This window comes from Rhipicephalus microplus, chromosome 2 (assembly GCF_043290135.1).
Source record: "Rhipicephalus microplus isolate Deutch F79 chromosome 2, USDA_Rmic, whole genome shotgun sequence".
NCBI classification, from domain to species: domain Eukaryota; kingdom Metazoa; phylum Arthropoda; class Arachnida; order Ixodida; family Ixodidae; genus Rhipicephalus; species Rhipicephalus microplus.
Window position 1 is genome coordinate 188,836,875 of NC_134701.1, and position 72,089 is coordinate 188,908,963.

The 72,089-nt window shown below is 46.8% G+C and overlaps 1 protein-coding gene across 1 annotated transcript; it reads left to right on the top strand.

Annotated features, from left to right (window-relative positions):
- Positions 1 to 805: 805 nt before the first annotated feature.
- LOC142792988 (acid-sensing ion channel 3-like) lies at positions 806 to 32,289 on the top strand. Its single transcript, XM_075885722.1, has 8 exons — positions 806 to 1,261; positions 2,265 to 2,419; positions 3,335 to 3,441; positions 4,612 to 4,705; positions 5,717 to 5,903; positions 12,749 to 12,840; positions 30,816 to 30,888; positions 32,089 to 32,289. The coding sequence occupies exons 1-8, from the start codon at positions 806 to 808 to the stop codon at positions 32,287 to 32,289; spliced, it is 1,365 nt and encodes a 454-aa protein (XP_075741837.1).
- The last annotated feature ends 39,800 nt before the right edge of the window (positions 32,290 to 72,089 follow it).

Genomic DNA, 72,089 nt, shown 5'->3' on the forward strand with positions numbered 1-72,089 from the left:
GTCAGTTACCCTTAATGACCAGCGGTGATCCTGCCTACGCGCTACGTGCACGGCTCATGTCTATTTCTTCTTTTTTGATTTCGATTATGATATTTTCAACCCCCCCCCCCCCCCCCCTCTTTCCCTGACCTACTCGGCTTTTTCCCTGTTCCTTAAATTTACACCGATCATTTTACTTTCCGCTCGCTGCGTAGCGAGCGATGGAAACGCAGTAAGCGATACAAAGGAAAATGTGACAAGAAGTGCGCATTACCTACTTCCAAAAATATGATTATGATGGTTAATTTTGGTGCCTAGTAGAATGTTACCATTATTTCTTACGCATACTCTGACGTGCAGAACTTTTCATACGGAAAAAATTATGGTTACGTGGTCCGTAGAATATGATTGGTTGTCAGTGCATATTATTACTGGCGACTGTTATTTAAAAAGCGAGTACACGTTGGGGACGAAGAGCCCTGCACGCGTGCGCCACTATTACGCGCGTTCAAAACTAGTTTGGCTCCAAAGTGGCTAGTCACAACTAACAAGATTTCTCATTAGGAGCATCGCAACAGATTTTTTTTCGAAGGAGATGTTGCACGCGTTCTCTGCATGAAGTGAAACGTAAGGCTATTTCTTTTTTTTTACATAGTGCTCTGCGATAATTTTTGTTGCTCCTGTTGAGCCCCATAAATGGTTGATCTCTCTGGCAAGCGCGGTTAAATAGCGCACTGCGTAACTCTGCAGATTAAATGTCGACAGGAGTGATCAACAATGGCAGCTTTTCCAGTAATGCGTCATTTGCAGCTAGGTACGCGGAACCATGGCGAGTGCCGCAGAGCGTCTGTTCGTCTCGATGCAGGTAAGCATGAAGAGAAGGCGCACCGACCGCGTCGATCCCAGCGACCCGAGCAGCGTGAGTGTGTGGCGGGCGTGCGGTCAGGTCTACGGCCAGCTGGTGAGGGACTCAGGTCTCCCCGGCTCCGACGTGCTCGTCGAGGGAGGACGCGCGCGCCGGCTGCTCTGGCTCGCGGCTCTGCTCACCCTCGTCTACTACAGCGCCAGCGAGACGGGGGCCATTTTGAGGGAGTACTTCACGTACAGCGTGGCCGTCGCCTTCGAGTACAGCGCCAACGAAACGTTCGAGCTGCCTGACGTCACCGTGTGCAACGTCAACCCGCTTCGCCGCTCGAAGCTGTGCGCCCTGGAGGCATCGGAGCGAGCCATGGACTCAGAGCTGGAACGGCGCATCTGTGGCAAGCGACAGAAGTTCAGGGAGGTAGGCACTTGAGGAACGTTCATTGCGAGCACTTTCGTGAGACATAAGGAACCTGAAAGCGAAAGCTTTGAGCCCCTCGTACATTCGCCTACGGCAACTGCAAGGTGAAAACCATCTTGTTCTTTGTTTTTTCTGATTAGTCAATTTATTTACTCTTCTCCCGCAACCTTCCGAAACCTTTCTGCATATAATGTGGTTTCGCAATGCCTACGGGATTCGCGGCGTTGCAAGATTTCTGCAGCTTACCTGCCTTTGCATGGCCTCCGTGATCGGCCTACCTTTCACCAAGTGACGGCGTCATGGGACGTCACGTGACATCATAGTCACACCATGGCGTCACAAATTCTGGCAATCTTCAGCTCCACGGTGATGTAAAATGGTGCATGACGGCGTCAACTGATGATTATTTCTTGCATCACTCGTGCCGAAGCCAACGCCGTGGTATGCCAACGCCACTGAAAATCAATTTTTGGATTCGATGTGGCATCTAAGGATTTTACCAAGAAAATATTGAGCCGATATCACGCACCCGAATGTTCCTTCTCTGACGGGCACCGTAGAGGTGTCTGTCCACCGAGAGGCAAGGCCAGCCAATCAGGACACGATGCGAAAAAGGCCTAATAACGCTACCGCGTTGCCCTTATAAGGGAAAGAATTAAGCGTCATTCAAGTTCTTATTTCTTCTTCTTTTTTTTTTTTTGCTCTAAGAATGCAGCTGAAACACCCAGACGAGCCCCGTTACGATAAAAATTGTATCTAAGGTATACAAACACGCCTACCACAGTCGGCAAGTTCTTGAGACAGACCAAAGAAACATCCCCGCGTGGTTGAGCTCGCTGGATAACAACCAGCGATAGCAACAAGCTGCATAACAACAAGCTGCAAAACAACAAGCTGGATAACAACAAGCTGCATAACAACCTGCTTTCCGAGAAAAATATTGCATTAATCAGAATTAAAATGGGGGCAGTACTTGCTAACATGAATTCTTTCCTCAACGCAGGCAAACACGCATGATCTGAAGCTGCAGCAGCGAATATCGGATTGGCTCGCCGAGATGGTGGTAAGAGACGCGAAGCAGGTCAGCGTGCTCGGCCACCAGTTCACCGACACCGTCGTCGACTGCAGTTACCACGAAAAGGACTGCAAGAACTCCAGGCGAGTCTGACCATGTTTCCGAAGCCGAGGCTTTTCTTAGTTTTACCGCCATGCAAGTGGCCGTAGACTGTAATGGTGTATGCAGCACGGTGCGGCAATTTTATACCTTACATTTTCTGCCATTCGTCTAATTTTGTGGCGACACGCCACGGCTACTCTGTGGACACCAGAGCAACTCACTGCGCCTTTATGTTACTCTTGCGCACCACCTGCCGCTAACTACCAATTTAATTATGTAGTGAGGGCTTCGCACCAATGTCCGGCACAGCCTTTACGCTGCGCTGATCTTTCTAAAATATTTACCGGAAGTAAAAGTTGTCAGGACATTAACTGGAAGTAAAAGTCCTGACAACTTAAATTTAAAAAAAAACTGCAATTTCACGTAGCAAAACTACGTTACGATTACAAGACACACTGTAGTGGGCGATCCCGGATAACTTTTGGACCTCTGTTCTTTTTTAACGTGCACATATTATCGAGTGCACAAGCGTTTATTTTATTTTTATCTAAAAGTACCTTTCATGCCCCAAGAGGTATGTCTTTGCACTGTTTCCATTCAAACGCGGTGACCACGGAAATCGAACTTATGTCCTCGAGCTTTACCGCGAAATGCATCATCTGTTAATCTCATCTCATCTAGCTTACGTCAGCTGTTAAAGAAGCTAATTATAATAAACGCTGATTATATTAACGGGGCATCTGTGCGGTGAAAAAGTAGCTCAGGCAGTGAACGACTTTCGCCAAGTTTTTATTGGTGGCTTCTTTCCTTTACGCATAAAACTGCAACAAGGCGTTGTTGTCACTATAATTTTCATGCTGCCCTGATACCAGACGGGTGAAAAAGTACCGTACTGTTTACACTCGTTGGTCGCGTCGTAAGACGTTTGGTGCTTTTTGGATTTACAACTATTGCAGGTACTTCACTAACAACACTAACGTCTGGTTCGGCAACTGCTTCTGCGTCCACTGTGAGAAAACGGATGACATCTTCGAGTACAACGCCCTGGCATCGCCTCGCCATGGTAAGCGACATTGGCGTCGCATGGCGCATAAATCACTTTAGTTCGCGCATCAACCGTGGAGCGTTTTCTGTGCTCACTGTTTTCTGTACGAAACGTAAAAAAAATGGCTCGGTGTATTCCTTTTTTTCCTTCCCCCCGTTTATTTCTAAACAATATCCTCGTAAATATAAATACGCGTTATCGAATGCAATCAAATGAAGGTGAGGATAGATTCGTCATTGTGTTTATCCAATAGTGACTACATCTAGTCACATGCTTCTATTTTTTTACAATGTAAGGATTGCTTCAGGAAAGAAAATTTCAGAGTGAGAAGCTTTATTTTTTGCGAAATCGCTGTAATTAAAAAAAATGGAGGTCCGTGTTTACAAGCTAACTTGCCCGCTAATCCTACCATCATAACGTAACTTCTTTCACTTGTAGTAGTCGAAAATAGCAAATAGCTTTCAAACTTTCTTCCTGACCATTTGCATTTCTCGTTCGCGTTAGATCTCAGGTTGCTTGCGTGCACAAGTTAAGCGGGTCACAAATACCAAATACATTCTGCTCGCTGATGCACACTTTCTCGCCAATCCGTATTCTGTCGCTACTAAATAAAGAAGATCCGAAACAAATTATCAGGGCATCTTCGCGCTAGGGGTGCCAGGCTTGAAGGCAGTGTGGGAGTGAGCAGCCTCATTTGATTCTCTTCAAATTTTCCCTTTATTTCCTCCTCGGTTTCTTTTTCTTTTTTCCCTTTTTTCCTGTTTTTTTCTCTGTTTTTATTTCTCTATTTTTCTTTTTAGTTCTTCTCTTACTTTTAATCACTTTTTATCTGTCGCTTCCTTCCTCTTGTTTTCATTCAGTGTTTCATACATGGTTCCGGCGGTGTTACGCCAGGTGACGACATCGTACGACAGCCCAGGCCCCTAAAGTGTTCTGGGCTTTAAAAAAAAACGAAGCGCAGGAGACAAGGTGACCTCAGGATGACGTGTGATATCCCATGAGAGCTTTGTTGTATTCGAGTTGTTGCCTGTTGTAGCGCGTATTTTTTTAGCGCTTCCTCATAGTGTAGTAAATTTGTAGGTCCATAAATGACCCAGCCTCCTGAGGTATACTGCATCGGCGTGATGTGTCTCAGTTCCATGGTAACAGTACCTAATTAGTCGCGAGGGGATTGTCTTGGTGTTCCAGGTCTAGTGATGACGCTGAATCCTGAATTGAATGAGTACCTGCCCACGTCATACCAGGCGGGATTCCTCGTCATGGTACACGCTCACGGCACCAGGTAGGTTACGCAGCCACTGCATGCGGCCTTCGACAAAAAATATACATATATGCAAAAATGAATGCGTGATTGATTGATTGATTGATTGATTGATTCTATTCGCGCAGGCATTCGGTCTGCAGCGACGGCGTGTACCTTGCGCCAGGTTACACTACGTACGTTGGACTTAACGTGGTAAGCCAGATTTTGCGCGTCAGCTTTGACCACTATCATAAGTGAAATCTCGTTAACACGATTCCGCTTAATACGTTTTTTTGGTTTATATTGCACTTTCTTTTTTTACGGCCGACGCCTCTACAGGCAAAGCATTTTTCGTACGCCTAATACGATTTTATTTCCCCGTGGGCGTGGGTAATACACTCGCGAATGCTTCTGAAAACATCGTGTGGTTTCAATTACTACATCAATCAAGGGGCCATACGCCCGCGCGGCGCTGGTCCATAGAGGCCCTCGAGTGCTTCCGGTAGTGTGATGACGAGAAATAAACCGCAGGACGTTGCACCGGCGATCATCTGCTAGTAACTGCACACCAAGCATTACATGGGTTTCGCAGCCTCGTCGCAGGGGCTTGTCGAATTCAGTGATGAAACAGCTACTCGTTTCTGCGAATTTCAAAAAAATATACTCCCGCGGGACATGGGAAAATAATATCTTCAATGCAAAGAGACAATCTCTGTTAGGGTTTTTTATTAACAGCAAGTTCTGTGTCAAATTCGTACTCTTTGTGGTCTTTCGGTTCCTATTTCAGATAATGTAGTTTGAATATAATACGTTTTTATTCTTATTGCCTTTGAGAATAGTATCAGTGATATTCGTTAAAGAGTACTCTTTTTTGTGGTTCTCTTGGCACTAACAGCCTCAAACGTGAAAATGAATTTTTATTGACTCAATAAGCCAAAGCACGACTTGGACTGAAACAAGATAAGTTAGGGAAACCATGATAAAAAAACTTTTGTGCTTTTCTTGTGGAACGCATCTTGCGATCTGTGCTGTATTTTCTGTGTTCCACAGTGCCACAGCAGGGTCTCTCGCCCCCTACATCGCAGTGATGTTTGTACAATCCCCGGAGATCCCGCCCCATACCGGTTCATCCATGGGCATTGCTTCAAGAAAACGAGGTAACGCATCTAGTGAGAGTGAGGACACCGAGCTGTACTCCGCACCAGACGACGAGTCCTCGGAAGACGGCATTGAACCTGTGCTATCCCGCAAGGCCAAACGAAGAATCATGAACGCATCGTCGGCATCAAGTACAGCCACTGCGAGAACTGCGCCTGAGCCAAAAATGCCCTTCAAGTACTGGACGTGCTGAGTCCTGTGCAAGCAGCCCTAGAGTAGACCATGGCTAACCCACCACTGTCTTTCAGAAATGAGGTTTGTAAAGCAGCAATACTGCAGTGAAATGGCAGTGGACAGGGATAGCGCGTTGCTGATTTTCGTCGATTTGTGTACGTCATTACGTTTCCCGAAATCGTCATCTGTGAGCAGAACTTATCGAGTACAATAAGACTCTCCGGATACGAACCTTTTATGTCGTCTACTGTTACTGAAATCAGCAAGGTTCTGGTGGTGATTCGTCAAGACCTCACTTACATCTTTCAACTAGTACCACCTCGTGACGAAAATCAATACGTATGCTTAAGAGTGAAAAATAGCAGGCTCAACATCAATGTGGTTGGCGCATACCTATCACCATCACGTCGGTTCGATAAAAAAGACTACAAGACATCATAGCGTCCACGCAAGACTGGTGTGTTATCATCGGGGATTTTACGCTCATCAGACGTTATGGGGAAGTCAGAAGGCCAACATGAAGGGCAGAAATTTGGTGTCTTTTGCCTCCGACAACGAACTTTGGTTACTGAACGATGGCAGTCCTGCATTTTTACGTGGCTCCGTATGCAGCAGCCGTCTCAACCTCTTTTGTTTCGCGAAGCCTATTGAAGCATATAGAATGGTTTATGGATATAATAAACGCGTGGGAGTGATCATATTCCAACATACGTCTACATCAGTGGATTGTCGCCTCTAAAAGTTTCCGACACGGTTAAAAGAGTGGACTGGAAAAAAAACTTTCAGTCTCGTATGGAAGACCAATGCCAAGAACACATACCAGACTTACAAGAGGCCATCAAGAGCACTGTGCAAGAGAGAGTGTGTACGATTTCATGCTCTGTAAAAGTGACAGACATCGACAAAGAGCTGGAGCGGCTTCGAGCCTTACGATGACGTGCTGAAAGAAGGTATTTGTGCACTAAGGACATAGAGAAAATTTACGGAGTGCTAGACGTATGCAGAAGAAGAACCAACGTCGGTTGGACAACCTAGAATCCCAACGCTGGATTAATATCTGCGAGTCACTCGACCCCCTTGAGCCTTTATTGCAGTTATGAAGGATATTACGAGGTTTTCGGTCATCCCTCATTCAGAAGTCATCATTCAGTGCCTTGGCCATTTACCAAAATTGACCAGATGTTGACGCTGCTGAAGAGTTCTGCGCCGAAGTTGTCCACCACCACGTCATTCCCGTATGGACCTCCCGTTCGCCGTTCAAGATCTTAAAGCAGCACTCGCTTCGTGCAAATGTACCTAAGCTTATGGCTTTTCTCACGTTCAACGCATGTGATCAAGTCGACGACGCTATCAATTGATGAACGACCACGTTGAAAGCCAGGCATGGCATTTGGGTAGATCTCATGATATACCAAGTACCACTACAGGCGGCCGCAGATCATTCTCTCCATCCCTTTACCCAACCAACTAGCCAATGCCATCGGGCGATAGGAGGAGTGTTGCAATGGTGACTTGCCAGGTTTTATCAGCGGTACTAGACGACTAGTTTTTCAACTTAAGGGGCGGGGCGGTGTGTACAGGTGGCCTAGAAAAACAATATAACCTAAAAAGACAATATCTTCGTAATACACTAAACAAGTTAGATGAAGACTAGCCCCTGCCCCGTCCTCGGACTCCTGCAACCGTGTCCATCTTTCCTGTCTTTTCCTTACTTCCGTCGTTCGCTGTCCCTGCGCCTCACTCTCCTTCCTCTCTCTCTATCCTTACATTGCTCCGACGTTCTGATGTACGCTGATGACACAGCTATAGTTATTACAGGTAACAATATCGAGGAAGTTGAATCTAAAACAAACTCGGAGTTATCAAGAACTTCCTAATGGTTTTGTGCCTACAACTTAACGATTAATACCAAGAAAACTACATATACAATTTTTCATTCTCGTAACAAGACCGTAAATGTTAACTCCATCAATATAGCTATCGACAACCATTCTCTTCTCCATGCAACCTCTAACCTTGGCGTTTACTTCTATAACCACTTAAACTGGCAAAACCCCATAACGGAAGTTTGCACTAGTTTGGCGTCTGGATGTTATGCTTTACTGCAGGCGCGTAACTACTTCGATAGAGACATTTTACGAACATTATACTTCGCATTCATCCACTCTCACATTACATACTGCATTGAATCTCGGGAATGGACTTATGAGACTTACCTAGAACCTATTCGAATATTACAGAAACGATCTCTAAAATCAATAACATACTCTAAGCATGATCTCCCGAGTAAACCACTGTTTAACGACGTGCAAATTTTACCTTTTGATGCATTGCGTGAAGCAAAGACAGCCTGCTGCGTAAATAACTTCCTACGGCACAACAATCCTTTCGATGCATCCTTGTTCTACACTACTTCTTGGCCCACTACACATGCTGCGTCGGGTAACTTCAATCTGCCCTCCACAACTAACGCGTATAGAGAGCGTCAGTTGCCGTTTATAGGGGCAAAAATATGGAACAGCTTGCCGCCTGAAATAAAAAAAAGCCCAAAATTTTAACACTTCTATAAAAAAATTATCTAAGCTTGAATGATGTGAGCTAACTTTGCGATTTTTTGGTTCCTGGAATGTCGCGTTGCAGTCACAGAAACATCATACGAGCTGGATGGTTATTTGGTGTGTGCAATTTTCAAAATGCGTGCCGCTGTTCTAGATTGTAAATCTTGTTGTGGCCTAGCAACGAATGTTGTATTTGTATTGCGTTTGGGAATACGGATACTGGTATTGTTGACTACTTAATATGTCTCTGAGTTGTCTTGTTTATGTTATTATGTACACTTTAGTGATTTGCTTGCGTTGGTGCACCTTTGGACACTATTGCGATTATAGATTTTATTGTCGTTTGGCACGAAGATCGCATGCTAAAAAATGCTTGTAGTTGTACTGTTGAACACCCTGTGTTTCTGAGTGTTCGTTTCTTTTTTATGTAACAGTAAGCCTGCATCACTGCATACATTTTCTTTTTGGACCCAGGACTAGCCATTGGCTATGGGTCCAAGCAGTCTGATGATTTTTTGTATGATTCAACAAATAAAAAAATAATAATACTAATAGTATCGCTTTATCTTTTAATCATATCCTTTTAATACCTTCTCTACCCTCATTACTCGTGAGCTACTGTTGAGGTGTCCTCCCCCTGATAGACAGTTACGGGGCTCACTTTTCTCTTCTTTTCATTTAATATCACTTCCCACCCAGAAGAAAGTACACTGCGCCATCGTCACGACTCATCATCACAGAAGGCCGTGCAAGCGCTACTGGACTCCTTGCGAACTACTGGCCTGGCGAAATGTTTCTGAGTGGATTGTGCGTGCGTGCGTGCGTGTGTGTGTGTGTGTGTGTGTGTGTGTGCGTGTGTGTGTGTGTCCGTGTGTGTGTGTGTGCGTGCGTGCGTGTGTGTGTGTGTGTGTGTGTGTGTTTGCTGTTATTTATTCTTTACCTCTCTCTCTCTCTCTTTTTCTCTCGCTTTCAACCCCCTATTCCCCAAGCCCAGTGTAGGGTAGCAAACCGGATACTAGCATCTGCTTAACCTCCCTGCCTGCCTTTTTTCTCGTTTCTCTCTCTCTGATGGAACACAGCTCAGATTTTCGTAAATAATAAATGCATGACGAGAAAGTTCCCTCCTTAGGAAATTGCTGCATCTGGTCCTTGATAATATTTTTTTACTGTAAGTCAGTATTCTGGTACTGGTGGCTGCGGAAACTTCATTGAGTTCGCTCTTAATTTATTTCATTTAAAAACATTGAAAATTGGCATAGTTTGAAGTATTTATTATGAGCGTTTAAAGCTTTTCCAATGTCTATAAGAATACATTTTTCAATGCTCGAAACTATAGTTAGTTAAACGGATATCCCTGGTATATCTATGGGACAGAAGTTACATCTCATACATCAAAAGCAGAGAACTTCTGCGAACACGAGCAGCTGCGTTTTTGTATTTAGATTTCTTGCGCGAATCAGATTTCTGGTTTGCATGAATTCGTTTTTTATCTATACTGTTGCGGCAAATATAGAATATAACAAACTAACGATCCCGCTGCTACTTTGTCGTACGGAAGTTCGGATGCACTTTGCATGTTCAGAAAAGAATCACTCATTCACAGACGACTAAGTGCTGAAGATTTATTTGGAAATATGCGACGCCATATGGCAATTTCGTCACTACAGTATACACTAAATTCAAGAAATAAAGCTTTGAACCTCATGTTCACTTGAAATAACAAGCTCATAGCCCCAAAATGATGGAAAATATTCTAAACGATATCTTTTAGAGCTTAAGCCGGCTAAGTGGTCGTACTTCAATTTTTCTTTCATACGATGATGCTTCTCACAACGACGCAGCTTGCGCAGACGGGCCTGCCGGCTCCCTACGCCAATCCATGCCGTCGTACGTGGCCCAAGTGCTTGCTCGAGCAGCTGGAGGAACCCTACGGAGCGTACACGAGAGAGGTGAAGATTATATCGCTACTTCCTTATCAGCAAATTAGTCTTCGAAATAAGCAGGAAAAAATAGTAAAACCAGTTACATGCCTGTGCAATCTGAGTAAACAGTGGAGCTAAAGCTCCAACACCTCAAACGCTGATTAGCTTCTGTTTTCATCTTCTTTCTTTTTAGATGCGAAACAGCTATAGCCCCCCCCCCCCCCCCCCGCAGTCGTTGAACGATGCCAAGTAGGTCAGTCGCTGCTGCGCGTTGACGTCACTCTCTCTCACTCACAGCAGTTGCCGGCTCCTCCCAGCACACCTAGGCGGCGTTGCTCCTCCGCCCGCTCGTAACTCGCTTCCCCCTCTCCACCATCCGCAACACTCGACCACACGTCGAGTGGCAACACTCTTTCGGCCTGTTTATCTGTGATAAAACTTACATGAAACCAACCCCGCCACCCGTGTCTGCGTTTCACAGAAACGTTTACTCGAGTAAAGGCTACACCGAGTTTCGCTGCTAACCGTTCTACCAGCACCCGCGTCGACGCCCGTTTCAGCCAGGTCAACGGCGTGCACGCCGCTGCTGCTTCACATTCCATCGTGGTACCCTTTGGAAGATGGTTCATAATTTTTTTATTTCTTTCTTTTTTTTCTTTCTACATCTCCGCCTTCTTTCTCTCTTTCTTTATTTATCTCGGTGATCTCACACCTCATCTACCCAGCTATATTGTACAATATGCAAGACAGATAAGTGCAAGAACTGTAATTCTAGAGCAACTCTGGAGCACATACTACGGGAACGTCGAGGGACAATGATCAATACTGGGGACGCAGCCTCTAGTGATCGCCTTCGCACGCACTGGGACACCGTTTTGCCCTGCTTTGCCCTTGACGACCAACTCTGGGCTGTCAAACGGGCCGTCACCTAGGCGTAGCCTTTTGCCCGTCCCTCTAACTTGCAGGACATTTCAATAAAGTTATTCGTACGTACGTGTTCATTCCCATCGCTCCTCACTTTCCTCCCCATAATCTCCTTTCCTCATTGCTCTATCATAGAATATGCTGTGCTATGGTGGCATAACATGGCGATGCTATGCTAGAAGGCGTTTGGTACATACCCGCATTATCTAGCGCTTAGCGCCCAGTTTCGCTCTCACGACAACGGTGCTATCCTGGTGTTTTAAACTAGAGACGAGTTATAGTACTGAGTATACTACACTACGGTAAAGGTGGTCGTTTAATGAGACTTCTAGTTAGAGCACGTGTGTTATGATTAAAGTAATTTGTGCAATGTGAAGTGTATTCGTGTCTTTCCTCACTTATAATACGCGCCAATACACAATACACACAAGGTAGGGGGTGGCGAAGGCGTATCCTCACCCGGAGCCATGATAGCAGACTTAAGGAGGCGTCCACTGCGTAGCTCCATTGTCAAAAGAGTACCCAGCACTTCCACCAAAATGTTACGTGGAAAATAACAGTAGTTAGTCCGTAGCCACAACGCAGCTCACCGACAGGGTCCACTTCTTCACTCTCAGTCTAAGGCACCTTTTTTGGATATGTCCCACTATGCCCTGTTACATTCAGCCGAAATCACGCAACAAAATGATGGAATACGGATAAAAAACGGATGTTACAGTGTTATGCAATTCATGCAGCGGTAATGGTGCGCAAAGTGCGTCATCGAAAGAGCAAACGGGAATGGAAAGGGGCAGCCTGCTTGACTGCAACACTTCTTTGCTCCTTGACTGTGGTGTAAAGGAGGCGCAGAAGACAGTCCGGTAAAAGTTCTCAAAGCGTAAAAAATTAAACTGAATATTGCTCTACTTTTTATCAGCAGACGGCGTAACAAAGCACAGGGAAACATTGACGAATTATAAACACACGGTGGCTTGCTCGAGAAGCGCACCCATGGAAAACATTTGCGCGATGTGCTTCTTAGCGGGTTGTTGGAGCTTATGCTTCTGAAGCACAATGACTATGCTTAAGTGACCGGTAGTCTCGATGTAACCAAGAAACAAGAAAGCAGTGAACAAGTGAGAAACTTACAGTGCAGTTATCAAAACCGCAACAATGAAGAAGTGCCCCTAATCATTGCTGGCCTCTTCAAAACCGATTCCTTTCACATGGTGATTGTATTTGCGCAGCGCTCCTGTACATGCCCTGCAGCATAAGATCGTTTGTCGTTCTGTATTGATTGCTACCTTTGCAGCGAATACTGTGCGACCAGCGTGCTCCCCACGTTCTCTCGTTGTGGCTGCATGCAGGACTGCCTCAACTTGTGCCTGCAACGCACCGTCGTGGAGAAGTGCGGCTGCCTCTCCGCGCAGCTGCCGCAACTGCAAAAGTTGGCCAAGAGGTACGGCGCCTGCGGACGACACGGTAGGCTATATTATACTGGCTACGCAAATTTCAGGCATTTGGTTTTGCCTCAAAGTCTGAAGTGCAATACGTTATGTTATCCGCATTTGCCTCTATCCGTTTCATACGCACATATACAGTATTCATAGATTCAAGAGTGAAAAACTTAAACTCGCCTATACCAGATTCATCCCATATACTGTACTTACGGATTAAAAAGTGAAAAACTTGGGCTAAGCACTGGACGCACCTTCGTTTACGGCGTCTACATTTTGTGTCTTATCGGCTTCATTTCGGCTCGAACACTTACCTCAGAGCCCACATTAATTTTAGTGACTGGATCGGCAGTGTCATGATGTGGTTATCACGAGCAATTGCTCATAGTAGTCGTACAAAAAAATTGTGTCGCGTATTAGTTCGTGAGTACTATATTCTGCATGTGTACATGCCCATGACATATGTGAACAAAATCACCATAATAATTGTTGGGGTTTAACCCCTTAAAACAACATATGATTATGAGAGACGTCGTAGGGGAGAACTTCGGAAATTTGGACCACCTGGGGTTTTTTAACGTGCACCTAAATCTATAGATTTAGGTGCAGATTTAGGTGCACGTTATAAGCACACTGATCTCAAGCATTCTGGCTTCCATCGAGAGTGTGGCCGCCGTGGCCGAGATTCGAACCCGCGACCTGCGGGTCAGCCGTCGAGTGGCTAAAATTGTATCTGTGCATTTGATGTCATGAGATGGACAGGTAGGCGCTCGTTGGCGAAGGAACCATCGGAGAAGATACCACAAGATGGGAAACGAGCCAAGGAAGACGGAGGTGCGGTGATTAAACCAAGAAATTAAGATGTAGTACGAAATCAAATTGCGCGAGACAGGCGAACCTGGATGTGATTGACAGAGACGTTTATCATATATAGAATAGGCTGATGACGATGTTCAGGATGATTATTCACGAAAAGCTGTTTCAAGAAGTTCAACTACTCCCGGGACGCGACGCACGTGACTTCAGAAGAGTTCTTATTGAAAGGCTTGAAACTATGAGTACAAATAAAGGAAGACCATTCACAAAGGATTTACGAAAACGAAAGCTTCGACGCACTACTCCATTGTAGAGTAGTGATAGTATGCAGTTACATTATTGCGCTTAATTCGTGACACGAAAAATACAGCAATGCAATGACACGAGAAATGTATTACAAATAAGTTATTGTCACATACTTACACATGCGTGAATAATTATGTCTAAGAGTTTCTAAAATAAACGTTGAAGTCTGCGAGACTACGGGTGATGGACATGTGTTTATTGAAGGTTTCATAGCTTACTGAGAAATAGCTTACTGTGGTAATTGAGGCCAAATAAAGCGTACCGGATCCTTCATTTGACTATCCTGCTCTCTGAATAAGTAAATTAATTAATTGGTATTTGCTTCATGTGGCAACTACAGAGAACAAATGCTTTTATTTATTTGTGGCAACAGTAGAGAGTTTAATTTGTCACTTCATATGTGTATATTTGATTGTGATGTTGATTGATTGATTGCTTGATTGATTGACAACTAGACAACGAAGAGTTCGCTTTTCACAAAACACACACTTTTGTTCTGTTGTGCCAATGGTATACAATGTGTCACATTCATACATGTAAATTGGATGTATGACTGTCTAATTATTAGGCAAACTTGTCTAATAGACTTTGACATGTTTTATGAGATCTGCAGCAATGCCGAGCTACTGCTGATTCTAGAAAATTCAATTCTTTCTCGCACTCTCTCTCTCTCTCTCTCTCTTTTTCACAAAAGAGAATTACTGTAACACGTAGTATCATCAATATTGATCAAACGATATTACTTCTTGCAATGTCATACACACTCGCATATGTTCATGCCTGCGAGTTTCTTATCGCGGTTATCTAATATGGGAAGCCCTATGTGCGAACCAAAAACTGCTGCTTGGAACAAAACTACAAGAAGAACGAGAAGTTCTAGCGCGGATATTTTGCCCATGCTTACGCCATTCCGCGTCTCATTCCAATAATTCCACATGCTTCCGTAAAATTCTTATTGAAGTATATGATAAATGTATGGAATAGGTGTGGACTCCCTAGGGAAATATACGGAATTATTGCAACGGCATACGGAAAGTTTAAATACGAGGAAGCAAACGGCACATCTCTTGTGTTTCAGAGCTCGAGTGCGCGGCTGAGGTGTCCACGAATGAGACGAACATGCAGCTTGAGAAACGCTGTCGGTGCCGCAGCTCCTGCGTGTGAGTGCAACCTTCGTGTTTCGCGTTCTTTTTTTTTTTTTACAGTAAAGGACTAACTTTTGTGTAAAAAGAACACGTAACCGGTGGAACTTGGCGGTCATCTGGTCTTTACAGCGTCACTGAAAATAATCATCGGTGTATCTTTGCGGCATTGTGAGGTAACAAGTGAGTGCTAGAAAAGATAACAACACCGCAAAACTTCATACTAGCCTTTTCGGAGCCTTTCGCACGGTCTTTGTATAGAAAACAGCAGGCTGAACAAACAGTGTACCTGCGTACCAGAAAATAAAGCGTCGAATAAGGGCGGTCATTTGAGTGGACCAGTATACAACGTCCCGAATTCACCGCTTTAACTTCCACTGCGGCAGGCAAATTACTAGACAACGGATAATGCCGCAAAGAGCCGTGCTGAGGTGACCCCGCCGCCGGCAATCATTTAAGCCGTAATGTAGTCATGGCTACATCACTTTCAAACGGCGGCTTTATCCCAATCTTTGGAAGTATTGCCAGCATTTGCATGTAAGATTCTTATGCATGGTCGTGGCCTAATTATTAGCGTTTCTGGCTGATGTGCATGGTGGCAGAGCTGTCAGGGCTTCCATTGCTTCATCAGTTATGAATCACTGAAGTAAAGATGTAGGTAGAAATAGACGGAAAGGCAGGAGGATGAGCCAGCTCTCAAACCGGCTAGCCACCCTGTGCTGAAGAAAGAAAGTAAGAGGAATAAAATATTTTTAAAAAAAGATGTTTGAAGAGACGACACTGCATAAAGTTTGTCTTAGAACGTAGGTGCGCAAGTAGTGCAACAACGTCTTCAACGTCGTTAGGGCTGAGGACAATCGTAGCCAGTGTTCCAAAACTCTTCTTTTCACACAAAGCGTTATTTTCAAGGTCACGGCTGAGCGCATAGGAGTGGGGACGCTCACGTAAAGATGAGCTATTGTTTCACTGCAGTACAGTTATCCAATGACGGGCTGTTGGTAGCTACAACCCGATCAGAAATGAGAAAGCATATGAAGGCGACGTGAAATCACAAGCGTTAGAAGCGTTCTGAAGGACCGACTCGGCAAGGGAGCAGAGCAACACCAGCATAAGCCACGGTCAAGAAGTTTCCGGCGCTTTTCGCGAAGGAAACTTCTGTTTATTAAGCGTGTGCTGGCGCTTAGTGCAGAAAACGGGTGTCGCTACTTGACCGGCATCGTCAATGAAACCATCAATTCGAAGTTAGCACGTTTGTTTTTGTATTTTCGGACTTATGTGTACCCCAGACTCCTAGCAACGTCATTTACAAATAATTAGCCAAGTCTCGAGCATTGAGGATAAGGCAAACTGCGTATTCACAGTCACGTTCTATACAAGTTACAAAAGAACCAACCGCATAGGTCCCATTGTTCGTGTAGTGTGTTGGTTCAGTTCCTTTCTATAGAGACGTTACATTGAAATTCGTCAATTGTGGTGCTTGTTCCTGTCTTTGAGGTGGTATTAGCGTTATTTCTCCTTAGGTACTTGCGTTGATTACAATCATAGTAAGTACAATGAAAAAAAAAGAAGATACGGGAAACTTTTTCCCATAAACAGCGCTTTCGCGAGCTGGATCCGAGGCCGGCGTACTCCCATAAGCAAACAAGTCCTTGCACAGCTGCAAAAGAATCACGTTCATAGTCCCCAAGTGTCCCATGCACCATTTAAGAATGTTTCCGCACCCAGTCATGAGTTTTCCGCATGACAGATCATTTCGTCCCTTGTAGATTAAGTGTGTGCCTGCATAGTATACGACGGCAGCGAATATATATGCTAATCAAACGCAATCTTTTTCTCTTTTTTTTTTCAGAGACGTCACGTACAAGCGCGACGTCACAGTAACAAAGCTCAGAGAGGTAAGCATCCGCTGCATGCACACGAACGTGATGTGCGCCCGTGGAGCATGATCAAAGAAATAATCACGCCTCGCGTCTAAGCACACGAATAAGTGAAAACATTACGCAACTAGGCACAGAAGTACGCGGCCTGTACAAACGACTCGTCCCGACATTTAAAGCTGGTAGATCAATGTGTACAGGCCTAACTAACTATAAACAATGCCTGCGAATTTGAGACACGATGTACCGTTATAAAATTGATTTTTTTTTTCGAGGCAACGTTGAGCATAAAAAAAAGTCGAAGTTCAGAAGACCAAATGGGCTAGACAACCGCTGAAGAAATCGTTTTAAGCTTAGGTGCCTCAGGTTTGGGATACTACCACAGGGATGCCTTTGATGTCGTGTGTAACGTCATTAAAACTACTAAACAAGCACCATTTTTGTGTTGTCTTCAAAATTTCTCGTTATTAAAGTGCGGCGATACCTAATTTCTTTAAAATTGTTCTGATGAGGTTGTTACGGCAAATACGAGGTCAAAAGCTTATTACTACAGTAGTCTTAATTTTATGTAATACGTGTCGTTGCCATTTATTTTTAATATCCTAACATTTTTCGAATAACCTTTCACATTGTGAACTCATTCTTCGCCAATCCCTCAAAGTGGGTACGGGCCATGTTTTTTTTTTTAAGGAAAAACAAGGCGACGTTTGGCATAAATAGTAACGGACAGTATTACAAGAGATGGCAAGCGTGAAAAAAAGAGGCAGAAAGTTAAGTTGCCAGATGACGAGGTTAAGAAGTTTGCGTGGCCTCAGCAAGTACACGACCGGGTTAATTGGAAAAACAAGGGCGTAGTCCAGCTTAACATGGTGGGCACCAAATATTTCTAATGATCCCCCAAAAAAAGATGGTACGAGCTCAATTCACAGAACACACATTTCAAAGATCTGGCACACACAAAAAGTACACTTAGTCCAAAGCGTATTTTCTTCAATAAGGCAAACGTGTGTATGCTTTACCATAGTTTCTGGCTTGATGTATATCTGTGTTTCGCTATCTTCAGTATAGTCAGTGCGCTCAATATAGTCAGTGTATTCAGTGCGCAGATCTCAATCCAGTGACATATAGCGAATAAAAGCGAACCAATTCCGGAGGCAGCACAACAAAGTCAACAAAAAGATTGGCCCCGTATCTGCATGTTACACTGCAAATGTCGTCGAAAGATTATAGTATTGCGTCTAGAGAGAGTGAACAAGACGTTTACTTGATGTTCTGCGCAAGAAAATTGGTTAATGGTATTCCGGAGGTGCTGCGTTATGCCTAGTTCACACTGAAACATCCACTTTCTACAGCGACCGAAATTCCCCTGCCACCAAAACGCAGCGTCGTTTGCACTGGACGCGCCCCGCGCCGCCGAATATGCCATATACTACGGGGCGAACGCGGGATGGATGCGCTGTTACCCGGTTGTTGTCGCGGCTCGCAAACGCTACTACAATATCCGGTGGTGTATACTTCGACGATTCTCGTACGCAAGAAGCAAGAAAAGACAGTACTGCTTACTTTGCTGGCAAGTGGCTGTCTTGTAATGCACGAAGAGCAGAAAAACCACCAACGCCAGCGGCGTTGGTGAGTTCGTTTTGCTCTGCAAGACCGCAACAAGCTCGGTCACGCCAACAGCAAGCTCGGTTACCTCTTTCACGAAATACGGAGGCGAATAAAGTATAAAGTTGGGCATGTTGGTAAGACATAGTTGATCGACGTAGCGCGTTTAGAATCATATGTAGCGCGTTTAGAAACATCCCTCATGATGAGCCGGTAAGACGCCAGAAGCTTGCCGTAGTGCCTAATTTGCATGGAATCTCCCACAACTTGAAAATGGTTCGGGAGCGGGCCAATATAAAAGTGGCGTTTTCTGCCCCGAAAAAGCTCTCGTACTTGTGTATGAAAGTTGTTTCATATGCAAAACCGGGATGCTCTAAAAAGCACTTAACACTGTATGTCACATGCGCGCAATTTGTAATCTATCAGATACCTCTTTCATGCGGTAAATACTACATAGGACAAACTGGCAGGTGCATTAATGACCGGCTCCGCGAACACGCTTGCTACGTAAGAAATGGTCGAGATGGTTTTTTGGCACTACATTGCAGCACGTGTGGCTGCAAACTTTTTCATGGTACAATAATCATAGGAAAAAACAGAAATAAAGTGACAAGGGAGATTATTGAAGCAGAAAAGATTAGTAGATTAGGGCTGAACTGCGCCAGCACTCCTCTCGGTCTTTGTGAAAAAGAATTGTCGTTTTTTGAGATGATAAGTTTTTGCGCATGGCAATTGAGGGTTTTTCATCTGTTTATCTGTTGTCTTCAAATTTCGTGAGCATATATATGTACGCTCCTCGAAATAAAGATTTTGTTGGAAGTAAGCGCTCCATTCTGTCCCTTCCCTTGTCCAATATGTTTCTAAACGCGCTACGTCGATTAACGGAGGCGAAGTAGGCACAGAGTAGGTTAAACTCCCGTTGGTTTCAACATTCAGTTACGTGCACTGCGGAATAACAAGTGAGTAGGGCTTGGCCGCCATTTTTCAAAATTCCTTGACTTGCGCTCCTATTGGTCCGCGGTGACCGATTCGGTGGCAGACGCCGCAAAAATCTGTCCGAGAGCAATCGGCGCGGAGAGGGCCCTTTCGGCAGATCTCGCCGCCGCCGAACCGGATTCGGAGCACTTTCGGCGGCCGGAATGCTCAGTGTGAACGCGGCTTTAGAGTGCCTCGAGCATGCAGCGGAGGCGAACGTGTGCATCAAGTCACGTCACACGTGAGACATGAGCGCTATCTGGCAGTTATCTTGGAAAATTAGGCGCACGGAGTGCGCGCCCGTCACGGAGGCGATAAGGTGTAGAACGCAAGGTGACGGATAGGTGCCACCACCGTGTCAGGACCTTAGTCTTAACAAATCGTTGGAAACACTTGCCTTTTCGTGCAAGCGCTGCATCGTCAGCGCAGCGGGATAAGCGCTACGGTTTTTAGAATTACTTATGTATGTCTTTTCTAGTAAAAAGACACATACAGAATATTGACGTGTTGTTATGGTGACTCAGATATGCCCAATAGTTGCTTTTTAATTGACGATTGCACAAGTGCGAACGATAAACCTTGAGCAATTGGTGGGCTCTGCGGATGGGGTCGGCCATTCATTTGGGGTGTAGTTTGGTGCGTTTTAAAGTGTCTTTAAAGGAGGACATACAAAAATTATATAAACAGACAGACCAAAATTTTTGCGTCGAAGGTCCCCAAGAAGGACTATCGTCTTTACAATTTGCTCTCACGTGAGATTACATGACGTCGACAGCCGCTGTCGGTCTGGTCTGATTTTGTTTTTGTGTTCGCGTTCAAGGAAATAACAATTGATATTTGTTGCAAGTTCGATTTATCTAAACAACAATCATTGCGTGTGACTATTGACCTCATCTTTTCAATTTTATTGCAGGATGTCGTGAGTACTACCGAAAAAGACGGGTATGTCACAAGCTCGCCAGTACCAATACGTGTCATTGTCTTTTTTCATACGTATACCTGTTGAGTAACATAGAACATAATTTTTGTGTATAACCGCTTCATTACATTTATTTATTTATATACATTGTAGAAGTCTCAAATAGCAGCTTTTTGTCAGCGTTACCACTACACTGCTGCTCCCGAGCTCTCAATTCCGGGATATAGCTTCTTTTCTGTCTCGGCGTTGCCTTCCGTGGGTGAGACCGCGTCTGCGTCCATCTTCGTCTGTTGTAGAAAGAAAATGTGAGGCCTTGTCTTGTCTAGTCGCCTAGGATATCTTGGCTCATACCCACGTGGGGGATTGGCCACACTGTACCTCATAATAGATAATTTTTCTTAACAACGCTTCCTAAAAATGAGAAATGTGAGGTCTGAAACGATCTTGTTCTTCATCGTCATCACCCACAGCGCAAAGTAAGCGCGCACAATGATTTACAGATACGTGGCGGGTACCGCGCTTATCAGCAAAATGACAAATGCCATAGTGGCCTAATGGGGGGCGACAAACAAACAAACAGTCTTCCCTACTTCACCAAAGTTACGGTGGTCGTATAGTGATATGACCTGCGTCTATTGTGCTGTGACGGACATACGATTGGCACAAATCTCTGCGGCTTATTTTTGCTCTATGCTACTTCACGTTTCCGCAAGTTTGCGCTTAGCGTATGAGCCTACAACGTGACCATATAGACAAAAGCCTAAGGCAGTCTACGGAACAAATTTTAATTAGTTTAGTTAGGGCTGTAGCGCTAACCTTCACGGCACAAAATTTAAACTACACCCGTGCACATGCTTATATAGTTCAACACGTTTAAAGAAGAGAAACGAAACATTAAATTGTGACGTTTTACTTGTTAAAACATTGACCCCGTATCTGCATGTTTCTGCAAAGGTCGCCGAAAGACGATAGTCTTGCGTGTGGTGAGAGTGAACAAGACATTTATTTGATGTTCTGCGCAAGAAAATCGATAGGTGGTATTCTGGAGGCGCTGAGTTAGAGTGCCTCGAGCGTGCAGAGGAGGCGAATGAGCGCATTAGGTCATGTCACACGTGAGACATGAGCGCCATCTGGCAGTTTTCTTGGAAAACAAAGCGCGTGGCTCTGAGACGGGTGTGCGCGCCCATCTCAGAGGTGATAAGGTGTAGATCGCAAGGTGACGGGTACGTGCCACCACCGTCTCGTCTTAGCAAAACGTTGGAAACACTCGCCTTTTCGTGCAAGCATTGCATGGTCAGCGCAGCGTGATAAGTGCTACGGTCCTTAAAAATTACTTATGTATGTCTTTTCCAGTAAAAGGCGCACATGCAGAATATATACGTGTTGTTATGGTGCCCCAGACACGCGCAATAATTGCTTTTTAATCGAGAAATGCTCAAGTATGAGCGCTGAATCTTTAGCAACATATGTGGGTGCTGCGGATGGGGTCAGCCGCTTCAAGTACCCGATGCCGTTAAGAATGGAGAAACAGACAGACAGACAGACAGCAAGACAGACAGACAGACAGGCCAAAATTTTTGCGTTGAAAGTCCCCAAGAAAGATTTAAAATACAACGTGATTATGAGACACGCCGCAGTGGCAGGTATTCGAATTAATTTTGACCATTGTTATGCCAGCGAGTCCTCGTCAAACGTCCATGCCTCTGAAAAAGGCAATCTGGGTCAAGGCCAGCCTGCAGTCCGCCTGACGCGAACATCTCAATGGCGTGAACACGCGCGGCGCTTCTCTGGCCCACGTGCATTGAGTCAGCTGCGCACGTGACAGCGAGCCGGCATCCTCGTGCCTGGTGGTCTGACGCATGGCGCGGCGGCCCCATTGGCGGAACCTGCCCTGACGACCAGCGGCGCTTCTGATTGGACTTTTTGGTTGGACCCGGTGCAAATAAAAGAAGCCCTGCGGCGCGTCGCGATCGGCGGTCTTATGGAGAGGAGTCCCCGTGTCGGAGAGCCGACATGTGTGTGAGTCGGCGGTCTTAGGCGAAAAGCTGACCTATGTGTTAGAGAGGAGAGCTCGGCTCTTCGAGTCTCTGTCGGCCCCAGTGCCGAAATTGCAACGCCTCTGTATATATGCTGTACATAAACCTTATTTAACTCACCGTCGTCTCGTCCGCTCGTCTTATCAGCTCTGCGCAGAAGCAGTCGCGAGCTGAGAAACATACGCTACCAAACGGCTGGTGACCTTCCCGGCGGAGTTGAAAGCGGTGGCGCCTTCGGGGCCGTGTTGGGAGCCCCCGTCTTTCGCAACAGTGGTGGCTTCGGCGGGATCGGTCCGTCGTTCGCAACAGTGGTGGCAGCGGTGGGATCGGCCGGCGTCAGCGACATCGATGCGGTGAGTGCCTGATGTTTTCCCCTCAGTTCACCAGACTGCTCTAGCTCAGGTTGTAGTAGTTTAGAGAAGGGCTGTGTGAAGCATTATAGTGAGCTTTGATCGTTTCAAGCAAAGTCGAAGTGCTTTGAAACCAAAGTTAATGCGGAGGGGGTAAACACGGGAGAGTGAAAAATTGCTTGCGCGTCTTGCTAGTTGACTTATAGCGGGTACGGCAAGTAAATTGTTAACAGGGGCAAACAGCAAGAGGCTAGTGTGAACGATGGAGAACCTTAAAGTGAAGGAACTCATCGAAATTTGTGAGGAACTCTGCATTACTTTTGGCCGTGCGAAACGAAAGCAAGCGATCCTTGAGATCATGAAGGATGAGGGAGTGTCGGCTGAGGAAGTCGATGAGGCCTGGGTGGATATTAAAGCACGCCGTGAGGAGGCTGAAAGGCGAGAAGTAGAAGCTCGCGAAGAAGCTGAAAGGCGCGAAGCTCGCGAAGAAGCTGAAAGGCGCGAAGCTCGCGAACGTGAAGAAGCTGAAAGGCGCAAAGCTCGCGAAGAAGCTGAAAGGCGCGAACGTCGCGAGGAGGCCGAGAGACAAGAGCGCCTAGAGTTGAAACGACTAGAATTGGCAATCCTACAGTGTTCGCAGGCGCCTAGCGTAGCCTCTCCGACGATTCAGGTCAGCGGTTTTAGAATTCGGGACCAACTGCCACCGTTCATAGTAGGCGAGGACATGGCGAAGTATCTCGTCAAGTTTGAACACGTATGTGAGCGAAACGCTTTGGAGCGGTCTCTTTGGGCGCGGAACCTGCTAGCTCTTCTTCCCGGCGAAGTGTCCGACGCGATAACTTGCTTGTCGAGGGAAGCGTTTGAGAGCTATGACGAGGTTAAGGAAGTGCTCTTGAGACGTTATAAGTTGTCACCCGAGGCTTTCAGGCAAAGGTTCCGGTATGCTGAAAAGGGGAATGAGTCACACGTTGACTTCGCGTTTCGTCTTAAAGCCGATTTAATTGAATGGCTCAAGGGCGAAGGTGTTTATGACGACCGCGATAAAGTGGTGGAATGCGTTGCATTGGAGCAATTCTACCGCTGCATCGAGGATAATGTCAGACTTTGGCTGCAGGACAGACTTGGGGAAGTACAGCTAAACAAGGCAGCAGAGTTAGCTGAGGAGTATTATACTCGCCGAAAGTTGCATAGCAGGGCAGTGCGCGTGGAAAAGGATGAAAGGAAAGAGGGCTTTTCAAAGAAACCTGATCAACGGAGACCCGATCCGCACCGTAATTTCAAAAAGGACCCGTCTCTTACGAAGGACAGTGTAGGGGAAGGGCAAACAGAAGCGGAGAAATCGAGTGAGGTTTCTACCACACAGGCATTTGAATCGGAAAACAAACGGAAGCCGCTAATCTGCTACAACTGCAAAAAGGAAGGGCACATCGCGAGTAACTGTCAGGAAAAGTTTGCCTTCGCAACGATCCGAGAATCAGAAAAAAACATTCGGTTGTTGGAGCCGTATCTCCAAGAAATTAGGGTGAATGAGAAAACGTGCCGAGCACTTGGAGACTCAGCGGCAACCATGGATGTTGTCCATCCTTCATTGGTGTCTCCGGATGACTTCACAGGAGAATGCGCGTGGATCAGGCAGGTCGCCGAGGAGCAGAGTGTTCGCTTACCAATCGCCACGGTTGTCATTAAAGGCCCGTTCGGTGAGCTTCGCACCGAAGCGGCTGTGTCTGCCGCGCTAAATGATCGTTTTTCTTATCTTTTCTCCAACAACTTGGAGCAGCTTCTCAAAGAGCAGGGCAAATCGTTCTTCCCCAACTTAGCGTGCATGGCTCTCACGCGATCGCAAGCACGAAAGCTTTCGCAGGAGCTTGATCTGGTTCAATGCGGTGAACGCTCAGGTGACCTTGTCGGCGGGTCGACGGAACCTCAGAGAGGAAATTTTCCGCGTGAGTCATGTGAGCAGTCACGCGAGCGGCCCGTCGCGGAAGCGGCCGGCGCGGTATGCGTTGGGGGAGACGACATGGCGCCATTGAATCAGAGAGAGGGGGCTGCAACGCTCTCGCCTGTAGCGGAAAGTTGGAGCGAGCTGCCGAGAGTTGATCGAGAGACGCTCATTTGAGAGCAGCGTGAGGACCTCTCGATTGAAGCGCTAGTGGAAAGCCAGGTTGAAACGCTAGTGGAAAGCCAGATTGAGGCGCTAGTGGAAAGCCACAAAAACGCAGCACAAGTGCTGTCGAAGGAGCACTACGAGAAATCGGTGAAGAAGCGCGTTTTTGAAGTTGATAATCAGGTAATGCTGCTGCAGCCGTTCAAAAAGAACAAGCTTCAGGTTGATTGGGAAGGGCCCGCCAAAGTATTATCGAAGCCTTGCGATACAAATTATGAAGTGAAATTAGGAAGGCGGCCGGACAAAATTTACAACTTGATGAAACCATACGTTCAACATCAAGCGGTCGTAAATCGGTTGTTGAATGCTTCAAAGGAAGAGGAAGCAGAAATTTTGAGTTCTAGTGAGGTAATTGAAGGGGGATCGAAAGTAATCCGGGAGCAGATAAACCTAGAGCCTAGCTTAAGTGAAGGAGGACCTGAGAAAGAGGACCTGAGAAAGATTGTTTCCGAGCTTGGGTATGTGTTGTCGGACCGTCCCGGAGACACGACGGTGATCGAACACGATATCGAGCTAAGCGGTGAGGAGTCAATCAGTAGCAAGTCGTATCGTTGTTCCCCTGTGCAACGTCGCAAGTGTGAGCCGCTCTTGGTGCCGCATAGGTATTGTCGCCTAAAAGTGGCCGGTTACTGAGGTGGAGCATGTTGCTCCACAGCGCAACTTTGACGTTCGCTAAAGAAAAAAAAGGAAAGGTAAATGTTAATGCAGGTGCATTGAGCAGTGCGTTCCAGCTAGTAACTTCTCAACCTTTCGGTTTCTGGCTGGCGATTCGGGGCAAAATTTTGACCTCATCACGACCTTAGCTGAGCGCTCTCGTTTAGAGTGATCTCAAGGGGCCAGCTTTGTGTGGTATTCTACTCCGTTACGTTGTTGTAAGTGTGAAAAATTCAAGTTCTTACTTTAAGAGTCTTGTGTCCCACATGTGCCTCTTGATGTAGAGGGAACAAAATTCCAATAGACACGTAGATAGGTATATGTTGTACTATACTTTGTCTGGTGTTCTGTCGGGTGACCGAGGGCACTTGCTTGTGTCGTGTGTTGTCTGTTGTCGATCCGTTCTTGGCAAGTTGCAGAACCATCGACAAGTGCTGAAACCGAAGATGGTCAGAAGAGACGAGTGAAGCTGGTCGACAAGTTGTGGCGACAAGCCAGTGGAGCTGGGATCCGTCGTCAAAAATTGGACGTGTTCCCGGAACAGTCTGGAGCTGTATTCTCCCCATGGCCCTGGAGGTGAACCGGGAGGAACCTGGCGAACGAGCGCACCTGACATCCGAGCCCCGTGGAAGCAGCTCGTCTTTCCGGTGCATTGTCTGGCGGCGGGGGTGCTGTTATGCCAGCGAGTCCTCGTCAAACGTCCGTGCCTCTGAAAAAGGCAATCTGGGTCAAGGCCAGCCCGCAGTCCGCCTGACGCGAACATCTCAACGGCGTGAACACGCGTGGCGCTTCTCTGGCCCACGTGCATTGAGTCAGCTGCGCACGTGACAGCGAGCCGGCGTCCTCGTGCCTGGTGGTCTGACGCATGGCGCGGCGGCCCCATTGGCGGAACCTGCCCTGACGACCAGCGGCGCTTCTGATTGGACTTTTTGGTTGGACCCGGTGCAAATAAAAGAAGCCCTGCGGCGCGTCGCGATCGGCGGTCCTATGGAGAGGAGTTTCCGTGTCGGAGAGCCGACATGTGTGTGAGTCGGCGGTCTTAGGCGAAAAGCTGACCTATGTGTTAGAGAGGAGAGCTCGGCTCTTCGAGTCTCTGTCGGCCCCAGTGCCGAAATTGCAACGCCTCTGTATATATGCTGTACATAAACCTTATTTAACTCACCGTCGTCTCGTCCGCTCGTCTTATCAGCTCTGCGCAGAAGCAGTCGCGAGCTGAGAAACATACGCTACCAAACGGCTGGTGACCTTCCCGGCGGAGTTGAAAGCGGTGGCGCCTTCGGGGCCGTGTTGGGAGCCCCCGTCTTTAGCAACAGTGGTGGCTTCGGCGGGATCGGTCCGTCGTTCGCAACACCATCCGAATGGAAGCGCACGGCGATTATGTTGTTGTTGTTGTTGTTGTTGTTGTTGTTGTTGTTGTTCGCCTCCAGTTAAAACGTGATCGTCGTGGCTGCGAATTGAGCATACTCTGGGTAAGCAGCGCAAAATATTACAGTAAGCTTACTACGACGGATATTCTTGGTTTTCAGAAAATAAAATGTACTGCAGTGGAGGTTTAAAGATTATTTTGACGTTGAACAACAAAAGAACTGTAAAGAAGACGGAAAAGTGGTCGCATTTGTTTAATGCTCATTGTGAAAATTCAGTAACACTGCGCAACTTTTTCGCCTACCTGTGACACACGGTGACCGTTGGCGTGCACCATAGAGGCTGCTTTTAATCGAACTCTGCAGCAGCTAAAACACATACTGCTTGAGAGGAAGCGCAAGAGGACTTCCTACTTTTCATTCGGCCATAAACAAAACCGGATGCTTATATCTGCTGTCATTATACAGTTTACGCTGAAGTCAGGGAAGATGGAAGCTTTCGATGAAAAATACGTATACGGGAAATGTTGTGGGCTGGAACCAACATCTCGACGATCCGACTTCTCTTCTTCGAAGCTGCAACAACTCTTTTACGCTGCGGCACGAGCTGGGTGTGCCATACAGTGACCGATGAAGGTCGAGCTTCTTCAATTGAGTTTTATTATTTCATCACAATACATTGTGATAGGAGGTGAAGAGAAAAGCCATCTGAATGACTTGAAAGACTCATTCGCCCCGTACAAAGACAGCAGCTAAGTTTCAGGCATGCTCCTAACAGTGTGGCGCTTAAACACTGATATTGACATTCTAAATATTCTACTGTAACATTGTAACACTTAACAATGACATTTGTAAGGTGCATTTATATAAAGTCAGGATATTTTAGGCAAAGAGCCAAAGTTTTAAAAAATCACACAAATCAAACAATTTTGCATCGCACATGTAAATTTGCTTATAGCTGCAATCATTTAATAAAAGTTCTGCATGTGTCGAGTTCTTAGCATACAAACTAAGGCTTGTACAGCGCCATCTCAATATGGCTAGCTAAACCAAAATTAGTCCTTGCTACGTAAGCAACAACTCCTAGCTCGCATGTGCCTTAGAAACTGTATAAATGTACAGAAACGGTGTGGAAACCGCAGGCACAGAGCAGCGCTATTGGCAAAGGTTCACGTGTGGCGCAGTGCCTATTCCTGACATCTTTCTGGCGGCATGCGGGCAAGCTCTGTGGAGATCCTTACGTGACTGGCGTGTCGTGCGAATTTGTAGATACGTCAACGACGTTTTTCACTATGTACAACGCATTAACCAGCAGCTGGGCTGCTTGCATGGCTGTTGTAGCAAACGCGCCAGGTTCCAGTCCTGGACGGCCTGACACGTTTTACGCGGTCGTCGTCATCCTATAGTGGTAGTGTCTGGAGTTCACAGGCCATTGTGCAATCGAGTACAAGCGCAATAGGTATCCTAGCATAAGAGTATACCTCTATGAGCCTCGGGAAATTCGAGCTTAAGAAGATGACATTGCCCTTTTTTTTGCGTTGATAAACACGGTGATTAAGAAGCAGTGAACACCACTTTACGTTTCTGTGAAGTCGCTGGTGCCAGCATAAATTTTGATGAAAGCAGAGAATTCTGGCTAGGCATGTGGACCCAAACTCATTCCGTCTTCTATTGGAATATCTATTGAAATGCGACTTCTATGTGATAACTTAGTGTGCCTCTCAATAACTATCGTAACAGCGGCCCACATTGGACCTCTGCGATAACTAAGATCCTCCGAAAGGTGGCAACATGGCACGGACGAGACATTTACATTTTTGCGAGAGCGAAAGCGTGCATTATATTCTTAGCATCAAAGCTAATTCGTGTTCTGCAGGTGTCGCACTGCTCTCGTGAGCACATTCAAGCTTTTAACAGGATATTTGCCAGTTTTATTTGGTGCTCTTCATGGGAACCCATGAAGAGAGGCAACCTTTTTCTTCCGCTTGAAAAGAGTGGCCTTCGCCTATTGCATTTGTTTGTGTGACAGTTGTGTTGCATTTTTTTTTACCTCGGGGACGTGTTACACTCCTTTTCTTTAGCGGTCCTTCGAAATCGTCTGTTACCACGCTCCTTTTCTTTATTTCGCAACAGGCGTTGCTAAGGGATCACAGTTGTGGGGATTCCTAAAGAAATTGTTGATACTGTCAATTTTTTTTGAAAGCCAGATTTAGTTTAGCATATTTGTATAATAAGGGCAGAACAACATTAAGCGCTGAACTTGTGAATAACCTTTTTTCGGAACTTGTTTATAGACTTCCATATTCACACTTGCCTGGTCACAATGTGTAATTTCGTGTACGTAGAATGTGGATATCTTTTGCAGCAAAAACATTTTCCTTTAAACTGCACACCTCCGCTCTACAAGTGGAGAGGTGGTTCAAAGAAAAATCTATATATGCCCTGGACAGTAAGTTGTAGACATTGCAAACAACCTGAAACGATGGAGCATTGTTTCATTCATTGTAGTCGGGCATTTTATTTTTGGGACATTCTAAACAGAACGATCAGAAAAGAACTTTTATTAACAGCTCTTGGTATTGGGTTTATCCCTTTCTAAAATAGCCTGACTGATAACACTCCATATGATCTGTTTATGTTGTTGGGACTTTATTCACTATATGGGAAAGTCGCATGATTGACAGACACGCCAAGCCACCACAGTCTACGTGGTCTGTCTTCCGAAAAGAATACCGCCCAAGTGCACAATGTAGTTGATATTTTTGACCATGTTCCGGAGTGGCTTCCCCTTCTTGACGTTTGTGTGTGTTTGTCTGACTTCTGATGAATTATAATGGAGGTAGTTCACAATTCCTGGTGCTGATATTATGCTTTAAGGAAGAAGTTTGTTTTGTGGCCTAGTTGCTATTGCACCGCACACTTGGTTCGACGCAACCAAAAGGTGGCTGGTTCGACTCCTCACTGCAAAACTTTTTTATGGCTTTTTTCTTTACTATCTGTTGGTATATATTTTGAAGTCATGTCCGTGACAGAAATACGTCAGCGAATCTATGGTGAACCCCGGCATAAAACACTTTCATGTTACAATAAGGTAATCGCCTTTTTTTTTTAACGACTGAGTCAAGAACTGCCTGCTCTCCATTGCGAAAACAGTATTTTTAAAATCCGCACAGCTCACATCAAACAATCTTACCCCAATATTTATAATTAATGTTATAAACTGTTGCTTATGTCAACGAGTAAGAGCACCAGAAATAGGAAGAGATAAAGAAGCAGGCCCATAGTTGCCTCGTAAAAGTGACACCACGTCCACCTGCGGGTCTCGTAAAACGTATGCACTCATATCTCACAAAATCAAATCACGTGAACGCACAAACGCATTCGCATATTACATGGAAACACACATGTCTTTAAAGCTGATTGGTGTCCGCCTCAGTGGAACAGCGGCTCATCTGCTCACCCGAAGGTCACAGGATCTATCTTGGCCGTGGCGGTGGCATTTCGATGGAGATGAAATGGTGAAGGCCGGTGTACTGCGCCATGTCAGTGCGTGTTAAAGAACACCACATAATTAAAATTTTCAGATCCCTCCACTACGGCATCTCCCATATAATCATATAGTGGTTTTGGGAAGTACAACCCCAGGCAGTATTACGATCGGGGCCTATACCTTCATGTACGTTCATATATGGGAGCGCGGAGGGTTTCAGAGTAGCCCCTCGTTTATGTATGGATCCAGTAATGATTCCACTGCTGTTCCTCTTTGCAGGCCACCGGCTCGTCTGGTCCTGTACTTCGACTCGCTCACCTATGAGCACATTAGATCGGTCCCAAAATACGATGTGAGTGGCACTTAGTGCATACCCCCACATCCTCTGAAGTGTACCGTCTAGTTATCTGACATGCTTATTCGGGGCAAGCGAGCAACGTCCAGTGGCACAGTCAAAATGAACGTCCGAATATCCGACTGAACACCTCAGGCATTTGGGCGCGTATTCAGATATGGGAAACACCGCAGGATAAGACAAGGGGAATGCTGCCGCAATTCGAAGCTCGAGTTAAATGCCTGAGGCCACGTAGACAGAAGCAAATATATTCGCTAAGGCGTTAGGCATGTGTGTGCTGCAACGAAGTTACGAAGTACACAACGCATTCTAATGCATCAAAATTTAATATAACAAGCTATCAGTTATAGCGAATTGAATACGAGCATTGATTGGTCCCTACCCATTTCAATGATATTTCTTCTTTTTACAACAAAACTTATTATGTAAACTCCATCACTCTGTGCAATTGTGCAGCCTCGGAGCCCACCGCAGGTTTGCGAAACGTGTTTAGCAGCTTTAAGTTCATTGTTGCAATTACTTCCTGGTTATTTCTGTTAATTATATTATTTTATACCTGGTCCTACATTCTAACCCGGTTTTGAGCATTGATAGTCTTGTTGTGGCCTGCATTGAGTGCTTCAATGACGCCACCTGACAAGCGTGAATGAACAAGCCGGATGGGTGGACAACGTCCGTTTTTTTTTTTACTCAGCAAAAAGCATTAGATCAGATAGCTCAGGCAGAAGCTTTTGCTATCTGACCTAATGATGCTCTACACCTTGACGTAAGTAAGTCACACTGCCGCTTACGCCTTTGCCTAAAACGACTAGATGTTGAAAACATTCTTTTTTTTTGGGGGGGGGAGGGAGGAGCGGTGTATTTACCCCCTCCCACTCCCAACGAAGATTTTGTGCAGAAAACGTGTTTTTACACTGCCTCTTGGATCGGAGGCATGCATGGTAATCTTCGTACACTTGGCGTGGTCTTGCAATGCCTTCGAGATCGGTCCACTTTTGAATAAACGGCGATGTCATGCGATCGCTTCATCATGTCACGTGACATTATGTGGCGTGCACGAAGTCGTCATGGGGCGGCGTCATCACATGATGATTGTAACATTTTTTAATCACTCGTATTGACGCCGACGTTCCCTTTCCCCGTTTGATATGGCATCTAAGGCCTTCATAAAATCATCCTCCTTGCATACATTCACAGGAGACCCGTGTGCTCAGCAACCTGGGTGGTATCAGCGGCATGTACCTGGGCCTGTCCTTCTTCGTTCTTTTCCAAGTGCTTGATATTCTGGTCGTCGGGGCGCTGCGGCTGAGGAAAACGCTGCGCTGGGACGCGCGCGAGCGCCGCCTGGTCGTGCACGCAAGTACCCGCTCACAAGAAGACGTCCAAACCATCTCGTAGAACTGACCGGCACTCAACAGCAGAAGGCGTGGCCTCCGCGATGCGTTCCGTTGCGCTCTGCCGCAGCTGAGGCCACGCAGAGAAATTTCCAGAATTTGAGCTTTGAAATTGGCACTAAAGAGAAAAGCATGGTGTCTCGCGTGAGCAAATTTTGATTTTGAAAATTCCGAAAAGCTCAACTGTTTTGTGAGAAGACGCTCAGTAAGCAAGAAAACGCGCGAAAGGTATATAAATCCCTGGAATAATTCTTTTTCTTCCCTAAGTGCCGGCAACGATTGAGGCGCCACAGACGAATCTTATTGGTTAGTGCTCGTTTTCAGTAGCCATGTTCTTCCTGACGCTCTTCCAGCACCTGGTGAAACGCGTTCCCCGCTCGCATCGCGTTCGGATATTGTCCGATGAAAGATGCCTGGCTATTGTACTTAGACCATTAGACGTGCTTGCCCACCAACACTTCAGCCTCGGCTGGCCCGTTCGGCAGCTTCACTCGTTTTGGCACTCCTAACGCCGCAAAGCTACCAGATGCCACACAGCCCAATGGCTCTGCACCACCAGCAGCACCTGGAAAGGAGAAACAAAACAAAATTGTAAATGTTCCACGCTTAAAAGAAAATGGCGGCAGAAACCGGCTGCGCGCGAGAGGATCGGAAGAGGCGGTTGTCGCTACCTCGGAGACAGGAAACAATCTAGGGATTTTAGTAATTACGGCTGGCGATCCTGATTTCGCACCAGCTCGCCGTAACATCACAGATTTTGACGGCATCTGCTTGGGCCTTCACATGATTATATATGGGTAAAAATAATTTACATTGAGTTCTCGGGCACCCTAATCCCGAATACTTATTACATATATAACTTCAGTGTGTTTTGGGAACCAATTTTGCCAAAATACGCAAACTTTGGCATTCGTGACGTCAGAGTGGCGTTCGCGCGCTGTTGCTCTAACGCGAAGTTCAGTCATGAAACTTCAACCTGCGTCTCTTCGTCTCATAGTTACACTGTGATGACGAAATAATGTAAAAAGAACTCTAGAAAAAAACTTGTTTTTTTCATTTGGAAACATTTTAAACTTTGTTTAAAATGTTTCATTTCAATACTTCTTTAAGAAGCCGCACTCAAATCATGGACCTAAATAAAAATTAAAAGAAAAATAAAACAACTGTGTCCCCTGTGGCAGCGATTGCATCTCAAGTAAAAATTAAGGCAATTTCCCACTAGCGGCGCGAAGCTTGAAGAAATGCCCCTCTCGTTCTTTTTCTCTTTTTGTCTCTTTTCCAGTTTTCAGATATATATATATATATATATATATATATATATATATATATATATATATATATATATATATATATATATATATATATATATATATATGTGTGTGTGTGTGTGTGTGTGTGTGTGTGTGTGTGTGTGTGTGTGTGTGTGTGTGTGTGTGTGTGTGTGTGTGTGTGTGTGTGTGTGTGTGTGTGAGTGTGTATGTATGTGTGTGTGTGTGTGACGGAAGAAGGAAGGGATTGCTAGAAGAAGTAGATGAGGAAGAAGTGAGAATGGAATAAACATGGCGTATAAGCCAAGCCACGTCTCCCATTCATCATAGCGTCACACGAGTCAACTTCATACGTTTGTTCTGGTGTGCCGCAAGGGAGTGTTCTCAGTCCACTGCTTTTTCTTATTTATAATAATGACTTACCAAGTAATTTATCCTCACAAGTGTGCATTTTCGCTGATGACAGTATAATTTACCGAGCAATAACTAGTACTTGTGAGCACATAGTAATCCAAAATGACCTCGACCTCATCAGCAATCGGTGTAATAGTTGGCTATGTCCCTTAATTCAAGTAAATGTAATGTCCTTCTCTCGCAAACATTCTAACTCTGAGTTTTCTTACTTTATTATTGGCAATACCGTATCTTGTGTTGACTCGTTTAAATATTTAAGTGTAAACTTCACATCTAACCTTTCGTGGACTACCCACATCACCAACATCTGCAGTGACGCCTCACGATCATTAGGCTACATACGCCGCAATCTACGTAAGACGCCCACAAATATACGTGCTTTAGCTCACGTAACATTTGTTCGCCCTCAGCTAGAATTCGCTTCCGCAGTTTGGTCCCCTCATTACAGCTATTTAACTAACATGCTGGAATCAATCCAGAATAGAGCCGCTAGATTCATCTCACAAAACTACGCTCTTTTGCAAGCATAACACAAATTAAAAAAAAAACGTATCACTTTCCCTTTTGAGCAGCCGACGTGATCAAAAGCTCCTTTCATTATTTCATAAATACGTACATGAAACAAGACAATTATCATTGACATTGCAAACATCTGCATTCACATCAAAGAGACTAAATAATCATCGTTCATTCACACGCATATACGGTAAAACATGCATTTTTAACTCATCTGCACTCCCCCTTGTCATCCGCATGTGGAACGGCCTTCCAGGTGAAATCGTAGCTGAACGCAATCGGGAAAAATTCCGGCACCTTCTACTCACTCATTTCCAGGATTAACTGCTCGTTTTATTCATATCGAAATCGGCACCTACGCGTTTATTCGCTACTAGTATCTCGCTTTTTTTATCTTACTTTAAACTTCTTTTGTTTGATGGTTTGAATACTATCATGCCATTCAGTTCTGTTGTGTTTTATTCAGTGATGTTTTATTTTGAATAATGTAAAGTCTTTTCACAATTTGTGCTTGTTTTTTTAACTTGTTTTACGTCATTATCTCACGCGTATACTCATCTGATGTTTATTGCCGTTGTATTCCTCTTGAAATTATTAGTAATATTTTCTCATTGTTATTCCTGTTAGGACTTTCATAATAATTGACAATTAGTTCATGTTATTGTTTGTATGGAAATTGTATGAATTCGTGTATGTATTTCTTTTATGCTCCACTTACACAGTGCCCTGTTTGGTCTGTAAGGTATCTTAAATAAATAAATAAATAAATAAATAAATAAATAAATAAATAAACAGGATGAAGACCTACCAGCCCCTTCATCAGTCGCTCATCTACGCGACTGATCATCAGTCGCTGATCTACGTGACACCCTGAGCATTCATGGACTACCGTACAAGCGCCTAGCGTTACGCATCGACCAGCATCATGTCAGAAGCATCTACTGACCTTCCGCTCCGCAAGTACACTGGAGCAGCAGACGATAGACCCTACAAGGCTGGTTCGACCTGTTCGAGCTCCACGCTACCGCTGCATCTTGGTCGGAACTGGAGATGGTTACGAACTTCAGCGACTACGCCACCGGTGAGGCATTTAAGTTTTACTTGACCCACATATTCGAGAACGACGAGTCATGGAAAAAAATCAAAGAGGAAAAGAGGAGATGATTACCCGTTTTAATGACCATGACCAAGACCTACTCATTGCCAACCATATAGAGACAACCGCACACTGTCGTATATTTCCTAAGCAGTCCTCAACCATTAGAAAGCCCAGCGCGAATCGACAACTGCCTCAAGATGAAGTGGCACATGAGTTGACTTACAGAAGGCCATGCGTATATTGGGGAAAACTCAACCGTCAAGCGCGCCTCCCTTCTGTGGAATAGTCAGCATTTCCGAAGTCATCGCTTCAGCATACGACACGAGACGTTGCTCAACCACCTCATGCCCTTCACTCTTCGTCTCGCATACGTGGTCCACCACCTGTGTTTTCGCCACGCGGTTCTTCAAGCGCTTTTAACGTTCACCACTTGCCTTTTAAAGACGCCGTATTCATGGTAGATGACCTGACCCATCGTAAAAATACCCTGCCAAGCCATTCTTCTTCCGTACGGTTTCATGCATCACCGTCCGGTGCACACTCCCTCGAGAGTCTAAACAACGTCGCACACTACCTGGCGCAAGAACTACTCGCAGTGAACAGTGAAAAAGAAGCCCCTAAAGAGCTTCGTGTCCTTTCTATGGCACCGCAAACTTGCCAAAATCTGCTCGTACACAGTTATCTTTCGGAAGCGCCCGTATAATAAAACCCGTCACCGAAGCCTCTGAAGAGCACGCTAGCAATGATGACGCATTACCAACTATGCCCAGCAAGCAAGACACCTGTTGACCATTCATCAGCTGTCTACAGGACGCGTCAAACACCGAAGGAAATGAATGCCCAAATCCAGAAAGGGCGCCACTACAGCCATCTCCTGAGCAGCCTCAGCAAAGCAAGCAAAGCCATGTTCACAAACTCACGCTACAACGAGAGAGACTGCAACGAGGGCATCGATGAACCCAAAATTCGATGGAAGCGCACTCACCAATTGAAGAACATCGGAAAATAAGATTTCTAATTCAAGACATCAGGCACTTTCACACAAAGAAAAGTCACCAAAGACACTCCCTGCACTTGCTATTACACCAACTGCACCACCACAAAAAACGCCGAGAAAGACGCAGAGGCACTGCTTGCACACCGCAAGCAATCAGGCACTTCATCACAGTCTGTCAAAAAGCACGAAAGCAAGAAGCACCGGAATTGCACCATTCACGACGAAATATACAACCACGACGACATACGAGCCACCGATGCAACACTGCGTTCCAACCTTGCTTAGTCCCCAAAACAGTTCAAGCAGTATTGTCAGTATACATGCGTAGCGCACCCTGTCCGGAACGCAACAGTCAAGCTCGTCCGCCAGAGTCGTCATAAAAATCACCGGACTGCTTCCTCTGCCTTGAAGATTTAGTGAGATTGTGGAACACCGTCGGGACGTGAAACTGCGAATTGGGCCATAATTTTGTTTATTCTCTTCTTCATTTTGTTTCAGTTTGTAAGCGGTGCCGCGGTGCCATCTTTCGGGGGGAAGGGAATTCTGTGACGCAAGAAGGCAGGGATGGTTAGGAGAAGTAGATGAGGAAGAAGTGAGAATGGAATAAACATGGCGTATGAGCCAAGCCACGTCTCTCATTCATTATATATATATATATATATATATATATATATATATATATATATATATATATATATATATATATATATATATATACATATTTATCTTACTGCATATTACTATATTGTATATATATTGTATATATATAATGCTGCAGATGCATGGTGTACCACCTTTCGGGAGTTTCTCATCCACCAAACGGACGACTGCGTCGTCAACTCCTGCACTTTAAGCTGGACAATGGGGTTCTCTACCGCCACGTCTACCACCCTGACAGTCAGCGCTGGGTTCCTGTACTGCCACGCTCTCTTCGACATCAGGTGCTCGAAGCCTTCCACGACGACTTGACTGCTGGTCATCTTGGTTTAAAAAAAAACTCTTGACCACATTCGATGTCGTTATTACTGGCCTGGCCTTTCTTCTAGTGTAGCGCGGTACGTCGGTTCCTGCTACCCATGCCAGCATCGTAAACTCCCCACGTCTGCACCTGTTGGACCTCTACAGCCACTTCCGTGCCCTTCAATGCCTTTCGAAGTTGTAGGTGTTGACCTTTACGGGCCTCCCCCCGTCACATCTGCTGGCAAACGATGGATAGTGACCGCCGTGGGCCACCTGACACGCTACGCTGAGACTTCCTCTGTTATTACCGGCTCAGCTGTGGAAGTTGCAGACTTTATTCTTCACGCCATAATCCTGCGTCATGGGGCTGCTCGTGTACTGCTTAGTGATCGCGGCAAAGTGTTCCTGTCACAAATGGTAAATGAAGTACTGCGCGTTTGTGGAACTACTCACAAGACAGCTTCAAGCTATCACCCTCAGACAAATGGTCTCACAGAAAGATTTCACCGAACCCTTGCAGACATGATAGCCGTTTACGTCCAACCGACCACTAAAACTGGGATACTCTTTTACCATTCCTGACATTCGCTTACAACACCGCCGTTCAGCGAACAACTTGCTGCTCACCGTTTTACCTCGTGTACGGACGCACCCCGACTACCTTTCTCGACGTCTCCATCTTTAGCAGCCATGGGAATTCATGTCAGTCTTCTAGCGAAGAATACATTTCTCGCCTGGCCCAGTCTCGCCATCAGGCTCGCATCAATACTGAAGCGAGACAGCACGAGCGGAAGGAGGAGGAGGTAAAACTTTATTAGACCAAGGGATTTGGGCACTTACGTCCCAGGGTCCCCGCACAACCCCACTGCGCTATGGGTTCATGAGTTCATGCAGTTCCATGACGTGGGCGGCCCGGTCAGTGGCGATTTTCTGCTTGGCCGGGTCCGTCGAGCGCAGCAAGGTCTCCCATTCCTCCTATGTGGTCAGTGGCTCCGGGCCCCGCGGGGGAGGGTCCGCCGGGCATTCCATGAGAATGTGGGTAAGGGTAGCGTAGGGGTGAGTGCATTGAGCACAGGACGGGGCGTACGCTCCCGGATAAATGCGGAAAAAAATAGGGGGAGGGAAGGGTGCGGGTCTGAAGGCGACGCCATAATATTTGGAGAAAAATTTTGAGGGATCGGTGGGGTGGTAGGTATAGCTGGCGCTCGGCACGATATGACTGGGTGAAAGATCATCTATGACGAATCCCACCGCGTTGTGTCTTTCCAACCCGGTGACGAGGTGCTGCTTTTGACACCTATTCGCACTCCTGGTCTCTGTGACAAATTCCAACCACGCTTCATCGGGCCATACATTGTTTTAGAACAGACTTCGTCGGTTAATTATCGTGTGACACCACTCGTCACCCCAACAGACCACCGCTACCGCAGCACAAAGATTGTCCACGTTTGTCGCGTGAAACCTTTCACGCGACGTTCCCCGTCACTTTGACTTACGGCGGCCAGGGTGTCCGCTTCTGAATGGGGGGGAAATAGTGTGGGCATTTGTTACTTACATCGTCCTCATCTCTGCATGATCACAATCACCGTCATCCGCTTGTCTCTTTGTCCTCATTGCCACTCTGGTTCATCATCATTGTCTTCGTCTGTGTACTGGCTCTGCACGTTCGTTTCTGCGAGGTCTTTCCTCAATTAAACGCTGTCGCAACCAAGACTACCAAGACTTCATATTATATATATATATAAATATATATATATATATATATATATTGTGATATGACGGTGAAGGCAACCTTTATTAGGCCCAGAAGACACGATGAAGTGACCACGCCCAAGGCACAGAACTCAGACAAGCCAAGTCCCCACAGCAGATGAAGGTGACGACCACTCATGATGATGAATATGTGTAAAGATAGTAGATGTGCTTAATGAATGCCTACAATGTTTATATATATATATATATATATATATATATATAAATATATATATATATATATATATATATAGGTATGGGATATGGCACAACGGGAGCGTTGTCAACAAGGATAAATATATTTATTTCCCAACAGTTTCGGGAGGGGACCTCCCTTCATCAGGGGATGAGTTACACACACACACATATATATATATATATATATATATATATATATATATATATATATATATATATTGAAGTGACAAATACGGGCTCTGCTAAAGAAACGATGAAGAAGACGTTCGTTGTTGCAGAGGAGGAGGAATAAATGAGGAAGGACAGAGAGGTAAGCCTGTTCTCAGACCGGCTGGCTACCCTGTACCGGGGAAGGGTGTAAGGGGGATAAAGTATGAAAGAAAAGAGACGTTGTAAAAAAAGAGAGAGAGAAGGTCATCAGACGATCCACGACGCTGTTTACAGTCTGTCTCTAAGACCACTTGCCCACAGAAAGCGCAACAACGCTCTCATTGCCTTGCGTGCAGAGGACGGTCTCGGCCAGTGTCCTAGTACCCTTTCTTCCGACAATTGGCGATGTCTATTCTATCAAAGCTTTTGACAGTGCTTTTCTTGGCACGCTGAGGCGGGGACACTCGCAGAGAAGATGGGAGAAAGTCTCTGTGGAGCCACAGTTGTCACATGTCGGGCTTCTGGCCATTCCGATTCGAAACGAATAAGCATTTGTAAAGGCCACCCTAATCCACAGACGGCACAAAAGTGTCTCCTCTGCTCTGGTTATTTCTGATGGAAGACGGAGCTGTAGGTGTGGGTCCAAATTATGAAGGCGGACGTTGGTGAATGCCGGTGAATTCCACTGAGCGAGTGTCAGTTCTCGTGCAAGTGATCGAAGCCTTGCAGGGGCATCCGTTCTTGATAATGGTATAGCTACACAAGGGGCATCATCATGAGCAGTTCGGGCTGCTTCATCTGCACGGTCGTTTCCATCAATGCTGCAGTTGCCTGGTATCCATTGATATGCTATGTCATGTTGTTTCTCTATAGCCCGGTGATGAAGCAGTCGTATTTAAGCAATTAGCTGTTCGTTTGGTCCATGACGATATGGCGAGGCAATGCCCTGGAGAGCTGCTTTGGAGTCGGAGAATATCGACCATGTCTGTTGCGGTTCTTCAACTAGGAACTCCAGAGCGGCACGAATGGTGGCGAGTTCTGCCGCCGTGGATGATGTCAGATGCGAGGTCTTGAACTTTAACGTGACGGATTTCTCCGGAATTACCACTGCGCCTGTTGAACTTGTTGAAGTGACCGACCCATCCGTGTAAACATGAATGCGTCCACTGTGTTTCTTATGCAGAAACAGTAATTTTGTTTGTTTTAGGGCCAAATTTGAGAAATTTTTCTTCTTTTGCATTTCGGGGTGGGTTATCAGGGCTTCCAGTGGATGCAGACACCACAATGGTAACGACGGTCTTGCTGCGTGCGTGAAGTTCGTAGGAATTACCGTGCGATGTGGGGCAATAATAGAGCAGAACGCAGAGCATGGCCTGGAAGTTGGAAGGGAGGCGAGGTGATGCGATTGAATCCGGGTGGCATGTCTTATGTGCGTTCTTAAGGCATCGACACGAATGTAGGTTGTGATAGGGTGTTCATGAGCGATTGCGACAGTCGCTGCTGAGGATGCGCATCTCGGCAGCTCGAGGCATATTCTCAGTGCTTGAGCTTGTAATGACTGGAGGACGTGTACGTTTGTTATGCGGGCCTTGCCAAGCACAGGTAGGCTGTAGCGCACGAAGCCAAAAAAAAGTTCAGCATACAGTTGAAGCAAGGCTCGTGCCGATGCACCCCATGATTTTCCCTCAAGAAACCTTAGGACGTGGGGGATCATGGTCAGTTTCTTCGTGTAAGCGATATGAGGGCTCCAGACAAATCACGATCTATTATTACTCCCAGGAAACGGTGAGTCTTTTGATAGCTGATTGTGTGTCCTTTAATTCTGATGCGGTATGGCGTCATTGTCTTGCGCGTAAACGCAACTAGTGAGCATTTCTCATATGACAGCTCCAGTCCTCGTCCTTCAAGGTAGTTTGACGTCTGTGTAGCCGCTGTCTGAAGCCTGGCTCGTACGTGTAGACGCGCAGCCCCTAATGCCCACATGCAGATGTCGTCCACGTATATCGACAGATGTACGGAGTGTGGCAGGAGGTCAACGAGGCCGATCAGCGCAAGGTTGAAAAGTATGGGGCTTAGGGCCCCACCTTGAGGTACGCCGCGATAAGTATGATGTTGCCTTGTTGCGCCATCTACTGTCTGAACGAAGAATGTTCTGTCCTTCAAATAGCTGTAGATCCATTGGTAAACGCGGCCTCCCAATCCTATGCTGCCCAAGGCGTCCAGGATGGTTTCATGAATACATTGCCGTATGCAGCCTTAATATCCAAGAAAAGTGCCGCTGATAATCTCTTTAGGCATTCTGCTGTTGTACAGACGTGACATGATCAACAACATTGTCTATAAAGACCGTCCACGTCGAAAGCCGGTCAAAGCATCGGGGTATATATTGTTATGTTCCAAGTACCACTCCAGGCGAGTCAGCACCATTCTCTCAATCACCTTTCCAAAACAGCTGGTAAGCGCAATGGGGCGATAGGAGGCCATTTCCAGAGGCAATCTGCCTGGTTTGAGCAGGGGCACAAGGCGGCTGCACTTCCACGAAGGAAGAACCAAACCGTTGCTCCACGAGTCATTGTATACAGCCAGAAGGGCACGCCGAGCTGTTCGTCCTAAGTTAGCAAGGGCCATGTAAGTGACTCCATCGGGTCCAGGCGATGAAGAGTGCTTGCATGCTGCCAATGCTGCCTGAAGCTCCTCTAGAGAAACCATATTGTCCATCCGAGTGTCTCTGAACGCCGGCGCGTTTCGTAGGTTACTCATGTTGATTCCGGACCCCTTGTTTGCAACCCTGGCACAGAAGTCTTCGGCTACATTGATTTCACGCCGGCCTTGGTGGAGAGCAAGGCATTTGAACGGACTGTTGTGGCAATGTTTGTTGAATGTTGGCAATGTTGAACGATTCTGATGTGGCAATGTTCGTAGGCAACGGATTATTCTCCATATTTGCGAAAGAGGTTTATGGGGATCGAGCGACTCGCATAGTGACTTCCATCGTTGCGACTGTAGTGCATTAATTCGACGTTGAATCTTCTTTTGTAGACGTCTCGCTTCCCTCAAGTCGTAGATGGATTTCGTGCGCCTATAACGTCGTTCGGCGCGACGACGGATTGCGCGAAGTCATTCCAACTCCAACTCATATTTGCAAACATCTGGCAAAGGTCCACAATTAAACGTTGTCTCTTGAATAGCGGCCTTCGTTATACCTTCTAGGCTTTCAAGGGAACCTTCTTGGTTTCTCTCGCATTGCTTCTCTGTGGATGACCTGTACTTTGACCACTCTATCCGTGAAGTGGGTGCGACTTGCGACTTGCTTCACGCCTTGATTTTTATATAGGTAGGGATGTGGTCACCGCCATGCGTTTCATTGTCTGCAAACCACTGCACCTTGGTGTTTAGGCTACTTTACACAACAGTTAGGTCAAGACAGCTACTATATGTCAGACATTGTAAAAACGTGGGAGCGCCGTCATTTAAACAATATAGTTGGTGGTCAGATGCAAAGGAGGGCACATATCTTCCCCGACGGTCCATCTTCTGGCTTCCCCACAGAGAGTGATGAGCGTTAAAATCACCAGTAATAATTCATGGCCCAGGTGTCGCTGATATAATGACGCCTAATCTTGCTGGGTCGAAGCGGCCTGAAGGCGAAATATATAGTGCCACTAGCGTGAAGTTCACGTTCTTACGCTTAACTGTCAGGCACACGTATTGGTTGCTGTTGTCCGGTGTTACTGGATGCTCAATACATGTGAGTTCGCACCTGATGTAAACAATGACTTTACAGGTTTCGGGACGGGTTGCAGATCTGAAAGCTGCAGCTGCTGCTGAAACCGCTGGCTGCTGTCTCACTGCTGTTAGGCCCATTAAACGGTTGCTTCACCCCGGCGTGGCGTCTAACAGTATTCTTACATTTGGGAGAGAGTGCTGGTTGTCTCAAACTGGAACTCCGTTCCCGGACTCTACCTCAACCCCGCGCCTCGCCAATGCCGGACGACATGACCCAGCCACATGCAGCCATGACAGCGAAATCCAGTGATTTTCAATGCAACCGACGACCAAGACGCTGAAGACGCTGTCACAGTATGAAGCGGTAAGCGCCCACAATAAATGGGATGACACAGACAAGCTCGCTTACCTTAATTTCTATCTCGCGGGTGTGGCAGAACTATGGTTCAACAACAACAAAGCGGAAATACCCTCTTGGTAAACTTTCAAGAGGTGCTTTGCAGGAGTCTTTGGACAACCCACTGTTCGCAAGCTGCGCGCCGAACATCGCTTGCGCTGCCGCGCACAGCGCTCTGGCGAGACCTTTACCTCGTATATTGAGGATGTTCTGGGCCTCTGCCGTCGTATTAATTCCGACATGTCTGAGTCACCGTGGCCCGAGTCACCGTGGCCACGGACTTGCACATCCCTCCTCTATCCTGTGTTCTTGTGCCACTACTCTGCGACGACGGACCCTCTGTCACCGCCTTCTTTGTCACCTCCAACGCCTTCGGCTCTCGCAAAAGCTTCCATCTCCCGTTAGCAGTTGTCACCGTAGAAAACTTACGTGGCTCCATTTATATAACAAACTCGCTTGCTTCCCCAGCTATATTATTCCGTGGCGAAGTCCTCGCTCACCTTGAAGAAACTGATTCTGTTTCATCCAGTCACATACCTGATGACTTGCCACCATCTCACTTAAACACCATGACCTCTGATACTTCTCCCACTTCATCTCCGGAGGTTTTTTTTTCCATCGATTGACCCTAAGCTTCCCGCTGCTCAGCGCACCCAACTCCTGGCTCCACGCGGTTGTTTCAAGATGTCATTTGACCATAGCCAACCTTCTTTGGGTCGCACGTCTGCCATCGTTCACAAAATAAACACCGGTAGCCATGCCCCTTAGCGCCAGCGCCCATATCGAGTTTCTCTCGCTGAACGCCGTGCCATTGATGATCAGGTGAACGATATGCTTCGACGTGGCGTAATACAACTTTCAAACAGCCCTTGGGCCTCTCCGGTTGTATTGTTGAAAAAAAAGGATGGCTGCATCAGATTTTGCGTTGATTACAGGCGTCTGAGTAAGATCACGGAAAAGATGTTTATCCGCTACCCAGAATCGATGACGCCCTCGATTGCCTGCAAGGAGCAGAGTTTTTTCTTCTTTATACCTTCGATCCGGCTACTGGCAGGTCCCTATGAACGAAGCCGGTCGCTCTATGACTGCGTTTGTAACGCCTGCGGATTGTGCGAGTTCAACGTCATGCCATTCGGCCTTTGTTATGCGCCTGCCACCTTCGAGCGTCTCATGGACAACATCCTTAGAGGTTTTAAATGGAACACATGCCTGTGCTATTTGGATGACGTCGTCTTTTTCTCGGAGGACTTCGACTCCGCCCTCAGCCGCCTCGCAAACGTCCTGACTTGTCTTTCGGACGCTGGACTGCAGCTGAATTTGAAGAAATGTCACTTCGCTGCCCGCCAGCTTACCATATTAGAACATGTTGTTAGCAAGCATGATTTCCGTCCTGATCCAGCCAAGCTTCGTGTCGACGACTTTCCCAGGCCAGCTACACTAAAAAAACTCCGCAGATTAATCGGCCTCTGGTCATATCTTCGCAGTTTTGTGCGCAATTTTGCCACTATAATCGCACCCCATGACGCAGCTACTTGCCGACAAACAAGACATCTGGGCGTGGTTCCCAGCATGCGTCAAAGCCTTCGCCTCTTTACATCATCTTCTGACATCACCACCTATCCTACGCCACTTTGATCCAGACGCTCCAACCTAAATCCATACGGACGCTAGTGAAGTAGGCCTCGGCACTATTCATTGCTCAGCGTAAATCTGGCTTCGATGAGTATGTTGTATCCTACGCTAGTCGCACCCTCACTAAAGGGGAAAAGAACTATTTAGTTACCGAGCAAGAATGGATTGCCATTGTTTGGGCAATCACAAAATTCCGACTTTACGTATATGGCCGCCCATTTGACGTCGTGACTGCATCACCACGCATTGTGTTGGTTGTCGTCATTAAAAGACCCATCTGGTCACCAAGCTCTCTGGACACTACGTCTCTAACATTATTACATTCATGTAATTTATCGGTCAGGCCGCAACCATTCAGACGCCGACGCTCTTTCTCGCTCGCCACTTCCCCACGATCATGTTACAGCGTCTGTTTGCAGCTGCGAATGTTCTTCACTTGAACATGCCGACATGTCCGCTGAGCAACGCCAGAATCAATGGATAGCGTCTCTCTTAGAGTACCTGTCTCAGAAGTCTCCACGTACCGAAAACCGTTTACTTCGACGAACTGATCACCATTTTACCATCCGTGACGGTCTTCTGTATCGGCGAAACTACCTATCTGATGGCCGCAAATGGTTGCTGGGGATCCCTCGCCACATACGTTCTGACGTCTGTGGCTCCTTCCGCGCGGATACGCAATGCGCCCACGCAGCTGTAGTAAAGACGTATGCTAGCCTATGAATGTTATATTACAGGCGCGAATGTACCGCTTTGTTAGGCAGAACGTCCGTTCATGTTTCTTGTGCCAACGCCGAAAGAGCTCCTCTCGCACAACCACAGGGCCACTCCAGCCACTGCCTTGTCCTTCTCGGCCTTTCAGCCGCATCAAAATCAAGTTGTACCGTCCCCTACAATACACACCAAAGGAAAACCGCTGGGTCATCGTAGCCCTGGACCACCTTACGCACTAGGCCAAAACTTCGGCGCTTCCCGAGGCCACTGTGCGTGAAGTCGGCTTGTTAATTCTGCACAACCTCGTCCTTCGGCATTGTGCACCCCGCGAGCTTCTTAGTGACCGTGGGCGTTCCTTCTTGTCGGAAACTGTAGAAGCCCTCTTACGCGAATGCAGCATCGTGCACCGAACAACCATCGCATATCGCCCCAAACCAATGGTGCCATTTCAATATTTAAATGATCGGCTTCAGGATTCCTTGGCACACGTGAACATGAACAATATAATTGCGACTTATGGATCCGTATCAAATGAAAAGGCTGGGGCAGGTATCTTTTCACGTTCCCTCGACTGGTTTTTTCGGTTATACTTCCAGATTACACACCAATATTCATAGCAGAATCATTTGATTATTGTACTGGCACTACAGAAACTTCCTTTGGGTGAATCAGAATCATTCGTAATCACAGATTCTTTTTCAGTATGTGCTGCTCTGTCTTCGAAAGCCAACTTTACACTTATGCACATATTTCGACAACTCATACCGACAAACTTGCAAAAACTGCTGCTGTTATGGGTACCAGGCTATCGTGGCATATATCTCAATGAGATGGCGGATGTACTTGCCACAGTACCTCTTAGCGGTCCCCTCATCCCGATTATGCCTGATACGGCTTACGCGAGAGAAATAAGGTTTAGAAACCTCTGTTTGCATGAATTCAACTCCTACTCATTCGATAAATTTTGAGATTTCGCACATCTAAGATGCTGCTGGAATACACAGTGGTGCGCAACACGGCAACTGGAAGTTACTTATACCTGATTGCGTTGTAGAATTCCACAACTAAATTATTATTTACATAAAGTTAGTCTAGAGGCGTCTCTTTTATGACAGGTTTGCGAAGAAACGGAAACGATAGATTATTTCTTTTTATTCTGTCGCTGATATTTTTATCAGCGGAAAAGATATCTGGTAGATCCACTTGAAAAATTAGAATTAGAGTTAAATGTGGCAGTAATTTCATCGTTTGGCAGCATTAAATTTGGTTATAGCCACAGTGACGTCTACTCTGTATGCGGTATTTGACTACATAATAGAAACAAAGCGATTGCCAAGTTAAAGTGCCTCACCATTACCTCTGTCTTAAATCACATCTGTTGGCCTGCATCGATCTTTGCCCAGAGATACAGCTTTTTCGATTTTTCGCTTTTTCCTCCTATATATATATATATATATATATATATATATATATATATATATATATATATATATATATATATATATATATATATATATATTTATTTATTTATTTATTTATATATATTCAGTCCAAAACTACTTTGTGTTTGTAAAACCATAAGCCTTTTACTTAAAGATCCTGAGATCCTGCCGCTTGGTTCTTGGCCGATCCTCCTTTGTGGGTGTGCGCCAGAATAACAAGGATCATCTTCATCATCATCATTATGGACTCTCGCAATCATCTCTTGTAAATAAACGCATCTCACTGTTACAAGATTAGTGGAATGTGCGGGGTACCACGGAGCGATCCCAGGCGAACGATCACGGAAGTGATACCTCAAGAACTACGCCGAAGCCGCCGACTGGCTGGTCTACCACCACTCTCTATGGATCCGATTGCTGACGGCGACACAATGCACTCTTCGTTTAGCGCTACAGGGCCCCGCAACGTGGTACCACGAAGCTTCTCTGGGAGGGTCGGAGAAGATGTCCACGAATGGCTGAAACACTTCAACCGTGTGAATAAATACAATTGTTGGGGTGTGGCCTCCCGGTTGACCAACATCGGATTGTTTCTTCAAGGCATGGCGTTAGTGTGCTTTGAAAACCACAAAGAAACAATAATGACATGGGAAGCTTTTGAGAAAGAAATAGCAAGTTTCTTCGGGGACCCACTGATGAAGAAGAAGCGCGCTGAGCAAACTTTGATTCAGCGTGCTCAAGTCCCCGGTGAAACGTGCACTACTTGTATTGAAGAGATTATGAAATTATGCAAGTCTGTAGACCCACGCATGAAAGAAGACGACAAGGTTGGGCATCTCCTCAAAGCGATTGCTGAGGATCTCTACAATTTCCTCATCGGCAAGGACACCTTGGCGTCTTTAGCAAACGTAATCTAACACTACCGCACGTTCGAGACACTGAAGGCTACACACATCGCTCCCAAATTTGGTAGACTTCCCAACGTCACCACCTTTCCAAGCGTCGACGTCCCTGCAACATCAGCCTCCTGAGATGGCCTCAATTATCAGGCAAATCGTACGTGAAGAACTTGGACGACATGATGCTGCCACCCCGCCGAGGGCACATGCTAGCGGCACCTCCCCGCCATACGACGCAATGTGTGCTGCTGTTAATGCCGAGCTATATGATGTGCCCCGATCAAGACCACCGGAGCCTCCAACCGACAACCTACATCATCGCCGTGGTTTCCAGAACGCCTCCCGCCAACCACCTACAATGGTGTATTCGTGGTACGATCATGGGTACAAGGCGCCTCGTGGAAGGTTTGGCGAAGTGCGTGAGGCCTCTGTGCGCTATAACTGCGGTTTTAAAGGACATATGGCTCGGTTCTGTGGTCAGAGGCGTCGCCCCCAGCAACGCTACTACGAGGGACCATATCCTTCTTCTCGACAAAACAGCTAGCCCGGTGGTTTGCTTTCCATGCGGGACGCACACGTTTGGGACGGCTCCCAGTTAACCGCCCGCAGTGACCCACATGTGGGACGCAATTTCCAGCGTAATTTTCGCAGCGACTCACATTCACCCATGAAAAGCTTGACGCAAACCCCAGCACGCCGCTCCGTTCACCATCTCCTGGTCGACGCGTGCCCTCTCCGCCTCCGGGAAGCAAGGTGGTGCGGCCAACGGAGCTGTGGTCGCCGAACATTTTTCACTGCATACACCTATGCCTTCGCTCGTTTTTGTGACTCAAAATAAGGTCCCCGTGCTTATTGATGGGCTTCCTACGATGGCTTTGATAGATACTGGAGCAGCTGTTTCAGTGATGAGTCAACTTCAAATTGCGGCTGGGACATAAAGTGATGTTTAGCTAGGACAGTTGTGCGTCATTTCGCGCAGTGAGCGGGGAGACGCTGTGCCCGATCGGTGTGTGTGTTGTTAGTGTTACTTTGGGCGACAAGGTGTTCCAGGCCAAATTTGCTGTCCTGACGAGCTTCAACGAAGACATCATCTTGGGGATCGATTTTCTACGCGAGTGCGGTGCTACTCTAGACTGCGATGCCGGCGAGATTATGCTATCGGCATTTACTGACGATCCCCAAGTGCTGTCAAGGATGTATCACCGTCATTCAGGATGTTGTCTTGCTGCTCAACTCGATGAAGAACGTTCGCGTTGATGCCTCTGCCTCGGATGCCGGCACATTTGATGTTCTTGTGGAGCCCGTTCCTCTCAATAGCGCCTAGAAAATGAGCTCGTTTCACATTGTGTGCTTTCCATCAGTGATAGGCGATCGGCCAAATGGGTGTTGAACTATTCTAATGAACCTGTCAAGCTACCCTGCGAATCACGACTCGCCCTCTTCGAACAAAATGCGAACAACTTTATTACATCTTTAAGCGACGAAAGCGTAGGCACTATTCGTGCAACGTACTATACCGAAACCAACTTTCTGAGTATGGTAAACAAGTCGCTATTACAAGAAAAAAAAATTGGCAGCATATTCACGGAGTTAATGATGGAGAGTGGGGCGAAGCATCCGTCCGTCCATTCGTTCTTGCTTCCGTCCGTCCATGCGTCCGTCTGTGTGACCGTCCATGCGTCCATCCGCCCGTCCATGCGTGCGTCTGTTCGTGCGTCCGTTCCTGCGTTCGTCCATGCATCCGCCCCTGCGTCCGTTCATGCGTCCATCCATGCATCTGTCTGTGTGTCCGTTCGTCCATCTATTCAACACTCCAAGTACCACCATCTCGCATCATTTCATCATATATTCCCCATATAGGAGCACCGCCATCCGTTGGACATTCCAAGCACTAAACGAGAGGTGGCACACGCACACTATCTTACGGCTTGCGCTTCGGGTAAACTTCCCACCTTTAATCACCTCAAGTTCATGGTATATACTAGTTCACTGTATTCATGGCACTGCGGCCCAACGCTCGCTAAACCTTTCTAAAACCAAGGAGGTTACGCCCAGCGAGTATAACGTAGCAACCCTTTCTTGTCAGATAGTGCTCAATGTACATGCTAATGGCTGCTGATGGGGATTGCAGCGTGCGTGTTAACTAAAGGCCGAATGCTCCTGTCTCTCATACCCCATTAGCAGCCATTGGCATGTACATTGAACACTATTTTTTTATTGTTCAACAACGCACAGAAGAAATCTCTCACCGGCACTACCTTGGAGGTCAAAACGTTATACTTGTTACATACTAGAACGACTACGATAAACGAAAGGGTGTTGTTTTAAAGAGCTTCGCCCCTGAAACGTCAAGTTTTTGTCAAAGTCCTTGCGAAGCGCACTACTATAATTGGCTGCGCTGAGTGAAGAGCAAATAAGTGTACCCGAGTCGCGTACTCATCACGGGTTTGACACAGAATCCGCTCACCCTATCCAGCAGAAACCATACCGCGTCTCATCTGCGGAGCGCAAGGTCATTGCTGAACGGGTAGAAGAGATGTTAAAGAAAGGAGAGTCCGCTAGGGGGCCAGGCAAGGCTGACGTTCCTCGCATGGGCTCCGTATTCTACGAAGTTTTTGTCGAAACAAGACTGCTTTTTTGGTGCCAAGAGTGGTCTCTCTTGAACTTCAGCAAGTTGCCGACGCTGCTGGTGAGTGCCTCAAACCTCTTTGTTCTTGAGGAGCTTTGCAAACATCAACTCTTGCTGAGCGGGGGAACGCCGCCTCGTTAGCCCTAACGCCACCGGCACCGGCGTCGGGCTCGCGCTTCGACGCGCGTGCACAAGTTTTTCGGCAACGCAATGGCATACTTGGTGAGTGGCACGGATTTACCTGTCACAGAATTCAACCCAGAAAAATGGAGTGTAGTCCTGAATGCCCGACAACGCTCACCTCGACAACAGTCAAAAGAAACTGAAGAAACGCAGTCAAGTAAAGCGGCGCCAGCTGCCGAAACGCCAGCACGCGAAACGAAATCACCACCCAGCGTTTCCTCAAAGCTTGACAGCACAGCTGTGGCGCGTCCTCGCTTAAAACGACTGCCACGGTTGCCAGTCGATGACTTCAAGATTGTCTTTCGTCCGAGTGCGGGCGTAGATCTGGCCCAATACAACGACGTAGAGTTACGAGCGGCTGTAGTCGCCAAAAGCCGACTGCACTCTGTGGTTGCCGACGAAGATCTTGTGTGCACCAATCTTGCCAAAAATATTTTCACCGTGTCCACCTCTTGCGCCGACCGAGTTGCCAACTATGCTAAAATACGAGAACTCACGCTACGTGGTAAAAAACTGGGATTTCACGCGTACATAGCTCCCCCGGATGGGGCACGGGCAGGGATCATCTACCGCGCTTGGAATGGTGAATCACCTCAGGACTTGCTTCAAGAATTACGTCGGGCGAATCCCCTTCTACCAATAGTCCAAGCAAGAGACATGGGGCGTACCTCACGCTCAGTGCTCATTCACTTCATGGCTGAGGAGCTTCCTCCGTCAGTCAAAATGTTTTGCATCCTCTACGCCGTTTTCAACTTTCGACCGAAGGTGGAAGCGTGCCTAAACTGCAGACAAGTCGGCCACCGACGAGATGTATGTCCTTTGCCAAATCGCCTCACGTGCTCAAGCTGCGGACAGAAACACCCGGAGGACTGACTATCCCTGCACCCCGCAGTGCGTCATCTGTGGGGACGCTCACAAGACGGGTGACAGGGCATGCAAGCAACGCTTTCAGCGTGGCTTCAGCCGTCTCTCTCGGCCACGACAAAGGCCGCAACAAGAGCACCAGCAGGAGCAGCCCGAGTTCCAGCTCGAGAAGGAGTCTTTCCCAAGCATCAACGATAGAAATCGTAGCTGCAGAAGCAAGAGTCCTAGACAAAGCCGTAGCAGCAGAAGCAGGAGTCCTGGACGAAACCGTGGCAGCAAAGGCAAAAGCCCTGGACGAAGTGCATCACAAAGTCGCGACTTCAGCACCAAACCTGAAAAGGTGAGCTGGGCAAAGAAAGCCTCCTGCTCCTGTTGTATGCTCTCTGACGCTAAAGAAAATTCTACAACTCAGGAGACTATCGAACGTCTAATGCGAGAGAATCAAGAGTTAAAGCAACAGTTGGCTCTGGTGCTGGAACGTTTAAGTACACTTACAGCTGCTCCACCCGCGTCTTCTCCACCCCTATCTATCTCCCCCTCTGTCATAAAGCCTGATATGGCAGCAAAATCAGGGACCGATATTATAGATTCTTCTCCACAGCCAGCAAAAAAGAAAAGGACAGAGCAACCAGAGTCATCGGAGGACGATTTTAAAAGCACCAGTCAAAAAAATCGGAAAGAACACCGCGAACTCAAACAAAAGGTTGATTTAGGCTTTACGCAAATTGCTGAACGCTTCAATAAGATAGAGAGTATTCTAGACGTGTTAGTTGCTCGGCTCGAATCTCTCCCACAATCTCAACCCTCTCCAGCGCCTTCGCAGCCATAACCCTCTCCTGCACCCTTGCCTCATCTTCACCCTCTTCACTCTGCATATGGCAATGGAATTGTCGTGGATTAAGGAACAAGAAAGACAACCTCTCACTTTATATACAGCGGTCTACACTGGCCCCTGATGTCATCTCCGTACAGGAGCCTTTAAAAGCTTGCAAACTCCTCGGCTATCAGGCTGTACATTCGCATCCTAGCTCCCCATGGGCTACCACATATATACAGAGAAATATCTCGTTTATAGCGCATGATCTTTCCGATCTTTACAGTGACTGCCTTCTTCTTCAACTTCTCCCACGTCGTACAGGACAAGGCACATATTTGATTTTGAATATTTATTCTCATCCTAGAGATGGCCTCACTGCTGTTTTTGAAGCAATTGATAGGGCCATTCAAATAGCAAACTCTGCTCCCATAGTTGTAACGGGTGACTTTAATGCCCCGCACGTAGATTGGGGTTACAGGAGAAACACTCGGAAGGGCACCAGCCTTCTTCAATACATTCAGCGAAACAGGTGCACTCTAATCACTGACTGCATGCTACCAACACGAATTGGCAACAGTGTGAGCAGAGATGCCAGGGATCGGCTACTCAGCTATCACGATATCACGCTATTTTACCGAAATTCCCGCCTAACGTATCCCACGCCACATAAATCTCTCTCCAGAAGTGACCAGGCTTTGTGGCGCAGACTTCAAACGGCCACAGTAACGACTCCTTTTCTTCTCTCTCTTTTTACACATGGTGAAACCTCGCCTCATTTCAACTTATGTCCTAGCACCAGAGCCGACTTCCAGCACATATTTATGAATTGTCCAAACAAACCCAAGCCTCCGTGGCAAGGGTCAGAACACCAGGAGCGATGGGAGGCTGCTTTGCGCAGCTCGCAACCGGGTTTACAGCTCCGGACAGTGAGCTGGGCCAGAAGGGTCGCCGAAGCACAGCAGTGTCCGGCCACCTAGAGCGGCCCGAGGGCTCGTCGTCATCCTGATTCCACTTCCCCAACCACACCCCCCCTCAAATGATTCCTTCGTGAATCAATAAAGTTGATTACCTACCTACCTAAAGAAAAGGGTCATCCAGAAGTCGTGTAGCCCTTGGGCTCCCCTGTGATTCTTGTCCAAAAGAAGGATGGTACATGGCGATTCTGCGTGGACTACAGACGGCTCAACTCAGTTACTAAAAATGATGTTTACCCGCTTCCCAATATTGATGACGTCATCGATTGTTTACAGTCGACATAGTACTTCTTCTCCATGAGTTTCAGATCTAACTATTGCCAAATCCCCAAGCACCCGAATGACAAACAGAAAACAGCCTTCATAACCCCAGATGTTCTATTCGAATTCAATGTAGTGCCTTTTGGCATATGCAACGCTTTAGCCCCATTTGAGCACTACATGTACTCTATATTACGTGGACTAAATTGGGAAGTTTGTCTTTGTTACCTGGATAACATCATAATTTTTCGCCGTACATTCGATGAGCACATCCGTCATCTAGACATTGTTCTCACCTGCCTTAAAAGAGCTAAGCTCATCCTGAATTCTAAGAAGTGTCACTTCGGCAACCATGAGATTCTCGTTCTCGGTCACCTGGTGGACAAGCATGGCGTTCGACTCGACCCCCAGAAAGTCACTGCAGTCAGCAGCTTCAAACAAACTCAGTCTGTACGAGAGTTGCGAAGCTTTTTGGGCTTATGCTCGTACTTCCGTCGCTTAGTGCCTAAGTTCGCCGACCTCGCTTGCCCTTTGACGTCTCTACTCAACAAGAACGCACCTTTTCGGTGGCCAGCAGAATGCGAGTGTTTTTCGCAAATCAAGTTTGTTCTTATACGTCAGGGCCCCTGCTTCGCCACTATGACCCATCGGCTGCCACAGAAGTTTATACCGACGCCAGTGCTGTAGGTATCGGCGCCGTCTTGGTCCAACGCCATGGAGCTTCTGAACACGTTGTTGTTTGTGTCAGTCACTGTTTAAGTAAACCAGAGCGAAACTATACTGTCCCAGAGCAGGAATGCCTCGCGGTCATATTCGCCGTGCACAAGTTTCATGAGTGTGGCATGTAGTCATGTAGTGGCATGAGTGTGGCAAGTTTCATGAATGTGGCATCATGAGTGTGGCATGTAGTCATGTTGTTACATGACACGCAATTAATGTTTGCACCAGTATCATACCTTCGTCAATCATCCATTCACGTCCGGTAATACCAAATTTGGCATAAGTGAAGCTAGCGAAACGGCCGCCAGCGCATCATGAGCGTGACATGTAGTCATATTGTTACATGACACGCATCTCATGATTATCATGTTTCCCCCAGTGACATGCCTTCATCGTCCATTCACGAACTGTAAACGAAGTTTGGTATATGTGACGCTAGTGAAATGGCCGCGAGCGCATCATGAGCGTGACAAGTAGTCATGTTGTTACATGACACGCATGTCATGATTTTCATGCCAGTGTCTGTCGCTTGTGTTCACCATGCAATCATGCCATATCATGCCAGTTTTGCAACAAGCTATATTAATGAAACAACCGCAAAAGCTGCAGGACCATGAAGTGTATGAAAATCATGACATTCGTGACATGTCATAATTTTCATGTTATGACTAGTCAAATGAGTTCTTCATACTGTCACGTTATGCCATACCAATTTCGGTATCGATACTATTATCGAAACGGCCAGGAGAGCTAAAAGTCGTAGGCGGCTAGATAGATAGATAGATAGATAGATAGATAGATAGATAGATAGATAGATAGATAGATAGATAGATAGATAGATAGATAGATAGATAGATAGATAGATAGATAGATAGATAGATAGATAGATAGATAGATACGCTCAAAGTGGCCTAAGTTCGCTAAGAAATGCTTCGCATTTAAAACATGGGACACCATGTTACCATTTATAACTTTCGCCTACAACACTGCACAGCACGAAACAACGAGATACAGTCCATTTTGTCTGCTCTACGCACGCCAACCTCGCACAGCTCTTGGCACTATTCTTCCTTCTTCCGGGACTGATCAACCTACTCTCGCCGAAACCATTTGCCGCGCAGAAGAGGCCCGGCGCATCACCCGTCTTCAAACTTTCGTCTCGCAGAAGCGTTCTACGAACCATTACGACGGAAGTCACAGGCACGTATTGTTTTATAAAGGGGATTTGGTGTGGCTTTGGACGCCGCTTTACAAGCGCGGCCCCTGCCAAAAGTTTCTGGCCAACTACACTGGTCCGTTTGTTGTCCTGGAACGTCTCAGCGATGTCACGTACGTGATGTCGCGGCTGTTGTCAACTGGCCGCCGTTCAAGCAAGACCAACGTCGTTCATGTTGCCTGTTTAAAACGCTTTCATCATCACAACGAAGCCTAACTCGCCCAGTGGGCATCGTCTGCAAAGGGGGAATCGCTACGATACTGAGGGCACGAGTGGTAGACGAGGAGAACGAGGTTGGCACAAGCGGTGATCTGCCAGATCCCTGGACACTCGCATTCATCATCTCTGGTTAATAAAGGCATCTCACCGTAAATATATATATATATATATATATATATATATATATATATATGTATATATATATATATATATGAGATTTAGCAGACAGTAATGCCAAGGAATATACAGGGGAAGTTATTAGACCCAACGGAACGCAAATAAGAAGAAAAGTGGATGAAAAAATGACCAGCCGTGAGCAGGAATATATATATATATATATATATATATATATATATATATATATATATATATATATATATATATATATATATATATATATATATATATATATATATATATATATATATATATATATATATATATATATATAGCTCTAGCGAGTAGGCGTTGTGAGGAGAGGACCGGGATCGTCAATCAACCTCCACCACGTATGACGACTCGATTTTAACGAGGTTTATTCGCCGTTAACTCGGGAATGAACAAGCGCAATGGACCCAAAGATGAAGCGCGCGTTCAAAGACGATGATGACTGTCGGCCGGAACAGGTGAGGATGATTGACTGCTGTCCAGATGAGGATGAAGCACCTAATTGATGCCTACAGTATATATATATATATATATATATATATATATATATATATATATATATATATATATAAAGAACACAAGCGAGTACACGTACGAAAGAGCAATACTTTTATGCCAACGTTTCAGCCGTGGCACGGCCTTCGTCAGGCATCTCACCGTAAATATATATATATATATATATATATATATATATATAGCTATATATATGCCACGGCTGAAACGTTGGCATAAAAGTATTGCTCTTTCGTACGTGTACTCGCTTGTGTTCTTTATACGTACCAGACCCCTTGAACTTCCTGCTGAATATATATATATATATATATATATATATATATATATATATATATATATATATATATTGCAACGAGCAAGGTTGCGTAAAAACACAGGTTATTATTCCAGAAACGTTAGCCGCAACAAGCTGGTACAGGCAGGAACCCGGCAAGCACAAGCCACACACGGACGTCAACGTCTTCTTTCGCGCTGGCACAGAGCTGGCGCCACTATGCTTCGGTACAGATACTCCCCGGGCAGAAAGGAGCTAACCTGGCGACCTAGTGAAAGGACACGACAAGGGGGTCATAGCACGGTTTGAGGCGTGATACGTGTACTGTTTCACGCCCACGGCAGCGTTGGTCCGAAGGTGGATCAATGGGCTCAACTTCATAGTTGACAGGAGATGTTTGCCGCACCACACGGTAGGGGCCATGGTATTTCAACGAAAGCTTCGGGGAAAGACCGGGAGGGGTAGACGGGACCCAGAGCCAAACCAGCATTTCTGGGTTATAGTGTACAGTAGACGCAGAGGAATCTTGGTCAGTTTTCTGGCGCCATTGGTCTTGTTCGGTAAATGAGCGAGCGAGTTGACGACACTCTTCGGCATAAGCAGCTGGTAGGGGCTCTGACGTGGTAGAGGCTCTGACGAAGTGGAGTATGATGACTGGTGTCGATATGGTGAGTGACAACTGACGTGCGTCCCAAGGGAGGTTGTCCGTGGTCGAAGGAGGCACGGAAACGGTAAAGTAGTTGAATGAGCTGATTGCGCTGGTCTTGCGTAAGGCCGGTGTCTACGCTGCCCAACAGAACGTCTTCGTCAGGTAGTGAGGGCGCGGTGCCAGCTGTGACAGCATCCACGGACATCGGTGTCGTATCAGAACGGGCATCGAAAGGAAAGATGTCATCATAAGTGTCAAGACTCCCAATGCATTCGCCATGCAATAAGGTAGCGGGACAAGGGAACGGATTGCACACGTACACGGCACTGGAGCCACCGGCAAGTGTTATGACGGCAAACGGGACGACAAGGTTCCGGCGACGAGCGCATTCTTGTGACAGCATAAATAGGGCAGTTGAATCGGAAACGCAGTTGCACAAAAGAGATACCGCGGCGACCGAAAAAGCAGAAAGGACGACGTCAGCGGCGACGATCACCTTTTTGGGTGAGCGAGGGAGATCTATGAATGTCGTGCTGAATGGAAACAAAACGAGTTGAGCACGAGCGCAGTCAACAACTGCATGCTTAGCGGAAAGAAAGGTCCATCCCAGGATGATTTCATGAGACGCATGCGGAAGGACGACAAATTCAACAATGTCAAGCACTCCTTGAATCACAACACGAGCAGTGCTGTGGCAGAAGGTTGGACGTGTTGCGAACTCGCTGTGCGTAAAGAAATTTCAACCAGTGGAGTCGTCACTTTGTTCAGTTTGCGGCATAACACTTCACTGATTATACAAATAGCGGCACCTGTGTCGACAAGAGCAGTTGTGGCGATACCGTCCACAAACACGGCAATCTCGTTAAGGGGCGAAAGATGAGGCCTTGGAAATTTCGTCGGTGGCGCAGCTCCTGCCTCCGGAACTGCGACTTTTAGTTTTCCTCCTGGGCGTGGTTGGAACGGCGAAGCATGGGGGAAGGAGACCGAAGACGGGGTGAAAGAGATTGACGTCGGCTGAAGTCTGGTCGACGTGAGCGGGGGTCATGTGAATCAGGTCTCACATGCGATTCTGATTGCCGAGGTATGTGGCCGGAATGCTGCACATTATTAAAAAGAATCCACGGCGACGACAGTAGCGCGCGACATGTCCTATAATACCACAGTTGTAGCAGACGGGCCGGTTATCCGGAGAACGCCAAGAGTTTACCGGTGCTCGAGGTGGTGGAAAGGGCCGATTTACCGGATAAACTGAAACTGGTGACCTGTAGTAGTTGGTGGCAGTACTGTATGAAGGGAGCGGCGGTTGGGCAGGAGGTCGGCGGACGGATTCTGCATAAGTCAGCGGTGCAGCCACTGATATTGGGGGTGCGGGCGAAGGGAGAGCCTCGGCAACTTGCGTCTGAACAGCACGGCGAAGTGAGTGGTCCAGTGTTGCGGGGGTCTCGTTGATGGTGGCGACAAGAGAGAGCTGTCGAGCAACTTCCTCCCGAATGTACTGTTGAATTTCAGGCATTAACACGCTGTAGTGGGGGCCACTGCTTTTGCACTCCGAGGCCGAATCATCAGCTGTTTGCGTATTAGCGCGACGTGTAGAAACTCGTTGCTTGCGCAGCTCATCGAAACTTTGACATAACTGAATCACGGCCGTGACGGTCTGTGGGTCTTTGGCCACAAGCATATGAAAAGCGTCGTCATCAATGCCTTTCATTATATTCTTTATTCTGTCAGCCTCCGTAATCCTGGCATCAACTCGCCTACAGAGGCTGATCACATCCTCAATGTAGCTCGTGAAGCTCTCACCATTTCGCTGAAATCGTCCCCGCAGTCCCAGTTCAGTGCGAAGCTTACGCAAGGCTGGACGACCGAAAAACAAGGTGACGGCCTCTTTGAAAACCGACCAGGTGGGGATGTCGACTTGGTGGTTGGTGAACCATAAGTTGGCCAAATCCGTCAAGTAGAAGATGACGTGAATCATCTTCGCAGGGTCATCCCACTTGTTAATTGCGCTGGCATGCTCGTACTCTGCCAGCCAGTCCTCGACATCTTGATCTTCAGTGCCGTTGTATACTGGTGGGTCACGCAGACGAAGTACACCACAACACATGACAGGTGGCAGCGTGGAAGAGCCTTGGGGGGGATCGACGTGCTCGGTCATCGCGGACTGAGATGGTAGCTTACGGCTGCGGAGCTCCAGGACGTTACCCAGCACGTTTCCACCAAATGCAACGAGCAAGGTTGCGTAAAAACACAGGTTATTATTCCAGAAACGTTAGCCGCAACAAGCTGGTACAGGCAGAAACCCGGCAAGCACAAGCCACACACGGACCTTTCACGCTGGCACAGAGATGGCGCCATTACACTTCGGTGCAATATATATAAATATATATATATATATATATATATATATATATATATATATATATATATATATATATATATATATATATATATATATATATATATATATATATATATATATATATATATATTCTAAGAAAGTAGCAGCATTGGGGTCTCCACGGCATTTATTAGGCACAATCACCTGATCAATGCTTCGAACAAAGAACGTTTTTCGTGATGATGAATATATACAGATGAAGAAGATGAAGGTCAAACGCTGTGAATATTGTGCTTTCCCCCTCGCGCGGAAGCGGCAAATGTGGCCGCTGTTTATGGCGGTGATGCACGTCGCACTAGTGGTTCTAAGCGTGACATGTGAACCACATCTGTACCACGAAAATGTCCCTCAGAAGGCATGACAACAGGGGTTACTTGGTAGTTAACAGGAGACGTCTGCTTGAATATAGCGTAGGGGCTGATGAAACGCGAGTGAAACTTATCACGCCGGCCGGGAACCCGCGTTGGCGTCCACAACAGAGCTTCGTCTCCAGTATTGAAGTGAACTACGCGGTGGACGCCATCGTAGCAAGTGTTCCGCTCTTGCTGGCTTGCCTCTGTATTCAGGCGGGCGCGTCGGCGACAATTAGCCAGGCGAGAGATTAAGTGCTCACTTGATGACGATGACGAGTTCACAGGGACGTCAAAAAAGGAGATGTCGAGCGGAGATGTCGGTTGACGGCCACAGACGAGAAAGAATTGGGAATAGTCCGTGGTGCACTGCTTAGCAGTATTGTACGCAAACGTCACGAATGGCAGGATGGTATCCCAGTTGGTGTGGTCGGCATCGATATACTATATCAGTCAAAGTTCGATGGAAGCTCTCTGTGAGGCCGTTAGTCTGGGGATGGTAGCGGGAAGTCATCCTATGAATCGTATTACATGGGTGAAGGACTTGTTCAAGTAGTCTCTAGAGAAACGTACGCCTTGCTACGGTCGCTCAATAGGATGCATGGTGCACCACATATGTCTCGGAAAGATTGCCTCCGGAAAAAATGTGGTAATGTCTTCTGCCGACCCTGAGGAAGTGCAGCTGTTATACCTTGTTAAGTGGTCGACTGCTGTGACAATCTAGCGCTTGCCGCTAGCTGATATTGGTAGTGGTCCGTAGAGGTCAATTCCAAGGACATCGAAGGGAGCGTAAGGACAATGGAGAGGTTGTAGGAGACCGGCCGGGGAGGAAGTGGGTCGCTTGGGGCGTGGGCAAAGCGAGCATGACGCAACGTGTCCCGGTACGCAGGTGAAAAGCCCCGACCAGGCAAAACGACTGCGGATGTGTTCATAGGGTTTTTTTTTGAAAACCAAGATGACCAACCTTGGGGTCATCATGAAACGCCTCCAAAATCTGCGCCCTTAGGGAACGAGGAGCGACAGGAACCTAGCGCTGTCCTTCGGCGTGGAATACAAAGTGGCAAAGGATTGAGTTTTCAGTCTTGAAGTTCCGCAGCTGTCGATGGGCGCGGGCGTTAAGAGGACGAGAGTAGCCTTGAAGGCGCCGCATTATAGAACGACAGTAAGTGTCGCTGCACTGGTGGGATGCAAACGACTTGTTGCCGAAGGCAGAAAGTCGACAGCGGCGAGTGAATGAACTGACGGAGACGCTTTGATGGGTTCACTCACAGTTGTTGATAGACCTGGAGTGTCTGATGAGGATGGTAAAGGACAGCGGCTAAGGGCTTCGTCATCGTTGTTTTTCTTGCCGGATTTGTAGGTAAAGGCGAACTCGTATTCTTGGAGACGAAATATCCAGCGATCGAGACGCCCAGACAAATACTTCAACGTGGACAACCAGCACAAAGCGTGGTGGTCAGTGACGATGGTAAAGTGACGGCCGTGAAGATATGGTCGAAACTTCTGGATGGCCCAGACAACAGTGAGACACTCCTGCTTGGTGATGGTGCAGTTTTTCTTTTCTGCGGTGAGGGTGCGACTAGCGTATGCGATCACACGTTCGCCATAACGCTCTGTTCGTCGCAAAAGCACAGCGCCGAGTCCGTGTCCGCTGGCATCAGTATGGAGTAGAGTGGGTGCGGCGTTATCAAATTGACAAAGCACTGGCTCAGACGGGAGGGCACGTGTCAAGGTGTCGAAAGCCATTTGGCATTAGTCCGACCAAACGTATGACGCTGCCGAAGAAAGGAGTTGGTGAAGTGGCGCAGGAATGGTGGCGAAGTCTCGTATAAAGCGCCGGAAGTACGACGCAAGGCCAAAAAAGCTTCAGAGCTCTTGGGCGCATTGAGCCACCGGGAAGTGAAGAACGGCGGTATTCTTGTCGGGATCAGGCCAGATCCCATCTTTGTGGACGAGATCTCCGGTACGTTCATGTTTTTGCTTTCAACGTGACATGTTTTCGGAGTTGAGCTGAAGACCAGCAGCTGCGAGACACGTTAGAGCTTCATCTAGGCGCTGCAAGTGCTCTTCGAATGTTGAAGAAAATGTCGTCAAGGTAACATAAGCATGTTTTCCACTTAAGGTCCCGCAATACAGTGTCTATCATTCGTTCAAACATGGCTGGCGCATTGCAGAGGCCGAAAGGCATGACGTTAAATTTGTAAAATCCGTCAGGTGTGGCAGAAGCAATTTTTTCCTTGTCATTCTTGTGCATTGGGATTTGGCAATAACCGGAGCACAGGTCCAGGCTCGAAAAATATTCCGCTCCTTGTAAGGAATCTAAGGCATCATCAATGCGAGGCAAGGGTTGTTTGTCTTTTCTTGTTACTTTGTTTAATGCGCGGTAGTCAACGCAGACTCGCACCGAGCCGTCTTTTTTTCGCACGAGAATGACAGGTGACGACCAAGAGCTTGAGGAGGGGCGGTTGATGTTCAGCCTGAGCATATCAGCAACGTGCTTGTCGATGATCTCACGTTTGCTGGAAGAAACACGGTATGGTCGACGGTGGAGAAGTTCCGTCGGTGTGTATGCGATGAGCCACAGCAGAAGTCTGGCTTAGAGCAGTGGGATGTACATCGAAAGATTTATGCTTAGACAACAACGCCAGGAGTTCGTCTGCTTGCGGGGGAGTGACATCCGTGCTGATGGCATTGACGAGAGCATCTGTTGGTATTGACACGGCCGCTTGATCAAAGCGCACAGGGTGCGGCCTGCTGCGTGCGCCCGAAACAGCGGGAGAGGCCAAGTTCATTCGCCTGCCGCCGTGGCGCCACCAGTCAAGGACAATAAAAAGCGGTGGAGTAGCGGTGCGCGCGCGAATGCCCGGGATGTTTCAACTCGCGACTCTTCGTTCCGCAAGCGGACACTTTGAATTTGATATCCTCTCAGTGATTTGTTCCACCCTACTTCGGGACCTATTTTCTTGTGACAAATGGTTTATCGCTACTAAGGGAGACGGTGTGGCTTCGACTAAGCCACCCCGCTCCTGCGACAGTCAGCTTTAAATTCATGCTTATGACAAGTTTGCCCCGTCCTCAGGCCACAGGATTAATACACGTATTTCATATTATTTTACAAAAGGACTTGAAAGAACTTTGAGACCCCTTTTACGGCATTTAACTATAGCACAACGTTTTAGCTTCTCGTTAAAATCACTTTTGAATAAAGGCCATGATTTTATGTTTGCCTTTGTCCGCTGGCGCGACGGTGGATTACGTAACCTTCAATTATTTCTAGAGTATTTTAGAAGCTATAATAACTCTAAATTAGCATCCGTCTGCATATTTCCCGTTCGAAGACTGTTGAATGTGAAATTGTCTTCTTTGCTGTGCATGTGGAAATAATGAAAATGCCGGGTATTGTGTTTACAATGAAACGTTCGTTTATTAACTGGAGCTCTACAATCTCTAAAAGATCAGTATATTTTCTAATACAGCAGGACAATTTTGCCTGCATTACAAAGTAAAAAATGGAGGTGCCATGGTACTCAAAGGCGCAGAACTTTTTTGGAGAGGGGCTTGTGTGCCAGCCTTACAAGACGTTGCACAGTGGCACTCACATTCCCTGCCCAGTTAGCTAGGAGTGGTCGAAGCAGCTTTTTAAAAAAATATCACAGATCTGGTTCGTGTGCTGAAGGCTGCCCGAACCACACCGTAGTGCAGGGCAGGTAACCAAATGTGGAAGGAGGGCTGAGTCAAGAAGTTTACACGGATTTCCACTTCTTCGAACTTCAGTGTCTTTCATCACTTCACTGACAAAGTCACATGCGAGTTTGCAAATTTTCACGATCTCCATGTTGGGATACCAAAGTTGTCCGTTATCGATTTTCTTCACTAAATCGTAGATGCTGCCACACAGTTTCGTCTCTTGCAGGAGAACCTTGCATAATTCACAGGGCAACTGCAAGTAATAAAATCAAGCCAAGTAAAATTTTCATCAAAAGTACTCTTCAAAAAGTATGTAGGCTCCTTTTCTTACTTTGCTTAGCTAAAGAAAAATATTATCTAAATTTCGTAAGAGTGGGAATGAAACAACCTGCGGCAAAAAGAGTGGCATACACGTATATCTGGTGTCGACCCTTACAAAGGTGGCACACCGGCGGGGTGGGACCCACATCCTGATTCGGGCCGGAACCCTGGCTCCGGACTGACCTGAGTTTTCCTTCACTCGAGGTCAGCCTGGAACCCTGCCCTTGGTTTTAGTGGCGAAAGGGAGGGCAAAAGGAGAAAAATATGAGAAAGAGGGAGAACTGCTGGATCGCATACTATAGTTAACATTCGAAGAAGGCGAAAGTCAAGTGAACATTGTTTAAGACTGGCTGGCGCGCTAGCGACGCGTTCGAAAGAATGCAGCAAATAATGCAAAGCTTAAAAATAACCGTCCTTACCTTCTCCTCACATGCACGCGCGATGTATCCGGCCAGGTATACTAGGGGTGCTAGTTCGAGGTCATCCGGCACAGCAAGCCAAACATTTATTACTTCTAGCTCATAGGAAAGCCGCTTAGCACCAAAGACGACCGCAAGTGGCACGGCCGCGGTGTTGCCTTCTCGGGCTTTGAGTTTTAGAGGTGCATTTGTTTCGGAGCTATGGGGAGCGTTTCCACTCTTAGCAGCTTGGAGGATTCCAACCTGGCGAAAAAAGTGCGTAGGTTACATGGGTGTGCTCTCCAATGGGCACCAAATATACCTTTAACAGCTTTTCGGCTGTGAAGACCGCGGTTCTTGCATCAACTCTATCGTTGCCTCCGTTAAACTGTCGAAAGCAACTGAAGAGGGACTCCACGGGGTCGTTGTTCAAGGCACGGGTCAAGACGTAGCGAAAGCTGGAAAAAGTTTGTTGGCTACCTAAGTCAATACACATATACGTAACTGCGATAAAAATATGAAGGTGAAAAAAGAAAAACCTACTTGTTGTCTAATAGATGTTGAATCAATGCCACAGTTGACCTCGTCGTCATTATCATTGCCTCGCACGTTTCTTTCGTCATTTTCTTTTTTGTTTTGCCACCAGAAAGCTCAATCTCCTCGATGTACGTGATGAAGTCTACTGCAAGCCACGAAAGACGGTCGTCGTCGATAAAGTAGAATGGTTCTTCCCTTTGACCGCGCGGCTTCACAGCGCCAATATTGTGAAGGTCATACAACTTCGACACCATTTTCATGAAGGTGATGGTGGGCAAACAGTCCTGAAATTCTGTCGCATCAGGGTCGCATTGCGGGTTTTCTTGTAGGAACTCAAGCGTTGCTATTATGACTGGGGAGAAAACTTGCGTAGCCCTTGACACTTTCATCTTTTCTAAGTTGTTCGGTTCAACGTGTGACTGTGTTAGGAACCTCACGGGCTTTACGAGTAGCTGTGACTGAATGCTGAGTAGCTTCTTCAAGTACACTCCACCTTGAATTAGATTACCTCCGTCCATCATCTCTCTTTCCACAAGATTATTTCTGAGGTTCTTGATGAGGTGATTCGGATCAAAAGGCAAAAAAAAGAGGATCACCTTGTCGCAATGGATGTGGCACTACATGCGCAAGCATTCCGTCCTCAGAAAGGCTCTTGAAGAGCGCAACATTTGACTGGTGATTGTCGGTAACAATCCTCGTTACACGGAAACCCACATCTTCGACTGTCTTCATGACATTCATTGTCATAGAACGAAGTTGCTCACTGCGGAGGCACCGAGTAAAGAAATACCCAACTGTTATTACATAGGCAGTTGATAGCCGTCGCAGGACGAAGCACAACAACCTGTTCGTCACTTCAGGCGTTGCACATGATTGCTGCTTAGGACCCATGTCAACGAGACCAAAAACCTTATCAAGTTGGCGATCGTACATAACTTTCTGCTGTATCACCATTTCATCGATGATTAGGGAGCAGAAGATTTCTTGTTCGACTTGTAGCGCTTGAGACTCTGCGCGGAGGCGTTCTGTTATGAGTGATGTGACGCCTATTTCGCCTGTTGAGTGCCCGATGTACTTCTGTAGTGTGGCACGACAAGGCAACTTGAACAGCCCTCTTGTTCTCACATACTCGTAACCTTTGTTGGAGCATGCTTTCCAGAGGACGCACACCCTCAGAATTGATTCAGTGTACGCTGGCTTCTTGGAAGCGAAATTCGACACTTGATTCTTGATAAATTCGGCGGTTTTATGGCCTTCGTCTGCGCCTCTTAGTACACTCACAAAACAGGCGATTTCTTTGTTGCTTTCGAAAGCTTGAAGCCGTTCACGAACCGTATCGTGCTGGCTTTGGAGCGTCTGCAGTGACTTATTGAGGTGCGAAATTTTCCGCTGCAGCCGGTTCGTCGTTTTCTTCGCATCCTCTATCATCCGCTTAAGGTCAAGGTCTGTTTGAGACATTTTATCTGTACATGAACTGGCTTGGCACATACTATCAGCAGGCAACGAACAGTCCCACGTTCCGTCCGAAGACCCGCTTGGTGCAACATGTTCTTGATCTCCGAAGAGATCAGGGATCAGGCTAGACATCTTCATGCCTGCTTTCATCTGGGCCATTTCGTACACTCTTTTTCGCGCAAGCTGATGAACCACCATCCGGTACTTCTCTTCAAGGCCACTTTTTTATCCTTGGAGCCCTTGGCATTTGCATATAGGACGGGTAATTGGGGAACACCGTCGGGATAGCAGTTGGCAGGAGCATTCGCAGTTTGGTGCCTTTTTATAGTCATTTTCGGTGAAGTGAAGGGAACAAACCGAAGAGCGGTCACTGGGCACCCACCTCGTTTCTTTTCCGCCAGATCCCTGCCGGGAGATGTTGGTGAGCCATGCTTGTCGTCGTTCAGCGCTCGATGGAAATTCATGGTAGCTCAAACCGGGATTTTTCTTTTCGTTCGACGCGCACAGTGGAACACAGCTGTTTTGTGGCATACTAACGGGCCACTCCAACTACCTAGCTGGACTGTGAGGCAGATCGCATCAAACTGAACACGACTATATTTGTTTGGAGCATGTAACCTCATTCCGCGGCGACAAATTGGCGCGAAAATGCCGCGTTCGCCGTAGCGCGCCCGCGCGTCTCTTTGGTGTGTCCCCTACTACTAGCGCCCTCCGTGAAACTTGCGGCCGCAACTGTCAACAACGCTCATCCTCCCTCGCCAATGCGCGGCGGCTCCACGCAGCAGGCCGCACCCTGTGCGCTTTGATCCAGCAGCCGTGGTATTGAAGGTGATTCCACACTACTGGTATCCCGGAGAAGTTACTACTGAGATAGGTTGTGTGTGCACGCTGGAAACAACAACAGTGCCCTTGGTAAACAGAATCGGCTCATTGGTGATATTCAGTACAGCGAGAAAAGCGGTGTCTTTGGAGAAGTGGACAAGATTCGATGAAAGTGCAGTCCCTCTTGATAGACAACGGGCTGATGGAGTGACTAGGACGTCTCCATGATCAATGGAGTCAGACTTAACAGTGATATGGGGCTCGTGGTTAGGTGGCACAAGGATTGTCTGTTCGTAGCCGGTTACGTGATGGTTTCGGGAAGACACCATCCGTCTCTCGCATATGTATGAGTCGTTGTCGACCAGAGATAGAAGCAGGAGCATCAGAAAGAAAGTCTCATCCTAAAATAAGCATAAAAGCACAAGAAGCCAACACGGCGAACTGAATAAGATGCCAGATCCCATCAATGAAAACTCTAACGGTGCACTGCGCTGAAGGCCGTATCTGCGAGTCATTTGACCTACGTAAGAGAGCGCCAGTATAAGGTGTGGTAACTTGCGTAGATGAGAACACAAATCCGCATGAATAACAGAAATAGCACCCCCGGTGTCCACCAATGCTTGAACTGGTACCCCTTCAGCATACACTAATAACAAATTGGCTGGGCCCTCTGGAAGTCTTGGTGTTTGTTCGAGCGATGCAGCTTTCCCTCCAAAAACTGCACCAGTTAGTTTTCTGAGTGGTAGTCTGAAGTAGGTGCAGCTGGTCTCAGAGGAGATGTTGAGCGCCGCAGAGGTGAAGGGGACGGGCGGCGTCCGGGATAGCAGGGGACAGGTGCGGCGAGTGGAGAAGTCGGAGAGAAGGAAGGTGTCGTAGGGCGGCGCTGGTTCAGGGATGACGCCAAATCCCTTTCGTAAACGTCGTAGCCACGGCGTTCGTCCTGCTGGAGATCGCGGCAAAATCGTGAGAATGGCCCCGAATGCCACAATAGTAACATATTGGGCGAGGCGAGCGCCAGGGGGCGTAGAGTGCTCGAGCTGTCACAGGCGCTGGTACTGGCGCTGGGAAAAGCGAGTGTGGTGCAAATGCTGCTACGTTGGACTGCGCAGTAATAGCACGCGCGTGCTGAACAAAGGCAGGTGGCATGGCAGCGATTTGCGCATAAGTCATGGTTGGCGTTGTTGGCGTCGGAGTGTTCGATGAGAGAGCGCCAACCATGGATGAGAGCTCTTTTTAATGATGTTGCGCAGACCAGCAGATGGAGAGTGGGGCCGAGGGGCTCGTGCACATGACAACCACTGCGCTTAAAGTTCCTCGCGAATCAGAGTGCGAACCAGCGCGCGCAAATCCGCATCCGAGGAAGGCCGGCTGTCACTGGCGTCTTGGTGCAATCGAATGGCTTGGAGTTCATGAAGATGTTGACATGTGGTGATGACTTTCTGAATGGTGGAGGGGTTTTAAATAGCCAGAGCATTAAACGCGACATGGCCTATCCCTTTGATGATGTAGCGAACACGATCAGCTTCTGTGATCGCCGAGTTCACGCGGTGGCAAAGGGCAAGGACGTCTTCAATGTACAAGTGTACGTCTCCCCGGGATGTTGGGCACGCCCATCGAGCTTTCGTTTCGACAGTTCGGAATGGATGTTCGGTTTCCCAAAAATCCTACGAACTTGTTAAGCAAAAGTAGGCCAATCCGGGAAGCTGCTCTCATGGGTAAAAAAAACACGTCTTTGCGACATCGGACAGATAGAAGGTGACGTGGCGAAGTTTTTGAGGCTCTACCCATTGGTTATAAACCCTGGTCATGTCGTATTCTTTCAGCCATATCTCGACGTCGTCGCGTGGAAGACCAGTGAAGAGGGGTGGGTCGAGCTGCCGGGCGGTGACGTACCAAGCAGGAATGGTTTGTTGGACAGGGATGCTGGATGTTCCGGGAAGCGGTTCTTGAGCCATGACAGTGGACAAGGGAAGCAGGCGGTGACCCGAACGAAGCTCCAGGGGAACGTGGCATCGAATAGGACTTGGGGATCGAAGCAGGCTCCACCACTCTGTAAGACAGTAGCAACGTTGGGGTCTCGACAGCGTTTATTAGGCCAAATCACCTGATTAACGCTTTGAACGAAGACGACGTTTTTCGTGATGATGAAATATACAGATGAAGAAGGTGAAGGTCGAACGGTGTGAATATTGTGATTACAATATATATATATATATATATATATATATATATATATATATATATATATATATATATATATATATATATATATATTGAGATCTAACATACAGTAATGCCAAGGAATGTACAGGGGAAGTTATTAGAAACAATAGAATGTAAATAACAAGAAAAAAAAGTGGATGAAAAAAATAACCAGCCGTGAGCAGGAATCGAACCTACGACCTTCGAATAACGCATTCGATGCTCTGACCGATGAGCTACCACAGCGGCCTTTCCTCCATTTACTTTTTTGGGTTTATATGCAAATTTAGAAGTAGGAGTGAAATTCACCTATAACTTCCTTTTCCTTTTTTTTCTTCCTTTTTTTCTTTTTTCCACATGCACATACAAAGTGTTTACGTTCGCCTACCGCTTGATGACCATTGAAGGGAAACGGACGAAGATTAAAGGTTAAGAGCCGCCCAACCCATTAAGGGGAACCCTTTCTTTACGCACGCCGACCGACCCATTAAGGGGAAACCCTTTCTTTACGCACGCCGTCACGGACCCTCCCGCCACCGCGGCGACAATCTTGGGTGGCCCGACACACGTCGAGAACTGAACAGCACGTCATAAGAACCGTATGTGGACGTACACGGACAGTTGGTTTTGTTCTCAGTGTTGACAGTGGTTCTTCCTATTTTTTACTTTCTTTCTTTTCTTTCTTTTTCTTTTTCTACCCCCTTTTTTGTTTTTTTTTCTTTCCTTTTTTTAGCTCCCTCTCACTCTCGCAAACATCTTTCAAGGTTAGGGGGACGCGGTAGCAACGAAGTTTGGAAGTTTATGTCAGTATAACTCATGCCCTGATGAAGGGAGGACCCCTTCCGAAACTGTTGGGAAATAAATATATTTATCCTTGTTGACAACACTCCCGTTGTGCCATATCCCATACCTTCACGAAGACTAACTGGCTCATTGAATTATTACTCACACTATATATATATATATATATATATATATATATATATATATATATATATATATATTTAATTTCGTCGACAATGAGGACTTTATCTATGCGAAGCCAAGACTTCAAGAACCACAATTAGCCAACTAACTTTGCACCCCTCCAAAAATATTTCTGCCTATGCTATTGCTAGCTCTTTCGGATAATACAGTTTCGGATATTCAGCTGGTGAAGTGTTTGCAAAAATATGGATTTTCGATTTCTGGCAATATCATTGTTGAAATAGCTAAACTCAATAAACAGAATTCAGCGCCTTTGGATTCACTCAGACGAGAGAATATGAAGGTAACCCTCTTATCAGTGGCGAAGCCAGGGTACGGCTAGCAAGCGCAAGCTAGCAAGCGCACAGAGCGTGGTATCACTTTCCACGACCACTTTCACCACCGGCCACACAAAAGGACAAAAGAGAAGACCAGACGACGGGGGCGCTATTCTTCAAGTGAGTATTACCAACAAATTTGTTTTCTATAGCAAGGCACCACTTGTTTCACGGTCGATCCCCCATGGGGAGTTACGCCAGGTTAAAAGGGTCAATCAATCAATCAATCAATCAATCAAAAGCGGAGGTATTTATGGCAGCCGTTGGTTGTAAACCACGAACTATCACCATCATAAAGCGACACGCGCTATTTCCTTTCCTTTCTTTCGCGCCCTCGTCTTCATTTTCTACTTCACTCACGGATCACGTGCGTCAATTTGTCCGGCATCGAGTGGCTAATTCTGATGGGTGCAAGAATGGGTAAAGAGAGAGAAAGAGACAGAAGTCAAAAGGAAAGTACGAATGGTATATGGAAAGCATAAAACTACGACACAAGAAGTAAGTGAACGGGACTGGCGCAGGCTGTGCTGGTCCTATCCATTTCCTTCCTAATCCTAGTGTCCTGGGTCTAGGCGTGGTTTAATGATTTCCCATGTCTTACCAACAAACCCCCCTATCGCACGCTCCTTGAGAAACATAGGGAGAGAGAGACAGAGCGGGGGTGGGGAGCACAAGGAAG

Excerpts from the sequence above, each read along its gene's own strand:
- LOC142792988 (XM_075885722.1), top strand. The coding sequence starts at position 806 with ATGGCGAGTGCCGCAGAGCGTCTGTTCGTCTCGATGCAGGTAAGCATG. Across the intron at positions 1,262-2,264 it reads AGCGACAGAAGTTCAGGGAG|GCAAACACGCATGATCTGAA; the intron begins GTAGGCACTTGA and ends TCCTCAACGCAG. Across the intron at positions 2,420-3,334 it reads AAGGACTGCAAGAACTCCAG|GTACTTCACTAACAACACTA; the intron begins GCGAGTCTGACC and ends CAACTATTGCAG.